Raw genomic sequence first — 71784 nt, forward strand, 5'->3', positions numbered from 1 at the left:
TCTAAGCTTTCCCAAAGCATACAGCAGTTGCCATATTTCAAACCCGATTTAAAAGTACTGATAATATGCTAATGAACAAACAATTGTTGCTTAGTTTTTGGGTTTTGTGTATGCAGAGCGACTCATTGCTCCAGCAGTCATGGTTAATAAAATCATGATCAAACTTCTCTCTTTACTGAGAGCATTTAAATTCCAAGTTTCCAACTCTAGAGAGCATCAAAATTAAAAGATAGTTTAAAAGAAACACAAAAATCATAACTAATCAAGCTAATAGATAGTAATCTAAACATTGGAACATATGATCATACAAACAACTGACCAAAAAAATAAAAAAGAAGAAGATGAAATTGTCAGCTGTCGAAGCTAATAGGTTCTAGAGTAAACTATCATGTACTATATGTATAATAAACTAAGATGGAATTGTCGAACATTAGAACAAGAAGAGTCATAATTGATCAAGCTAATAGAATACGATATATGATAATCGACTAACCAACAAAAAAGAAGAAGGAGATGATCGATCGAACATAAGAACAAGAAAAATCAAAACTGATTAAACATATAAAACGTAAACCAAATTCAAAGGCTAAAGAAAAGAAACAGAAACCCCAAATAAAAATTACCTCAGTCCAATTAGCGCAATCTGTTCTTCGTTCTTGTCAGAGATGGTATCCAAAGGCTAAAGAAAAGAAACAGAAACCCCAAATGAAAATTACCTCAATCCTTGTCAGAGATGGTATCCATAGTTGCAGCTTCAGTCAGTATGGATTGACTTTTGGTCGCTAGGTTTCAAAACTTCCTCTGTTCTTCGTCCTGGCCAAGAGCACGATATGGATTTGGGAACGGCGTTAGCTAACGTCCGTTCCTTAATTGAGTTGGAATTCTGTTTTTATTTTTTATTATTTCTTTTATAAATAGTTAAGCTAGAGTTTTATTTCTTTACTCAAAATATATGTGGCTATTTCTGATTGGTAGGTTGGGAGAGGGGTGAACAAGCAGGTTCACCCGGGGGTCGATCCAAGAATTGTTCCTTAAAATGTGTGTATGGGTATATATTTAAAATATAGAAAAATGAGGACAATTGATGTTAATCAGAGCCAAATTACACATACCAATGACACTTCAAGAAAGAGTTACAACCCAAGAGATTTCACACGACCATAGCACAATTGTTAAAAAAAAAAAAAAAAAAAGAGTACAGATCTGGAAATTAGGTCAAATTAAATAAAAACATCCCCATTGCCCCAATCAGATTATACAACACTAACAAGAAAAAAAACATCGTCTTCAGGTTATTGCCCCACCAACCACAATTGATCTGCATCGCCCACCGATCAGGGGCATTAACTCGAAGCAACCACCACATGATTAAAAAAACAAACGATTAATAGAAAGTGGCCAAATTAAAAAGAGAGTTATGAAATTGGCTAAAATAGTGCCAAAAAAAAAATGCATATATCTTTATAGTTAGTAAAATAGGAAAAGACGACTATATCTTTACAGATTAACTCCAGATGCATCGTCTAATGACCAAATTGACATAAACGACCATATTTTCCAATACACAAAAAATAAATTACTAGAAAAAATTCATAGCAAAAGCAAAACTAAGCCGATCCAACCAAGGCTGGCCTTGAGAGCTGTTGCCTGAGACAGCCGCCTCAGGCCACCACTCTCCGCCAATTTTTTTATTTATTAAGTTTACATATATACGTTGTATAATTATATATTATTCTTTCCCCCATAATCTGTTGTGTGGACGTGCTGGTGCAGTAGTAACATAGTTTTGCTGCTGTTTGCAACACCAAAGTTCGAGCCCCCCCCCCCTCTTTTGTCTTCTTTTTCCTTTCTTAATTAGTTTCTTTGTAATTAAACGTTTTTTTTTGTTTCCTTCTTTTTCCAGCTTCTATGAAAAGAATATTTTGGAATTGAATGCTAATGTATTTGCCCTTTGTTTTTCATTGGTTTCTTTTGTAATTAAATATATTTTGTTCTTTTTTATTTTTTTTGAACTTTTAAGAGAAAATTTATTTTGGAATTGAACACCTTGTTTTTTTTTAAATTACTATTAATGTAGGGGTTTAATTTATATATATATATATATATATATATATATATATATATATATATATATACGGAGGCGTTCCAAAGAGGACGTCCGCACTTTCGTTAAAGTGCGAACGGCGCTGCTGCAGCTCGGCTCGGGGCGCGACGGAGCGGCGGGGGTTGCCGGAAGGACGCCAGGGGTCGGGCGGAGAGGTCTGCAGTCGGTGGAGTCGCCGGCGACGTCGTTGCAGCGCTGCCCAGAAAACTTGCAGTTGCAGGTCGGGTTGCTGCCCAGAACCTGCAACTCGGACCTCCTCCGACCTCGAACGCTGCCCAGACCCGTCCGCCAAGCCCCGAGCCGCCGTCGCCGCCTGGAAAGCCTCCGCTGCGTCGCCGTCCGCACTTTAGCAAAGTGCGGACGTCCGCTTTGGAACGGGCCTGTATATATATATATATATATATATATATATATATATATATATATATAATTTGTTCAATTATATGATTGTTTTATGTGAGGCCACATTTTAATTATTTACCTCAGGCCTCCAAAATGTCAGAATCGGCCCTGGATCCAACTAGAAGACAAAGCTTGAAGATAATGGTAAGACTTTGCACCAAGTAATACAGATGTCTATATATCATAGGGCTGGGCATAAACCGAGCCGGAAGTGCAAAACCGGCCGAACCGCCCCGGAAAACCGGCTCGGGGACCGAACCGGACGGAATACGGTGAAAAAAGTCAGTTTTCCGAACCGGACCGGATTTTTCCGGTTCGGGACCGGGTTTAGTCTTTGAACCGACCGGATTAAAACCGAACCGGCCGAATAATTAAATATTTAATTTTTATTTAAATTTATATAATTTATATATAAATTAATACTTTTTTAATGGTTGTGGAGTTTTCATTGGTTGAAATCAGGTTACACATGGACCTAATGCACCTGATTCCTCTCAATAAAAAAAAAACCCTAACTCTAAAGTCAAACTTTGAGGCTATCTCTCTCACGTCGCTCTCATCTCTCTCACGTCGCTCTCATCTCTCTCACGTCGCTTTCATCTCTCTCTCATCTCTCTCACGTCGCTCTCACCTGTCTCATCTCTCTCCTCTCTCATCTCTCTTGTATATCTCTCATCTCTCTCAGACTCATACTCATACTTGGGACGACGACTTCGACCCTCTCATCTCATATCTCTCAGACTCTCATACTGAGGACGACGACCAACGTCGATCAACGCCGACCAACGCAGATCAATGCCGCCTACCAACGACTGCCGATCAACCGAAACCGAACCGGGCCGACCTGAAAATTCGGGTCACCCGATTTTTTCGGCCCAGCCGTTTAAGATTCAGTTTCCGGTCCAAAAATTAAGCCCACCGAAGAATGCGGATCGGATGCGGTTTTGGCCCATAACCGACCCGGGCCGACCCGCGCCCACCCTTAATATATCATGCTCCAGTGTTGCGGTAGAATCAACAATTTTTTTTTTTCTTGCTAAGAATGTAAGTGAAACACAACTAGTTTGGCCAAATTAGAACATAAAACCGAAATTAGCTAACCAGTTAAAAACTTAAAATACATGCACCCAAAAGGTAACTTGTACCTTGATTACATTTTTGAGTCTTGCATCCAGAGATATGATTGTTCTGCATCCGTGTATATATAATTCGTATAAGCCGTTCACGTACGTATTTGGCTTATCACTCTTCATAATTACACCTCAATATAAAATATCATACTTCTCTTTACTTTTCTACTTGGTTGTTGGTTATTGGTAATACTTTTGGGCTCAAACAGTAATAGTAACTGATTATGAATCAGTTGCCTTAATTAACTTCTACATCTATAATCATCAGCTGGGAAAAGAAAAGGATGATAGTAGACCGGCAATGTGAGATATTTCTTATAGAGGTAAAAACAAATCAAAATTATTGAACCCTACTCTAAATGAATCTACCAAAACGAAAACAACTGTCAACTACTTTCGTACACTCTACCTCATAATTGCTCTCCATCTTCTAGTATATCATGCAATAACTCTGTGTCAAATATGCCCACACCACTGCTTCATTTGAATTGATCGGATCTCACACTCACTTTGCTCTCTTTGTTTCTCTCTGAGTTCTCCAATGGAGTTGGAAAGCTTACTCGACTTCATTCAGAACAAGAACATTTTAGTCACTGGTGCCACTGGATTTCTAGCAAAGAGTAATTACTGTTCCTTAATGCCTTATTTAATCTCTCTCACTCCTTTCTCTGTGTATCTAGGTGTGTGTTTCTGCATTTAGTAACAGTTCTATATATGATTGTATTCATATATACTTATGCAGTTTTTGTGGAGAAGATACTGAGGGTCCAACCGAATGTGAATAAGCTCTATCTACTTTTAAGAGCTCCAGATACAAAAACAGCTACACAGCGTTTGCATAATGAGGTAACCAAATATACATATATGTTTATAGCTAGCTTTTCATTAGCTTCTATCTTTCTCATACACAAAAGAGCTCGAGGCAAGACTTGGCAAAACATATATATTTTCCCACTCATAAGCACTATAAATATGTATGTGTACCTACCAATAAACAATGAAAGAGGAAAACAACTTTTTCTCTTGATACCATATTAGAAATAATTAATCCAGTTATTTTCTTGTCATCTAAATTTTGTTAATTCAGCTTTTGGTTATGTGCTTCTAATTACAGATAATTGGGAAGGACCTGTTCAGAGTGTTGAGGGAGAAATGGGGAGCAAGAATGCACTCGATCATGTCGGAAAAGCTGACCGTGGTGCCTGGAGACATTTCAAAAGAGGATTTGGGGTTGCAGGATTCTGATTTGAGGGAAGAGATTTTGAGTCAAGTAGATGTCATTGTAAACTTAGCTGCAACAACAAATTTCGATGAAAGGTAAATATCATGGATTAGTTTTTATTTTGTTCTCAAATCAGCATTTATGAATCGTACTATTATCTTTTTGGTGCCTTGGGCAGATATGATGTTGCAATTGGTCTCAACACCATGGGCGCCAAGTATGTTTTGAGCTTTGCTAAGCTTTGTGTTAAGTTAAAGGTGCTGGTACACGTCTCCACTGGTCAGTATCATTATCTTTTTGGTTTGTTTTTGTGTCTTTCAGGGTTTGCTTGATTGGATCCGCTTATGCTCATATATTTCTGTTCAGTTATGACCTTTACGAAAATGATACATACTGTTTTGTCTTCATGATAATTACATCAATAATTGGAACACAAATGTATGTATCATGAAGACAAAACAGTATGTCCTCAGAGACAATATGTGGCATAAAATGACTATATTAAAAAAAATTTCATTAAATGTGTTTCACTTAATATTATTTGAAATTTTATATTCTTTTTTATACTTTTATTGTCAACAAACCTTGTACCCATATCTGATGTATTCTTTCCTTGAGTTTGAAACTTTGAACAGGGTTCCGGTTTGAATGAAAAAAGAAAAACAAGACTTAATGTTTCATTTTTAATTAGTATTATTGTCATTTTCTTTCAACATACAATAAAGATATTCCAATTCTAAAAAGAACATATATAGAGGGTGCGCGCACACATACATATATTTACATTAATAATATTCGAACATAGGTGACTTTGTGGATTTTAATTTTTCATATTAATTAGAATGAGTAACTGAGGAAGCTTGCAACATGTTTTGAGGATATAAAGTTTAACCACATCTTAAGAGAAGCCAACTTTACTGTTGATTTCTTGGCAAAAATGTGTCATAACCATAGTACAGGTAGTGTTTGGCGGAGCCATGATCTTCCCAATGCTACGGCTGCTACTGCTTTACTTGGTAGATTTTGATTCTGGATGCCGTAGAGGCTCCACTAATTAGTAGTTAATTTGGTTGTTTGTAGTTCTTTTCTTATCACAAAGAAAAAATAAAAAAAATTAGAATGAGCAACTGCAAATGGTAGATTTGAAATATAGTTATAAGAATTGGTGCTAGTGAAGAAAAGAAAAAATGAAAATCACTCCTATGTTGATAAAAACAGCAACTGCCGTTCAAAAAAAAAAAAAAAAAAAAACAGCAACTGATGAGCGCTGTTAATCTTGGGATGGATTGATGTTTAGAGGAAATATCTCTTACTACTATTTCTAAAATAGGAACTGGTTTTTTTATTCTATTTAGGTATTAATTTGTTTAATGTTACGTTGACTTCTTTTCTTTAATTTATATTAATTGCATGGCCGCGTGTCATGGATAATGAATGCATTGAGATGGATGGAGTTTATGGCTTTGTGTTTTCTGATACATCCTGGTTTGTTTGTTTGCTGTTCTCAGCTTATGTTTGGGGGGAGAAGGAAGGACTTCTACTAGAACACCCCTGCCTCATGGGGCAGTCTCTCAACGGGACCCCTGGATTAGACATCGAGACAGAAATCCGGATCGCCAACGAAGAAGTTAGACGTCTTCGGTCAGAGCATGCTTCAGAAGCAGCTATCACTCTTGCCCTCAAAGACTTTGGCCTCAAAAGGTAATAGATTATTTTTTTCTTTCAAGTATATATTTTCAGAAAGATCGAGAACTTAATTCATTACTAATCTTAAAACAGAAGCAGACATCTTGGATTAGGGTTCTTTAACATAGATCCACGTTAATATATAGCTTTAAATTTTTGGTAGAGACTAGACAGAGACCTCCATCAATTATAGCCAGATGACAGATAATTTTCTACAGAGTTAGTAGCTATGATGTTGTTCTTGGCCTACATATTTATTGTTATTGCGACGTTCAAACCTCTATCATTACCATTTGCCACCTCGTTTAAGATTTTACATCCAGTCTCATCCGTCTAGTCGGGGAGTTGTCTAATCAGTCGGGGGATATAATTATCTACATCACCAGTTAAGATCCAATTAAGTTCTTAACAATGACTCAACGAGAAACGTCAAGGCCAACATCACTCTATATCAGCCAATGTTTAGAGGGAATAATTGTTTGGATTTACGGTTTTGCATGTGCCAACATCACTCTATATCAGCCAATGTTTAGCGGGAATAATTGTTTGGATTTAAGGTGCACTTGGCTCTTATTGCAATAATGTACGTATTACAGAGGTCACAACACTTCATTTTATCAAGTTCATAATTAAGACTGATCTTAAGAAAAAGTTAATCAGGATATCAAAGAAATATGCGTCTGGCGGTATTTACAGAGTCGAAATTGGGTTAAATTGATCTCTAATGGAAATTATTCTATGTACTGACGGTGCAAATGACCCAACACTTATAAGATGATCTCAACCCTTGATATTTATAATTAATATTTTTTTTAATAATCTAAGAGTGTATTTAATATAATCTAACCATCCATTTATGTCGGTGTAAGTTTTGGTGAGTTATGAGATATAGTTTTGTTAACCATAAGCTCAAAACCCAAATGAAAGCAGCTAAAATACGCCTCCCATTCGTTAGGAACTAAACAATTAAGTCCATTATCGTGATTTATTTTGATGATGATAGTATACATTGGGACCGACACTGTCTGAACATTTAATACCCTAATTTACTCTCCACCAAACAAACAGAGGGATGGGTGATGGCTCCAGGTCAGGTCACCATCATCTTCTGAAATGGTAAGATCGAAATGAATAAGAATTGCACTTGTTAGATTTCCAACCAAACGGTGGCAGAGTATTTATAAGTTTGTTGGGGGCTTTTAATATAAGAAACCAATCAAAAGCTTTTGAAGTAACTATAAAGAATTTTTTTTTTTTTTTTTTTTGAAGGGGAACTATAGAGAATTCTTTAACTCCCCGAAAATGTGACAATGATATATGTTGTTTTCTTCACAATGATATATATTGTTTTCTTCTTCTTCTTCTTCTGTTTCCTCGGTTTTGATTGCAAGCATGTGCAAAAGATAATGATTATTGTTGAATTCACAAACAAATGTTTGTTGAATTGTTGTTAGACACATAAGTCTTAACAAAAACATGACTTGAAAATATATTTTTGAGAATATTTTGGTTTCCTGATAAAAGGACAAAATTTGCATATGCGTGAAAATGTATGTGTCACTACATTATTTATATTATCTATCATACAAGTTATCTCAGATAATTTTTGTTCAGCGCAGACTAATATGAGATAGCACATATATAACATATGTTGAGATCGGTGACCATTTAATTATTTTATTATATCTTTCCAAAAATAGATCCAAAAGCGCAGAACAATTCTTAGGTTCACCCCTAGGGTGAATGAGCATATTCACCCCATTGTCGATTAACATATTTTTACTTAATAAATTTATAATCCAACGGTCTATATCTTAAATTATCCTTTAAATATCATCTCTGTAAAAAATCAATCGAATCGAAAATCGTTTAACTATCTAATTGAATCAAACAAATGGATGGTTCTAACAACACTTATTACTACTATGATGAACTGTCCATGTATTTCATAGAAATGAATAACTAAAAGGTCTTCAATTTGATTGATTTTTTACAGAGCTAATCTTTATATTACGTTATACAACATGAATGATTGGATTAGAAAATTATAAAGTTATTATGCGTTAATCGCAAGAGAGGGTGAATTTGCTCATTCATCCTAGGGGTGAACCTAAGAATTTTCGCATGGGACTTAGCATATTATTTTCTATGAACTTTATTAGAGCAAGTGTATACGGATGGCCAAACACTTATGTGTTCACCAAGGCAATGGGAGAGATGCTAATAGGAGAGCTCAGAGGAAATCTACCGGTTGTCATCGTACGCCCTACCATCATCACCAGCACTTACAAAGAACCTTTTCCTGGTTGGGTTGAAGGCATCAGGTGCGCTCTAAACCAAAACCAAACATTATTTAGCTATTAGTTTGATGATTAATTTTACTAATTCTTCTGTCAAATAAGTAACTTAACTTCCATGTGTTGAATATATGCAGAACCATTGATAGCGTAGCAGTTGGTTATGGTAAAGGAAAATTAACATTCTTTCTCTGCGACGTTGAGGCAATTGTTGATATCGTGAGTTAACAAACCCTAATATGCAGGCGCTTCGATAAAATACCAGCAAGGAGAAATTATTAATAGAAAACAAAAGAAATTTGAAGTGTTAACTATGGATATATGCGCGCAGGTACCAGCAGACATGGTGGTGAATGCAATAATAGCAGCAATGGCGGCTCATGCAAATGAACCTGGTGAAGTAATTTATCAAGTGGGTTCTTCTGTGAGCAACCCGGTCAAATACAATGATCTTCACGATTACGGTTTTCGTTACTTCACCAGAAAACCTTGGATTAATAAAGATGGAAAGCCAGTCACGGTTAAAAAGGTCACAGTTATGAGCAGCATGGATAGCTTTCACAGATACATGACCCTCCGTTACTTGCTATTCTTAAAGGTATGCATATGTCTTCTGAATAGTACTTCACAACTTTGTCATTGCCAAATATGGCTTGCATGATTAGATTGGGAAACTATTTTCTATATTCGTATATTAGATATAACAGGTCAATAGTGTGTCATTCCATTCAATTGTCATCATATAATGACCTCAATAAATTTTAAAGCTCATGGTGTCTTTTTTAGAGAAGAAAAATCAAACAAGTGGTGATATGTGTCCCAAAATGAATATGAGTCCAATTCTGTAATAGAGAATAGCTTATCTGTCACTGATTACAGCTGATGCATAGAATAGCTATTTCGAGTATAACCAAAATATACAATTGCAAGTTATCCCTTTAAATCTTATGTGAAATATAATCTCTTTTCCTCTCACAAACAGGGATTGGAACTGGTGAATATGGCATTTTGTCAGTACTTCGAAGGCACATATACTGATCTCAGTAGAAAGATCAAATTTGTGATGAGATTGGTGGAACTATACAGGCCGTACTTGTTCTTCAAAGGAGTGTATGTCTTCTTTTGATTAATTTGGAACTTTTTCATTTTAGAAATTAGATCTTAAAGAATTCATTCGTACCCGTATTTACTATCAGCTGATTCTTATTGACAGTTTTGATGATATGAACACGGAGAAGTTGCGAATGGCAGTGAAAGAGACCACCACAGAGGCCGATATGTTTTACTTTGATCCCAAGATCATAGATTGGGAAGACTACTTTATGAAAATACATATTGTTGGGGTTGTCAAATACGTGTTTAAATGAACTCTATATCCAGAATGGGTCATCATTCATTCAATTATATTCGAAACTGGTGTTTTGGACGCTCTCGCTGTGTTGTATGTACTCAAGTCTGTTATAAATTATCATCAAGGGTTCGAATTATGATACAAAATTGTTATTAAATTATATATATATGATGATGTACAATGTACTTTGTTACAAGGAAAATTCTACAATAGTTAGTACGAACAGGGGCGGGATACATTGGTTTGGGGTCAAGGTTTAATCAGATAAATCATAAAATCATACAATTGATGTTCAGAAATCACAAGTATGTTGTATATTGATAACAGGGTAATTTTCCAGCAATCTCATGTTGGAGCTTTGCACTATGGATTACAATCTTACAATTACAAATAATTACAACTAAGATGCATAAAATAAGATACAAAGAGGAAAACATCGTGTATATATTGAATTAACTTAACCCCTCCACCCTAAAGCTAAGTCTCATGAAGGGTAGAACTAGGGGTCATCAATGGGCCAGGCCGGGTCGAGTCCGGTCCATTCATAGCAGGCATGGACCGGACCGGGCCGGGCCGGGCTTAGCCTTACAACATTTTTAGATAATGATGGGCCGAGTCGGGCCAGGCTTTTATTTAAATAACAAGATCCAATTAAGCCCGTTCATATAAAGCGGGCTTTTCGGGCCGGGCCGGGTAGCCCTCGTTTTTTCCGGGCCGGGCCAGGCTGTAGTTTACAAAGAAAATCTTCGAAGTCACTTGTATCAAATTAATATTTTCTTTCCTTTTTATAAACAGTAACTATCACATTAATAGCAACAAAAACTTTAGTCACAATAGATTACATTCACTGAATTCTATTGCGGAGAAACTTTTTAATTTCTCAACATAATGAATGTTGTGGTTGACAGCAACCAGACACATAAAACGATTACCCACAACAGCAACAGTTTAGGAGTTTAGGTCTTTAGTCTTGCTTTTATATATATATATATATATATATTAGGGCCCGTAAAATCTCATAAGTTAATATGTACAGTTAATTACTTAATTAGATACATATACATATATGTATATATATTATTTATTTTTAGAAGTAGTCATTTCCTATTTTCCTTCATCAGGCTAGACTGGGAATCTAAACTCCTAATTAGATTCCTAATTAGTTTCCTTAATTAGATATATATATATATATATATATATGTATCTAATTAAGGAAACAGCTTTAGGAGTTTAGATTCCCAGTCTAGCCTGATGAAGGAAAATAGGAAATGACTACTTCTAAAAATAAATAATATATATACATATATGTATATGTATCTAATTAAGTAATTAACTATACATATTAACTTATGAGATTTTACGGGCCGAGCCGGGTTTGGCGAGCTTTTACGGGCCTATGGCGAGCAGGGCTTCAAACCCCTAAACCAAGCCTGGCCCTCTACCCACAGAGGCGGGCCTTTTGCGGGCTTTTATGCGGGTCGAGCCGAGCTTTTACCTGTAGGGCTTGCGGGCCTCCATCGGCCCATTTGATCCGCAGGCCAAATGATGAGGCCTAGGTAGAACCTTATAGAAAAAAGCTAGCTGACAAAGAAACCGCAAAGGTAGGAGCATGCCCTGTTCGGCGGCGCGCCCCATTGTTAGACGGGCCAGAAGTATGGATCTAGATTCTGTTGAAAGGGAGTCCAGCCGAAGGAGAGGTTGCGCGAGGATGTTGTTGCTGTCTAGGGCTCTTGGATGTCTTGATGGGGATAGGCAGCGGCTGGTGGGTGGCAGGAAATCGAGGCTGGGGTTGCCCTATCCTAGAGAGGAGTGTGGACGGACTAATGGGTGGTTCGAGGTGGTGATGCCAGATCGATGGTTGCCTGGAGGTGCCTGTATTGAGGCCCCATTGAGAACTACGGTGTCTGGGTCGGATCGGATGGCTCTGATTTGGTTTGGGAGGTTGGGCTTTGATCTGGAGAGGGGCGGCGTGTTGTGCGGGCTGGAGGTTAGTGGCGGGAGGCTGCTGTCGGTGGTGGGACACCGTGTGAAGCTCAGGCAAGATGGTGGTGTTGTGGCTGTTGTAACCTCCAACTTGGGCTTAAGCTGTTTCGTTTCTGGGTCTGGGCATTGGGCCTGGACCCATGTTATTTGTCTATTTTCAGTTATTGTTTTTTTTTTTAATTTTAGTTAATTATGACTTTATGCCGGTAATAAGTCCCTACGAAGTTGTGGTAGGGCGACGTGGGTTTTGTCCCTCTATGCACACTCAATGTGCCTTGTCTGGCCTAGTGAGGAGGCGAGCTGTTTGAAATGGATTGTCGTCAGATTTATCTCTGTGTGACAACATAGTGGGAAAGCTGTACTATTTGTAATGATGCTTCTTCGGGATAGAGTTATCTTTCCGATATTATCATGAACACTTTGTCAAAGTAAATGGAGTAGCCAATCGTACACTCTTTGTTAACTAAGGTGCTTGTTAGAATACATAGTTTTACTGGGGACTCCTGGTATTATTCTGGGAGGTTCCCTTTATGCTTATTGTAATTTGGGGTTCAGGCTCTACGTCCCATCCCCCATTTGTACTCTACAGTTTCATTAATCAAGACTTGAAGGCACCCGTACCAGCACTTTTTCAAAAAACAGAAGGAAAAAAAAAAAACAAGATACAAGGGTAATTTTTCATGAAGTGGGTAGTTTTTCCCATGTACTTGTTTGTTTCACCATTATTTTTTTTGGGCCGTGACCACTTACCCAATTTTAGCCTAAAAATTGCCCACTTACTCCACTAAGAGTTTTTTAACCCCATTTACCCAATCCAACAGTGTTTGACAGTATTGCCTCTATTAATTAACTCTCTCCTCTCAGACTCTCTCTCTCTCTCCCCCCCCTCCCTCTTCGTTCTATTTTCTCTCTCCTCCCCCCTCACCGATTTCTCTCTCTCTCTCTCCCTCTCTCCATGTCTGCAGATCCGACGCTGAATTCTGGATCGGATGCACACCTACAGTAACGACGCACACCTCTCTCGCTCTCTCTCTACCCCCACCCCCGAGACGGATTTCGAACCCGACGTCTCCGACCCCAGCTCACTCCACGAAGGAGGCTCCGGTGAGCTCGCGACGGCGCTGCAGGTTATCGTTCGTCTGGGCTGAGCGAGGCGGAGCTCCGAAGCACCGGCGATCTGATCTCGGAAGACGAACCAACTTTCGAACTCGACGTCTCTGACCGCGGCTCACTCCACGATGGAGGCTCCGGTGAGCTCGCGACGGCGCTGCAGGTCATCGTTCGTTTGGGCTGAGCGAGGAGGAGCTCCGAAGCACCGGCGATCTGATCTCTTTCAACGAACCAATGTTGACAGGAGGTTTGAAGGAGGAGAAGGATCTTCTCCGACTGGTGCCTAGAGCTTTTTTTTTGGGTAAACTATGGGCAGAAGAAGGAAATAAAAAAAGGAAAAAAATGGAAAGTCGTGACTGGGCTTGGAGTTGAGTCGCCGGAAGAATGGGTGCATGTTTATTGGAGGGCAGTAATATTATTATTGGGGAGCAGTAATTTGACTATTGAGGGTAATAATATGATTACTGGCAGACAATAATATGATTATTGGAGGGCAATAATATGATTATTGGGGGGCAATAATATGATTATTAGGGGGCAATAATATGATTATTAGGAGGCAATAATATGGTTACTGGGTATTATTATGGGGCAATAAATTCAGACGCCGGAATCCGATAATTAGTCCGGTCGCCGGATTCGGGATTCCGATGAACGGTCGCCGGATTCAGGTCACCGGAGTCGGCGGCCGGCCACTGGTCACCGGAGTCCGGCAAGGTCTCCGATGACTTCTCCCTCTAAGTGAGAAAGAAGGAAAGGGCAAAAAAGTCCCAAAAATAAATAAAAAAGAATTGGGTATTAGGGAAATAATCTCTTAGAGTGTTTGGGTAAGTGGGCAATCTCTTAGAGTGTTTGTGTAAGTGGGCAATTTTTATCCTAAAATTGTGTAAATGGTCATTATCCCAAAAAAAATACTTAATTGGGTATTAGGGCAAAAGTTATGTAAATTATTGGGTAAGTAGGCAATCTCATAAGATGTTTGGGCAAGTGGGGTTAGTGTTGCTTAAATTTGGGTAAATGGACATTTTCCCTTAATTATATATCCCTATCTATTTTATGAATACTAAAGTCTATTAATATTTAGGGTTAATTTGATACTTTTTTTTTTAGTTTCGGCTGACAACACCTCTTCTCTTAATAATAGTACTATAGATAAATGAGATATTGATAGTGAAATTAGTAGCTCATCATAAGTAATGAAACGATAAATGTATAAAATAATAGTAGAAGTCAACTCAGGTAGTAATTTTTTTTTTTTTGAAATAGAAATTGATTGTCGTAAGATCAATAGCAGGCAAACTGCCAATGGCTAGAGTCTAACTGTACCTACAACAAGATAGCCGACAAGAAAATCCAGAAATCCTATTCTAGGCAAAACAGACTCATTACAAGCCGATGATAAGCTCGCTAAAATTAGCGAACTTATCAACAAAGCAACTCCGTGTCTTTTAGGGCAAAATCATTGATTAGCATCCTCATTAGCCAGACTCGCAATTTTGGTACCAACAAAAAACCACTTCCTAGCAAATAAATAGGAGCATCTCATTATTTACAAGCAATGTTCTAAAAATCGCTAGGCGCTAGTCGGACATTGACCAATCGCCTAGCACCTCCCACCTAGGAGGCACCTGGGTGGTTTTTATTTTTAATTTTAATTTTAATATTTTAATAATAAATACATGTATATAGGATTCTCATGTTGCTGATAATTTTTGATTGCATAATTATATTCAAAACATTACACCCACCATTAAATAGTTCAAATTACTAGTTAGATAATTATAAATAAACGTTATGATATGTACATACTTATCCTAAACTTTATCATAAAACTACCTAATTTAAGCTATAGTGGTCAACTTTGACCAAACCACATAATTCCAAGCAACTGAAGTGAACTTTCACGTTCTCTTGCTTAATCATGTTTTCATCTTCTATCACCTCCAGTTTCTGCAAATCTCTCTCTCTCTCTTCTTCACTGGATTCAGATTATATGACTTTTTTTCTCTCTCCTTTCTAAGAGGTCATCTAATTTCCTTTCCTCTCCCCCAGAAATAAATCAAAGAAAACTCTTCATCTTCGAAACCAAATTATTAAGTTCACGATGAGATGAGAGAGAAATCTTCAAGATATTGATATTCAGTGTCAGAAATGAGAGAGAGAGAGAGAGAGAGTGGAGAGACGCGACGAGATCCGACTGCCCAACGCCCAGGCGGCTTAGCCCAGGCCGTTTTTTAGAACATTGTTTATAAGTTGCTTGAAAAAGTCATCAATGTTATTACAGATAATTACGTAACCATAAGTGCAAATGATAAAGTTTCAGTAAGTCAAAACATCAATATATTAGATCCATTACTGTTTTTTTTTTCTAACTCTGGACCACAATGTAACTCCCCACCCCATCCCTGATGTCAGTGAGATTTGAACTCATGACCTCCACAGTGTTAGTTAGACTAGCTAACCAACAGACCACGGCTCACCGACATGTCATTGCCAACTTAAGTCTTAATCTTGTAAATGGATCATCCTTATGAAGCATCTAGAGCTCTGCTCTTTGACATTGTAAATTATGGTTACGCGAGAGGCTTTCAAATCGAATCTATACATCTCAAAAAAAAAAAAAAAAAAAAAAAAAAAAAACTCACATTGATGTCTAACATAAGTTAAGGGAAAGATGACAACAGTGATCCAATAGTCCCAGTACAAACGTTGACAAGACATACCAAATGTTTCTAAAACCAACGCTATCTTGCCACCAAACTCAAAGAATTGGATGCCACAGTGTTGAAAATTAGGTGCAAGCGACCTTTAGGCGTGAAAAGCCATGAACCCAGATACGGATGGCAAAATCAAACCTAACCCTAAATAGAAACCCAAGCCCAAATTGGAATCCAACACTAGAAGTCTAGAACTATTAAGAGGCAGCCTAGACAAGGGTAGCACGTACACTCCCATTCAATTGGGAATCCTCACAACACTATGATCTAAATGACCACAGCAAAAAGTAACACCAAACCGGGCCAAAATTAGCCAAAACTCAAAAGCAACCCTTGCATGCTGACGAAGAGAAAAGCCACCCACCGGACGCCAGTACCCCAGATCAAAGACACACACAAGCGCCAATACCACCCCTACACTACTAAAAAAAATTGCTTTTGCGACGCCTATTTTGCGACGGCAATTTGAGCTTTTTGCGACGGCAACACAGGCGTTGCAATAGGTGGTGTCACAAAATCCAATTGCTACGGCAATTTTCCATCGTAAATACTTTTTTGCGACGGTTTTCTCTTGCCGTCGCAAATTTATTGTTTTGCGACGGTCCATTTGCTACGGTGACTTCCGTCGCATTGTTTGTTTCAGGATAATCAATGTGGAGGTATTTGCGACAGCAACCTTGCCGTCGCAAAAAAAGAATTTTTTTTATAAAAAAAAATATGGTGCTAATTGCACCATATTTTCATTCTAAGAACATGCAAAGATAAAAACTATTATACACTAGAAAGCTTTGCTGCGGTTTTGGAACTAACACAACGTTATTTAAGTACTGAATTCAAAAGCATAGAAAATATAGTTGAAATGATCATTGTATTAACAAAAGATTTAGTCTGTTCTACAACTAAACACTAAGTAGATCATGTTCTAGTATCCCCCCTGCCTCCCTTGCTGTGCATTTGAGCTCCATTCCTGCCCTCCTTGCTGTGCATTTGAGCTCCAACCTTGCAGCTGCTTTGGTTCCCTCCACTGCTGCCTTAGTTGCGTAGTGTGCTGCAGTCCAACCTACCATAGTGGCCTTGTCCTTCAAATCCACCGCAACATGACCAACATAATGCAGAGTGGTCTTACCTGCAAACATGGCCATGTCTTTAGTCTTCTCTGCTAATGGCACTGTGTACTCCACCGTTTTCTTCCCTGCACTTGATAAGAGTATTTTTTGTTGCATATAGTACAGAAAAAATGAATGAAGATGTTGACAAAACTGAAAGAAAAGAAACAATAGAAACCAATACATACTATGATTGTCCTATCCAAATTCGCATGGAAAATGATATCTGACTTCTTTAAATTGCAGGCATAGAAACAATCTCGCTCGCATTATTTTGTTACTCATTACACTAATAAAAATGAATTTTATACCGCTCTTTCTTTCATCTGATGTCTTCACAATCTCAATAGATGTTCCTGTCATTTATTGCCAGTATGATACCCTCAAACTATTTGGGAATTTAAAGCCTCAGTAATGCAGCTTTTACTTGCCCAAAACATAATATAAAATGTCAAGAATCTCTTTAGGTGCAAAGAAAACACTACAGAAAATAAAAATTGCATTTCAAATTAACTGAACAAATTCTGCATAGATACAGAACATTTAAAATCTTTTTACATTCTGCTAACACCAAGGTATAATCAAAACATTAACTGCTAACGCTCCAAAACTTTTAGTCAGTATCGCAAGTGAGTGATTACTCAAGCATAAATATATTCCTTGCAAGCCACCATGCAAGTGAGTGATCACATGGCCATAACAATTATTTTTTATGTATTTATGTTTTTTTTTTTTTTTTTTTTTTCATCAAACCACAATGAAACATGAAACTTATCCAGGAGTTGTAGGTTTGGAGGTATACCAGGACTTCCCACGTAAGATCCCAAAGTTGGCGTACTACAGTAATTCGATCCTTCAGCGATGGTATCTCTCCAAGCACATAGGACTTCAACCCATAGTAACAAACAACAGATATTATTAGGACCAAAAATGCCAAGAGAAAAATTAAGTTTGTAATTGATAGATGTTCTAGATAAACACAACTTACAGCAATTACAAGGTCATGTTCTCTCTCTGATTTGTTGATGCTTTTAGTCATTGATTGGAGGGTAGCATAACTGTGAATAAGTGTTAAGTTCTTCTGACCTAAGATTAGAACATAAAAACAGTAAAGAATCTGCTTTAGCCAGTTACTCCTCGAATATGCATGAACCATCACAATAGGACTCTACTCCTACTTACAAACAATTTAGTGTAGTGATAATCTAGAGGAGAACTACGTAACTAGTTTAAACAGAAGAACCATTACTAACCTTGTATAAGGCTCTGGCCTGCACGCTGCATTGATTGTGATGGCTCTACTAAGTTAACTTTCCCCAAGGAATTCGGCCCGACTTCTCGTAGTGCCCTACGGCATTCCATTTACATTATATCAAAATCACATTACATACAAACAGTAATCCCAAATCTTCACGTCATTAACAATTGAAAGATAACCAAATGAACTTCTCACCAGAAAGCCGAACCCGTGCCAGCACCAAAATCCAACACTTTAGCAGGAGAAAAACCTGGCAGCATTGTACGAACCTGTCAAACAACAACAACACAAACACACTGCTGAACATCAAAGATCAAATCTTCATCAAACTCTCATCAATACACACCCGAAAAGAACAATAATTTCGCACCCAATTGAAAGCCTAATACTAAAATCAATCTAAGCACTTCACTTCTAGCATACAAGAACACAAATTTATCAAATTTACAACATAAATCCTTGAATCCATACCTCCTTGAGTACTCTGTGACAAGCAGAGAAGACAAATGGCATTCTAGAAGCAACATAAGCAATGGTCTCGTCGTCTCTATAAGTAAGGCCAATATCTCCAAAAGAGCTCTTGATCTTCCACCTCTGTGACTGGTCCACATACTGCAAAGGGTCCTCAATGAGCTGTTTCAAAGTGGAAGCAATAAGCTGAGAGTTGACATCCTTGATTTGGGTGAAGGATTCTGATAGCCTCAGCACCTTCCTCTTCAGCTATCTAAATATACTTCATGTTGTCACTAAATCTCTCTAGTTTTTTCTTTAATACCCACAACTATATGAGAAAACTGCAGCCCAATAGTTGATAGAAAATACGCATCTTAGATAACACAATCAAATGCAAGTCTGATTAACAACTTAAGCATCCTACTTTCATTTAAAAGGTTTACAGCAGAAAGCAGTCCGATTAAAATGAAAAGGGCCTTCATCAAGTCTCTGGTCAATGCAGAGTGTAGAGTCCACAATCATAACATGCAAGTTGTTCAGCTACCAAACTTGACAATATCAGATCACCCAAAAAAAAAGCTGAACTCTTTATTCAAAACTCAAACTCAACCCAAAAAAATTCAAATCAAGTTCAACCTCAAACTAGTCATTGTATCGATGTCTACAAGAAAGATATCCATCTATTTACTAAACATGAAGATTATCCAGGAGGATTGGCCACTAATGCTCAAATTTGAAAGAAAGCCCAATTAGTTTCATATCAAAATTGAACTCCCAATCTAACTATTGACCTCTCATATACAATCAACTGTTCCCCTAGAATTAACGAGAGACAAATGGAAAGAACAATGGAATTTACCTTATAGATTCCTAAAGAAATTGATCTGTTGTGTCTGGGTAAAGGAGGAGCTATTGTTACAGTTTATTTGGTGAAGGAGGAGCTGTTCGACAGAAAGGAGGAGCTCGTCGGCCTCGGTGGTAGGTTCCGGTGCGCGGACCTCATCAACGTCGGCGGAGGAGCTCGTCGCTGTCGGTGTTAGGTTGCGGTGCAGACCTCGTCGAGCTCGTCTGTTCCAGTTCGAGGGCGAGAGAGAGAGAGAGAGAGAGAGAGAGAGAGAGAGAGAGAGAGAGATGATGTTTGGGAAAATTTGTTTTGTTGGTAGGGAATTTGGCCGAAAAAAAACAAAAGGAAAAACAGAGGGAAAAATATTTGGGTTAGCGCCAAGAGTAATACAGTGACGTTTATGTGTTGCCAAGACTTTTTTTTTTTTTTTTTTTTAAGTACATATACAAATAAGTTTTGCGACGGCAAGAAGAAAAAACGTCGCAATTGAGTTCAAAATTACTACGGTAAAAATTTTCTGTCGCAAATGATAAGGCTCAATCGCGACGGAGCATTTTCCGTAGCAATAGAGTGTCAATTGCGACGGCAACTGTTGCCGAAATAAAAATGCGAAGCAATTGCAATTTTTTTTAGTAGTGCTAAGAGGTTAACTAGCATGAAACAAAACAAGAATACAGCACGGATCTAGAAGATCCAAATGAAATTACGAGAGAGAGAGAGAGACAAATCACAACAAAAGAAAACAAAAAACAAAAAATAAAAGAAAATTTCAATGAGAACCAAAAAAGGAGATTTAGAGATGGTCATTATCCGTCTAGAACACAATATCGGTGTCAAATTGACCAAGCCACAGGTGATCATTGGAGGTGCGAGAGCTAAGAAACGCCTAGAATTTTTTTTTTTTACTCCTATACTACCAACACTACAAAAGCTTAAAAATAAAATAAAAATGGTGGACGAGCTTTCTTAATAAACATGAATACTATCTCAGAGAGATTTTGTATCTATATCCTACAAAATTTGTTTTCTATATTTTGTTTTTGATAAAATTTGTTTTGCTTTAGAAGTTGCAATCAGAGTTACACTACTTGGTCTGCTAACCATATATATATATATTTTTTTGGACTAGTTACAGATCCCGCACTTCGCTGCGGGTAGTATAATTGCACTCATGTTGTATAACTATTCTCTAATGGTTTCAACTCCACATTCTTAGCAGGTTTCAACTCCATATCTTTTGCTGGTTCCCATTTCACCACCTTAGCTGGTTTCAACTCCGCATCTATGGCCGGTTCCTTATTCACAGCAATTGTTGGTTTTCACTCCACATCCTTTAAGTTACTGCTTTCACGTCCTCACAAAGGGTCACCTAATTAGCTAAGACAAAGTAAGAAGCAGTAGAAGGGAATAAGAATAGATACCAGTTGAATATGTAGCAAGTAATGATAAGTTTGCAGATAAACAGAGAAAAAAAAAAATAGTTCTTGAGATAACCATATTAGAAACTTAAACAAAGTTCAGGTTATGAAGAGCTCTCTAACAAAACCTAAACTAAAGGCTAATCATTCAAGGAAAATTCAACATAATAAGGGAGCTGTATGTTTAAGTTCCATGAGTAGTAACTCAACTAAAAGTTTCAAGTGTATCCAGCAGGAATCAAACCATAGTAGTCATACAGCTAGAACTGACTCTTCCAAATAATATAAGGAATCAACAGTGCATGTCATGTGTATAATGTAAGGAAGGGCAGAATCAACAAGGTGGTTCAAATGCATGTTAAAAAACAACAAAAACAATGTGTTTCCCAAATATGTGATGATCACCAGCAATAAAATCTCAGCCATTTATTTATTCAATTATAAGCAACAAAATCTCCTGATTTCAATTATACAAACACTACCTGCATATCCACAGTCAAACTCAAATCTTTCTCCTTTGTTTAATGACTGCTCCAGTCTCACTTTAAAATTTTCCAATGCATTAAATTTAGAATGTAGATGCCCGAGCATGGTAGCATATGCAGGGAACACAAATTGGAAAGTTCAGACGAAAGCAACATTTAAACTACAATACGCATGGTAATGAAACAAATAAAAACATAACTGATTTCCAGGAGCTGTTTCAAACTGGAAAAGCTTAACCAAAATCTGTTATATTAAAGACAGGGTGGGAGTAGCCATACATCCAATTAATGCTCTTATTTACAATTGGTGTGGTCTTGAGTTCCTTACACCTGCATCAAAGTAGATGGCCTCCATGCCATCAGTGGCGGAACCAGGATCAAATTCCTGTCTAGGCTAATTAGAAGGGCACAATAATTTTTTTTTTTTTTCGAGGTTTGGAACCCAGTGGGAGGCTCATCCTCACGCCTTCATTATTTTGGATCAAAACATACAACGGAGGGGACATAAAACCAAACCCCGTAAATTAAAAACTACAAGCATACATTTGTTGTAAAATAACAATAAACTAACTAAATCGTACCATCCGAGACCCACCGAGTTCAAACTCAGCAATCACAGAATCATTATCAACCGCATTGAACAATATTAGCCTACTGCACAAATAAACTGACTAACTACTTAAGCCGTGATTGCCATGATTGCTACAATATTTTAAGCCGTTCAAGTAGTTGACCAATCAAGATAACACGATTAAGCAGGTTTCTACTTATCATAAACAGGATTCTGATGTAGTATAACAATGTTACTACATAAATTGGTATATTTTGTTGCTCCGATGATCCTATCATCCAACAATCTTTAAGACAAGGTGAAAATGTGTATAAATCACTGAAATGAACTACTTCAGTGCTTGTATATAATGAGAAGTTCCATTGTGAGGTTATTAACTTATTATGCACTTAAACAACTTCCGAAAAGATAGGCATTATGCATAATTGCACTAGCTAATATGCCAGCTGAACTCACATTTCCAACAGTCTTCTGGACAGTAGCAACTCGCTGGAACGCCCTCTCAGATTCTAAAGTCCGAACTCTAAGCTTCAGATCACCTTGCTCCTATAAATTTAATAGGGAAATCAGTCTAGAATCTATCATGGAGAAGCTGTCACAAAATATTCAAAATAGTCGTATTAATAGCTCAATAGAAAAATTATCAATGAGTACCAATCTTTGGATAATTTCAGCAAGCTTTTCAACTCTGTCTGCCTGTCTAAATAAGTTATAAAATGCCTGAGATTGCCTGTCCCATCGCTTTCTGATGTCCTGTAAATAAGATTGACTGTAAGAATAGGAGTTTGCATTAAAAGATTGTTAACATGACATTATAATACAGAGGGTCCAAATTTTGCCTTCCAAACGACTTCAACTCCAGCTTCACGAAATTTTAGCAATTCCAGACCAGAACTCTTCCAGAAACCCAGGCAATCAGCCAACTCTTCGGTCACTCCAGTCTACAACTCTGCAAGAAGACAAGAATCTCTGCAAATCTGCAAATCGAACAAGATACCCAGTGAAATGGAATATACCCAGTGAACCCACATTAAGAAAATCGAACAAGATAAGAAATTGGCGCAAAGGAGACTAGGAGAGTGAGAGAAACCTTGGGCTGTTGGGCAGTTGGGCATTAGATCGGGCAATGGAAGGGAGAGGTGGAGATTGGAGAAGAAAAGGCGGACCTGAATCACCTGATACTCTGATATTTCCGGTCTGTGCAAAATAGGGGAGGACCAGTGGAGGCGAAGTCGCGAAGAGATGAGAGGAGTCAGAGGACTGCTTGACAATAATAGAAGCCCATAAACCACTGACAATATGAGTTATTGATGCATAGAAACAGAAACACAATTAACCACATATAAACCAGAGTAGAACTTACTCAAAAAAGTAAGTGTCTAGGGTGAAGCTGAGCTGTTTGCCAAAATTTGGTACCAGACCACTTTGCATAGCTTCTTCCAATGCCAACTAATCCTACATCATGCTCATTCAAGTTTTGCCAATAAAATTTCACAATCATACCACAAATAGAAGCATCTCTCAATGGAGAGAAATGGATACATACTTCATTAGACGTCAAAACCATTAGCAATCTCTTCACACCGAAAAGTAGCAACATAACCTGATTAAATTATAGATAATGCATGTACATATTGCATGCGTATGAGAAGTCAAAACCGTGAACTATATTCCGATAGGAAACGAAACTGGAAAGGAAACTAACAAACCTTGTGAGCAGGAGGATCCAGGCCTTTGTTTCTCTTTGATTACTTTCCAAATCTGCTGTGCACTAATTGAAATCTGGAGGCAGGGATAACACCCCGTCTATCATCACCACCAAAGCCTCTCCTCGAGAAATAAAATGGAAAAAACAATGCCGCAGTTCAGCAACCTGCAAAGGCGATATTAAGTAAAAACCACTGTAAACCTTTAGGATGAAATTCACTCGAGAATATAGGAAATGCTTCCCCCGGCCTGTTGTGATGAGCTTTAATAATATCCATTTATTTAAATATAGTACACTCCATGAATCGAAACCAAAAAAAGAAAGTGTGAATCTGAGACGTAATGAATTGCTTCTAAAAGAAGAAATGCCCCTACCCAATTAGATATCCTTTTAAAATGCTTGCAGAAACAATTCAAGAAATTCAAGGGGGTGTGTGTATATTTAATTGGTGAATTAACCAGTGCAAAAATGGATGGCTCTTTTGAGTCAGTAACCATCTTTAGAATCAAAGATTAAATTCAAGGTACTGCAGAGCATTGAATTGCAGGGCATACCTCTACGATTGGCCGGATTGGGTGGAGAGTAGAGGAGAGTCGGAAAGAGAAGGACTTTGATTCGATTGGGTTAAGGGGGTTAGGGATTTTGGAGAATCAGAAATTGGGAAATCGGAAACTGGGATAGCTGCATGCATAGGTTTCTGCCTCTATCTCTGTCGGGGGGGGGGGGGGGGGGAAACAATGGTTGTGCATATAGCTCCATGCTTAGTGTGAAGAAACCAACCACTTTCAGGCTTTAATTAATTAGAAGAAACTCCAAAAACAAAAACACGAATTGAAAACCAATTACCAAAATTCGTCTTCTTCTTCCTCAGATTAAACGCAATAACACAGATACTTTCCCTAAAAATGAAGGAAAATGAATTTAAACCTTCTGACCTAAATCTTAAGTTGGCAGAAGATGGAAACCTTGCATACAACGAAAATCATTCACATGAAAAAACAGAATTGAATTCCAAAACCTAACCCTATCCCAATCCCAATCAATCTCATCAACCAAATTAGGGAAGAGTTTGAGAGGAAATCTGGATTTGAACAGTGAGTTCTCTTTTTGGGAGGCAGAAGAGAGGAGAGCGAGAGAGAGGAAAAGAAAAAAGGAGGCGGCAGCTGTCCGTGGGTTTTTATACCTATAGTCAAGGGCAAGGCGTAAATTTTAACAAAACGGGGGTTATGAATTTTTTTCATAACCAGCTGGGCTCAAGCCGGCACTGTTCATAGCTACAGTAGCAAAATCCTCAATTACACAGTAGCAAAATCCTCAATTAGTATATAATATAATATGATATAATTAGAACCCAATGATTGCACGGGACTGATGCCCAAAAGCAGAAGTCAAATGTCTTGAAGCAATTTCTGTCGACACCACCGCTCATTAAAGCGACGGCCATCAATTTGAGCTATCTCGCATCTTTTCTCATATGCTGATTCTAGTTGGATCTCTAAATTTGATATTTAAACCTCCAATTTTTTTTAATTATTAATAGATTTTGTCAAGTTATATGAAAAAACAAATAAGGACAGAGAGAAAATGGAAAAAAAAAAAAAAAAACTCTTCTTACCTCCATCAAATATAATTTTTCCAGAATTTCCTTATATTGCCTGTATAGTTTCATAATTTACCTAAAACAATTAAGTAACAATAATAATTTCTATAGATGGCCCATCATTTAATACAAAAATAAATTCAAAACAATCTGATTTGGAATTTCCTTAATGTTTCTACTGAAAAATACGGAACGGGAACTAAGTGTGGATCATGAGAGGGAGAGAGAGAGAGGGACACAAGCATGTATAGTGGTTCACCTTGCCCTTGAGACAAGACTACGTCCACTTAGATATTTTACTATGTAGTGAGGCCAAGTAGCCTTTGATAGTGATACAAGTGAGGGGATCATGGATCCATCCCTTCTAAGAAGGGGAGGACTTCCCTTTATAGCTAAGGGAAGTCCCCATCTATTCTATATTTCCGATGTGGGATATAATGTACATATTGCTTCTCTTGAAGCCTCTTGAAGAGCATGGGAGGGTGGCCTCCTAGCAAGGTACCGACCGACCTCCACCATGACAACGTAGCTCGGGTGTCGGCCTACCGGATGCATGCCATAGGCGGGGCTAGCCATGTCGTGGGGCCCACCTATGAGGTCGTTGATTATGCTTGGCGGTATGTAATATAGATGGTATGTACAAGTCCCCCAAGTCCCCGAGTAAGAGGCGCTTCTTGGTTGGGGAGTTTAAATGTGATGCCGCCAAGTATGAGTGATGACCTCGTTGAACGCTATACCCATACTAGTCCCCCAACTCCGTAAGTAAGAAGGGACTCTACAGGTAGGTTGGTGCCATGGGGCCCTCATCACGCTAGTACCTGCAAATATGATAAGAGTGTACAAAATACATATTGATTGCGCTAGGGCAATCTAAGTGACATTTGAGTCAAATGCATCGAGGTGCATGAATGTTTATATGAGATGTATGTTACACCTTGTGTGTATGCACGTATTATGTAATGTTGACATACGACGTATAAGTCGAAAATGTATGTGATTGTGATAGCATACAAAGTGCATATGATGCAAAGATGTGTGATGAACGCGATGACGCGTACATAATGATATGTATATGTTGTATGCACGTGATACATATGTGTTAGGATCGGGAGTGTTATTACTCGCCGAGTCCCCCAAGTCACGTAGTTAGTACAGTTGAAGTTTAGGACTTGAGTTATGTTCGACGATACTGGTGAGGGCTTGATGCCTCTGGTACCCGATGGGGTAGCATGAGGGCTTGATGCCTCTGGTACCCGATGGGGTAGCATGAGGGCTTGATGCCTCTCGTACCCGATGGGGTAGCATGAGGGCTTGATGCCTCTGATACCCGATGGGGTAGCATGAGGGCTTGATGCCTCTCGTACCCGATGGGGTAGCATGAGGGCTTGATGCCTCTCGTACCCGATGGGGTAGCATGAGGACTTGATGCCTCTCGTACCCAATGGGGTTGAATGAGGGCCTGTAGGCCTCCTTTACCCGGTGGCGTGGCCCCGGGTAGAATCAGAGATTGGGCATTGTAACCCCGTTGGGGTATCCGGTAGCTTTCGCCTCCGGTACCTGGTGGCGTGGCCCCGGGAAGAATGATGGCATTGGCCTTGTAACCCCGTTGGGGTATCCGGTAGCTTTCGCCTCCGGTACCTGGTGGCGTGGCCCAGGGAATAATGATGGCATTGGCCTTGTAACCCCGTTGGGGTACCTCGCCGATTGGAGAGGATTTGATGTAATGATATGACCTTGACTTACCCCTTGGGGGTACCGCGCTCGGGGCGAGGATTTATGAGATGCATGTTGCATTTATTTAGTGTCATATGTGTATATGTAGCAATTTAATTGATTTGCAATCAAGTTAAAGTATGACATTAATAAATACGCACAATGAATATGCTATTGAAAGTATCAAATGTTGTAGGCATATGCTTAGATTATAGAAATCGTTATTAAAGCATATAAAGCATTGTATCATGAGCTCAAATTTTTAAAGAGCATAAGTGAGAACTTATCTGGAGCCGATCGGAAGTAAGCAGGAGAATATAAATTGTAATTGTTGCAAAAATCAAATCACGTTAGAGTTGTCCAAGCATGACACTCCATGTCGGCGAACAAATCCGGTAGTTCGTTTGGCCCTGTTTGTAGAGATAGTCTAATTGACTAAGTGGTTAGCACTTTATTTAGATGGTCTAATTGACTAATTGAACATAAGTTGTTTTGTATACCGTGACAGAGTATGACAAATATAGTAGCAAGAGCATAATTGGATTCAACATATGTATTGATGTTTGAGAAGAGGCTGGGTATATATAATTAATGCAATTGTACGTTTATAGTAGCACAATATATATGGAATATCATGGTTTGACCAGCAAAACCTTTTGGCATGGTGTGATTTTATAATAAAGGAAAGAGAAAATTTTACAAAGAGTTCCCGAACTAAGGTTCATTCTAAATTTTGGTACCCGACTATTCAAAACTATCACATTGGTACCCGATGTTTGAAGTCCGACCCAATAATTATACACGCCGTTATTAACGGTGTTAGGTAGCACATTTTTTAGGGATATTTTAGTCACTTCATGTCTTAATCTAATTTTTTTTTAATTAAAAAAAATTTATGAGACCAATTTTTTTTTTTTTAATTAATCCAATATTTTGGCCTAATGCTGCACCAACATACGCACACTCAAACCCACCCATGCCGTCTTCATCACCCACGGCCTCCACCCCAACAACTACACCGTCAGCAAACTCATTGCCTTCTGCGTGCTCTCCGGCTTCGACAATCTCTGATATGCCTCTCTCCCCTTCAACCAAGTCCAGACCCCCAACACCTACATGTACGACACCCTAATCAGAGCCCACTCCACCAAAATCACATACCAATTTCCCCACTTCCTCCGCCTCCTCCACCACCACTAACCCAAACCGTAACCCAAGAAATCCCAACAATCGATGGAATCGCAGTTCACAAACACAATAAACTACCCAATCCTTCACGAATTTTATCAATTTCTCTCTGAAATTCGTAAACACTGTTGTGCGCGCACACACACACACACATAGAGAGAGAGAGAGAGAGAGAGAGAGAGAGAGAGAGAGAGAGAGAGAGAGAGAGAGAGAGAGAGAGAGAGGTGAACAGTGAGGGAGTACAGGCCGCCCCCAAAAACAGACAAGGTCTTCTCCAGAATCCGGCTCTTCCCTTCCGAGAGCAACAAGCTTTTTGCTCAAGACTAAGGTTCTATGGACTCTGATGGGTCTGACAATCGGGGAAAGCCTTCTTCTTTCGCTAAAACTCTGACCCAGTCCAACCCCAACAATGGCGGTGGCTTCTCCGTCCCGAGGTACTGCACAGAGACCATTTTCCCGAGGCTCGACTACTCCATCGACCCACCGGTGCAGACTTCAGGTTTTTCCCTCCCTTTCTTGTTGAATAGCTGAACGTCACCGATTGCTAGATATTGAAGCAGTAGTTGGGTCTCTAATCAAGGGAAGCTGCCGGGATGAGATGAGGGACCGAGAGCTGAGGAAAGCTTAATGCGGCAGCAAGATGGGTGTTGGGAGGGTAGGTGTCCAAACCACTTTCCTGGGTGCCGAGAGCTTTTTTTTTTTTTTTTTTTTTTTTTTTTTGAACTGTACGGTGCATATCACCGAGATACCTGCTTTGAAGTTAGCAGTGTTCTGCTTGAGAAGACCGGGAGCGAGACCACTTGGGAATTGATCGAAGCTGTCGGTACCATGAGGAGAAGTCGTCGACGTGAGGTAAAGATACTGTTGGGAGGTGAGGGATGCCGAGCTCAGAGCTTGACCCATTGGGATTCCGAGACCGAGATGGGTCCGATGGGTCAAGGTACAGAGATGGATCCTCCGGGATGTGTAGTGGATGCCGGGCGGGGTCGCCGGGCTTGGTCTTGGTGATGCCGGGTGCTGGTATAAGAGGTAGCAAGACCTGAAGTAGTGAACTAGGTGCCGGAGGCTAGTGGATACCGGGCGGGGTCGCTGGGCTTCTTTTTTTGGAAACTGAGTCTCTTCGGTGCTCAGGGAGCTTGGGTTGATGCATGAGGCCAAGTGAGTGCCGGAGAGACATTCTTGTAAGATCAAATATGGACATAACACATATCATCATAAAGTAATTGATGATTAGCTTAATATCAATCCTAGTTTAACATGGATACAAACAGTAAATCAATACGAGTGACTTAATGAAGTAGTGTATCAATTCATTAAGGATAGTAATCCATTGCTTAGTCTACAAGAAAGACTACAAGTTGTGATACATTAGGAATCTAAGAGTGAAACCTAAACCGACAAGGAATGCTTTAATGGGAAGCTTCTTGAGGTTTAAGTCTCATATATATACAGATGAATTGGTCCCTGATTACTACCACGACTGTTGCATATTGTTCTGTCCATTGAGAAGCAAGTTGGTAAGTAACAGAAGACCACATTCAGTGATCGAGTTAAGCAGCTGCATAAGATGGAATCCATGACAGTAATTGCAGAAGGTAAGCCTTGATCTTTTTATGATTGTTGTGCATATGTTGTGAGCATGTAACTATGGTTTTACAATTGGTATCAGAGCATAGGCTCACAAATATGAAAAATCGTTTTAGGGTTTTGCAAAACAAACATAAAATTTTTTAAGAGTTTTTTGCTTTACGGGTCAAGTAATTGATCAGGTTACTGACCAAGTCACTGGTCATGTAACTGGTCAGGTATCTGACCAAGTAAGTAATTGACCAGGTAACTGACCAAGTAACTGGTCAGGTACCTGATCAAGGTAAGTTACTTAAGTCGACTGCTGCATCTGGTTAATTATAAAATTCACGCTTCCGCTATGATTTCTTTAGCAGCAAATTGGGGAAAAAGCAAAACAGGTTTTTCTGTGAGATTGATTTTGATTCATAGCATGATAATTGAATTTTTGATTATGCCCAAGAACCCTAGTTGCATTCCCGGCGTGCGTTAGGCTAGAGTAGATGGTGACCGGATGAAATTTACAATTTCTTGATTGTTCTGTGGTTTCTTGGAATCGAATCAATTTTGGTTATGCTTGAATATGCATGTTGAATTGATTGATGATATGGTATTGTATCTGTGATTGTGTAAAATTGTATGAAGAACAGAAATCTCCCAGATTTTGTTTACACGTTGTTAAAGTTGACAGATACAAGAGCTTAATTTTCTTACAAGGATGAATCTGGATAGAATGTAAAGTAAAAGAGCTCATATGTTTTGTGGTTTTCTGTTGGCATAAGTGATTATGATGCACAAAGCATCCTTCATTGATGTTGGCAGAAAACATTGATCAGGTACGTGTAACTGGTCAAGTAACTGACCAAGTAACTGTACCTGATCGAGTAACCACTACTAGAAATCTGTTCATAGACATCGCATGTTTTAAATCGGTCAGACTTGCACACGATGTAAAAAAGCAATCCAACATCGCTTTACGAAAATATCGATTTAAATGTATATTATTAACATCGGGTCTTAAAATAACCGGTGTTAAAAGTTTTGTTTGAAAATTTGCTGGAACCTCATTTCATGGACGCGCTAAGTGTTTTAATGAATTGAAGGACGCGGGGATTAAAACTTAAAATTTTCACACTTAGAAAAAAAAAAGCACCCGGCCCGACCCCAAAACCAAAACACAAACCTTAAGCGGCTAAGCTCAATCTCGATTCTCGACCTCCATTCTGAACCCAGCCCGAGCTCTTCCTCCTCCTCCTCCCAAGATCGAGCTCCTCCTCCTCCTCTTCTTCCTCACTCGAACTCATCGCCTCCTTGGCTTCTTCCGCATCGACTTCGTCCAGTCCTTCATCTCACGCGCCTCACCAAATTCCGCGACTCTGACCCCGCATTTTGCTCCGAGGAGGACGAGGGTATCATCCAGGCCGTTCTGTCTTAATCTCTCAAATCAAAGCTTGGAGTTTGAGAGGAAGGATTCAATTACGATGCCGGTCGGAGACGAAGTCCAGCTTCGGAACGCCATTCTCTGTACACCAGATCTGTACGTCTGACTGTTTTTGTGGGCTATTGTTTTTATTTGTGGGCTATTGTTGAAGTATGATTGTTTTTCTTTAGAGTTTAAGAAGCGAGAGTTTGTGGGTGGCTTCAATATTAACTAATTTGTCAAGTCCAGCTTGGTTATGTTCTCTCTTGCTTCCTTCCAATCTTTGTTCCAATTGAAATTGTGAGCTATGAAATTGTATGGTCACCTTGAGTTTGAACTATTGATTTTGTTATGCTTTTGAGATTGGACTGTCTCGGTAAAAAGAAGTTTGATGGGTCTAGGCCATATGCAACGTTCAGTAAGTTTATGCTTTCGTTTTTGGTATGTAACTTTTTGTATGCAGTAATAACATAGAACCTATTTTTGTTGTTGTTTGGTTATAGGGTTTTGGCGATTGAGTACTCATAAGCTGTGCTGTTCGTTTCCGACCCTGTATTGATATACACAAGGTATTGGAGATTCAAAGTTCAAATCTTTTGGGGCTTAAAACTCTGTTTGTGTATTGTTGGATTTGTGTGATTGTTTTGTGGGTTTTTGTTTGTAGGGGAAAGTGAAACAGATTGTTGGGTCGACGCTTATTGCATATACATTTTGGCACTTATCATGAATTTAATGTTAGTTTTTTTGAAAAATGTGTCATTGAGTTTTGGGGACTCACATATTTGATTCTTGAAGGATTGTAATGATATTTTTAATTTTAACATGTGACCCATGTCCACAGAAATTTATCAAACAACACTCTTACTGGGAGCATTCCTGCCAACTTTTCCGGTCTTCCACTGCTTCAAAGATTGTGAGTGATTTCAATCTGCTTTTTCCTTATTTTGCAATTATTTATATGGTTCACTGCATTGTTTATTAATCTTACTTAGCTAAATCTGAGCTTCGACCGTACTCTGTCAATACTGGAGGAGCTATTTTACATATAATGCTATTAATTGTTATAGCAGTTCCGTTATACAAACTTTGCAATGGAATAAACTGAGAATTTATTTCGCATGGCAGGTCCATTGCGAACAATTCACTGAGTGGCATTGTTCCAGCATCCCTTTGGAATGATACGACACTCAATGCAACAGAAAGACTAATCTTATAAGAACTGTGAGAAATGTTTTACTCTTATTAAGAGTGAGTGGGTCAGTGGGGTTGTGTTTATGTGAATTTACATCCTCTTTATATATGTTGATTCCAATTCCTTTTCTAATCAAAGAATATAATTTAACCTTCCTTTTTTTTTACTTATATATATCTTATCAATAGTTTGCTAATAGGTGGTCTGTTATAGGGTCATCCATGTTGTTTATTTGCATATGAGCTCGGTGATTTTACAGCAGAGCTTAAAATGTCCTTGTTCCAGCTTGGAATCAGTCCTCAAATTATAGCATCGATTATAATCACTCCTCCCTCTCTCTCTCGTCTGTGCTTTTCTCTCGTCTAATGAACTAGAGGAATGCAATAGCTAAACAAGGTTGGTCTGGATGCAGATTTGAGATGTAAAGGAGGTTGATTTTCTTTAATTTTGCCCCAAATTGAGGGTTTTTGACTTGGGTGATTTGATTTTACAGGTTCTTTTGCGAAAGGCTAGGAACCAGTATACTTGGAAAGGGTTTGGGGCAATCCCTAATGCTTTGCAGGAGCTAAAGGTATTTGATTTTTTTACTGTTTATGAAGATTCAGATTTGATATGTTGATTTTTTGTTATACATTTTCTGGGAAATGTGGAACTGATTTTGGGTTTGGTGGTGTAATAGGAAGAGGGTCTGAAAGAGAACTTCAATACTTTCCACGGCAATTTCCAGGGCAATGATGATCCAAAAGTAAGTGGAAGGATTGTTCTTTTAATAGTGAAAATGTGAAGTAAGGTTTCTGGTTTGGTTTTGTTTTATTTTTTAATTGTGAAGTAAGGTTTTTGGTTTGGTTTTTGGTTTTGGTTCTGTGAAGTAAGGATTGTTCTTTTAATTGTTGTTTCTTGTTTTGCAGTGTTCGCAGGGTTCAGATGATGAGGAAGGTGATGAGAGTGGTCATGCAACTGGGAGTCAGAATGAGAACCCCAGTGTCAATCTCAAATCTTCAGGAAACTCGAAAAATGGTAAATCTTTATTGTTAGTGCTTTGAATTTTGAGTCTGAAATGATCTGAGAAAACGGAATGTAAAAAGATGTTGATTTTGTTTGGTACCATTATATGGAAGCGTTCTGCAACCGATTTGTTTTTCTCACTTGAAAGCAGGAACAAAATTGTTGAGCTTAGACCTGCCGGAAAGATTGCTTCAGGCATAACCGAGGTACGAATAACAAGTAGTTTAGGAACTGTAGCAGTGTATCCTCTAGCCACTTTCGATTTTCCAGTTGCAGTAAATTATGGTGGATTCAAATTCCTATTATACCATTTGCGAATTAAAGTTCTGTGTTTGTGGCAGATACCGTTTTCTATGCATATCAGGCAACCAAAAGAAGATAACCTCGAAAAGTTCTATGAGACGTTCCATGGAGGAAATATTAACATTCAGGTGCATCTTTCTGCCTTGGAAAGTACAAATATTCTGTAGTTTACACTATTAGTTGGGAATATATCATTGCTTCTGATTGCCTTTGAAATGCATTTTCTTTTTTCGTACTTAACCGAGACATGATGATGAATTGTGCCATAGTATTTAGTGACTGTAGATATATCGAGAGGATACCTGTATAAGTCGTTATCTACAACAATGGAGTTCATAGTTGAAAGTGATAAAGGTATGCATTGACTATAGATTAAGATGCTATCTGATTTTATTCTGTGTGGTTTCATTTACATATATTAGTTAAAGTAACTTGCTTTCTGATTTTGTATTTAAAGTAACTTGCTTTCTGTTTCATTTACATATCTCTAGTTACTGTTCTTAAAAGTTTGGAGTATTGTCAGCCTTTATTATTGGAAAGGGAATGCTCATTTTCTTTTTCATGATACCATGACTGACAAGAGGTATTGCTGAATAGGTGGATTTCGAATCATTGGAAAAATGGCCACTCAATGTTCTTTATCGGATCCTGTTAGTGGTGAACTAACAGTAGAAGCATCTGCAGTTCCAATTTCTTCCATTGATATACACTTGCTTCGTGTAGAGTCAATCCTTCTAGGGGAGAAAATTGTGACTGAGAAGTCTGTGGTTCAGACTACACAGGTATGTACCCTTTCTTATCTTCTCAACATATATAACTCAATTTACTTGTCATAACAACTCTACCGGTTGTTTTTCATATATAGCTCTCTCTTTTTCATATTCTTACTTCCGTATCTCAATTGCCAACACATTTTTCCTTATACTTTTAGATTCAGTATATATAGCTTGCTAGCTTAGCTAGAGAGAAACATTAAGTCTTATTTCCTAAGTTGAAAACTTCACTACACACACAATCCTTCTAGAAGAATGCTAGCCATGTTAGCATTCTTCTAGTTTGTCCCCTGGGTAGTGGTAAAATTGACAATAGCATTCTGCTGCCTATTAATGTTACTGCAGATCACTATCTTCTTTTTGATTTTCCTAGCCAAATATGGAACTATTCTTTCTTTACTCCAACGCCAAGAATATTATCATGAAACTCATAAAGAAGTTAAACCTCAGGGTATGATTATATTCTTCTTTTGTGATATTGTTGCTTTGACCATTCACCATGACCATGAATAATTGATGTGCCTTCTGCTCTTCATTTGGTTGGCTTCTTGATTTTCTGCAGTTGGCTGCAGTGCATTTAGTTGACGCCCTCTTCTGTCGGATTGGATTGTTTACTTAATTCTATTTTGTCATTCAATTGTGAACAATAATTTTTTTTACTATCAGCGGGTAAATTATATCACTTCATTGACATGCAATGTATCATATGGTCCTACAGTGCAATCAATATGAACTGTGATCAAGTCTATTATTGCCTGCAGAACACTTAATTACCAGCAATATTTGGCTAGCAAAGAGTTGAAGAAGCAATCTTGGAGATACCACAGGAAATACAACGTACACTTGGTTTCAACGACACGAAGAGCCAAAAGTTGCTGCTGATGAATATGAATAGGGTACATATGTGTACTTTGATTTCTGAGTACTGTGTTGTAGCTCTAGACATTGAAATATTTCCAATAGGGTTTACTAAAGTGGCTACAGATAAGAATTCTAAAGCTGGATCAAATGTCTAGGCTAGCCTTTGTCGGTTTTGGGGTTTTATTTTGTGAATTATGTTGAATCATGAACTTGAAAAGAAAATTAATGGAAAGCCTCGATTTTTGGATGATGGGAAATGCATTTCTTTTCCATTTGCACATTATGCCTGTCAGTATGAAGTGAAGTATATAAAAGCATAACAAAACAGTAATGCCAAGGAAAACGAAGTCACTTGAGAGATTAGAAATCAGTATCAAAATGAAAATCGATGTCTTATGATTATCAATATATCGAATTGTGTCCACAGAACCGATGTACCCAAAACCAATGCACATCGATTTTACAAAACAAAAGCGATGTCTACAATGAAACAACACATCGGTTCTAGAAAAAGCAAGCGATATACATAAAACCATTGAACATCGGTTTGCTTAAATGAAAACGATGTGCTGTGTTAAATGAAACATCAGTCCTTAAAAAAAAACCGATGACACCTAAAGATACAGACATCGTTCCTAAGAAAATAATGTGCTAAGCTACATGTAAAAATGGCCAAGAACAAACAATACTCGTGAGAACTGATGTCTACAAGTGTACTGGACATCGCTTCTGGAATAGAAATCGATGCAAATGTTCACGTAAGTATTGTTCGACATATACTTTATTAAGCATAAAATGTGAAAATATGAAGAATTAGACATACCTAACATACAAAAATATGATGATTATAACGATTATACATCGATTTGTTTTTTAGAATCGATGTTGGTTGTTGTCTGGGACATCGGTTAAAAACGCGCTTATACTGATGTCTATATCTTTCTCTACACCCACTAAGACATCGGTCGAAAATTAGTTTAACATCGGTTCTGGGCCGATGTCTATGAACAAAATTCTAGTAGTGAACAAAACTGAAATTGTGTTTTGTGTTTTAAAACTATGCTTCAGTTTTATCTTCCAAAGAAGTGGTTAAGTATGGTTTTAGAATACAAAACAGCAGTATGCATGCTTGATGAAAATAAATACGGATACTTAGAAATTTTTCTTCTGTCTAAAGATGTGGATAAATTTCTTTGGATAACTTGTTTTCATTAAACATGGCATATTGATAAAGAACTCCAGGATGTTATGATTCTGCTCAAAAGTGTTGCTTAACATTGTTTTTTTGTTATGGACTGACATGAATGCAAGTATGGTTGTTTAGGTTTTCTGTATGTTCTTGTTTTGGTTGCTTAAAGCTAAATAAAACACAGAAAACTTAAAATTAATTTTCTTTACAAAATTGAGAACTCACATGAATTTTGTTTTGCTCCTTAGGTAACTCTTACATGAACTTGAACAGTGTCTTGATGTTAACTGGAACAAATTATAGAGCTTGGCTAGACTCTGTGGAAAATTATATGGGAATGCATGAGAACATAGACTACTGCTTTACTGAGGATAAGCCTGAAGAGTTAAATGAAAAGAGCACCAAGAAAGATACTGACCTTTACAAGAAGTGGCATAGATCCAATAGAATGGCTAAGAACCTCATCAGAACATCTATGTCTAAGACTGTCAGGGGAAGTATAGAAGAGCCTGAGCTAGCATCAGATTTTCTGGAACTCATAGGTGCTAAGTTTAAAGAAAGTGAAAAAGCAGAAGCAGCTAGGCTAACCAAGGAGTTTCATGATTTGAAGTACATGGGTTCAGGGGGAGTTAGAGAGCATATTATGAAGATGATCAATATAAATGGCAGACTCAGGGAACTCTTAATGGGGGTTAGGGATGAGCAAGTAGTGCATTATGCACTACATTCCTTGCCTAACAGTTTTAGTCATCTTAGGACCAGTTACAACTCTCAAAAGGGAAACTGGACTCTAGATGAACTTATATCCATCTGTGTGGATGAGGAATCTAGGATCAAGGAAGAAAAGGAACCTGCTACAACCATTAACCTCATTGAGAAGCCTAAAAGGAAAAAACCCAAGAATAAGCTCAAGCCTACCAAAGCCATAACTAAGAGTTCAACAGCTGCAGTGGCCAAGGAAAACAGGCCATTCAGGTTCAAGTGCTACTTTTGCAAAAGAGTAGGACACATGAAAAAGGACTGCACTGGCTATAAGAATTGGTTAGCCAAAAAGGGTAAGATTTTTTCTAATACAGTTTTTTCCTTAGAAATTAATCTTATAAATGTTGAACCACAGTCTTGGTGGATAGATTCAGGCTCACCTATTCATATTACTAATTCTTTGCAGGGATTCATAAGGAGGAGAATCCCAAAAAGTGATGAAGTGAACCTGTGTGTAGGCAATGGCATGAGAGTGGCAGTCAAGGCTATTGGAACCTTAAAGCTCGATTTAGGATTAGGAAAATTATTAGTTCTGGACAATGTTTTTTATGTACCTTCCATGAGAAGGAATTTGGTTTCAGTTTCTCTTTTAGTAAAATCTGGTTGTAGACTTGTTATGGATAGTAATGGAATTCTTATTTCTAAAAATTCTGTTCAAATTGGTTCTGGTGTTATTATGAATGATTATTTACAGTTAAATTGTTCAATGGCTCAACAAGAAATTTTACTTGTTGAAAATAACACCAACAGTACTAGCAAATTAACAGGTGTTAAAAGAACCAAACTAAATGAAAAGTCTGCATTTTTATGGCATAGAAGACTCGGCCATGTTTCAAAAGAGAGACTGAAAATTTTGGTGAAAAACAACATCCTAAATGAACTTGATTTTTCTGATCTAACAGACTGTGTTGAATGCTTTAAGGGAAAAATAACTAATACTAGAAAGAAGACTGCATATAGAAGCCAAAATTTATTAGAACTCATACACACTGATATATGTGGACCATTTAGGCATCAAACTATCTGTGGGAATGTGTATTTTATCACATTCATTGATGATTTTTCTAGATACAGTTATGTTTATCTACTTTCAGAAAAGGCACAAGCATTGAAAGCTTTTCAAATCTTTAAGTCTGAGGTAGAAAATCAACTAGAAAAGAAAATCAAAACAGTAAGATCAGATAGAGGGGGTGAGTTCTATGGCAAGTACACTGAATCCGGCCAACAAAAGGGTCCATTTGCCTTGTTTTTGCAAGACAATGGAATTAAAGCTCAATATACAACACCCTATAACCCACAACAGAATGGTGTTGCAGAGAGAAAGAATAGGACTCTTTTGAACATGGTTAGATGTATGATGTGTACAACAGGTTTGCCTAAATTTCTGTGGGGTGAGGCTTTAAAAACTGCAAATTATATTTGCAACAGAACACCTAGCAAAGCTATAGAAAAGACTGCTTTTGAGCTTTGGTGTGGCAGAAAACCTAGTCTTCATCACTGCCATGTTTGGGGATGTCATGCAGAAGCTAGGATTTATAATCCAAGCTTGAATAAACTTGATCCTAAGACAGTTAGTTGTTATTTTATAGGTTATCCAGATAAATCTAAAGGCTATAAATTATATTCTGCTCATCATTCACCTAGAATTTTTGAAACACATCAAGTAAAGTTTCTAAGTGAAAAAGTTCACAATACAAACCTTGAGGATTTAACCTCAGATTTTGAGGAAATTGTGTCGGATGAGAATATAAGTGTTGTGTTGCCTTTAGAACAAGATGTAACTGATCGAGTCACTGGTCGAGTAACTGACCACGTAACTGTCCCTGATCAAGTAACCGGTCATGTAACTGGTCATGTCACTGACCATGTAACTAACCAAGTAACTGTACCTGGTCATGTAACTGACCATGTAACTGGTCAAGTACCTGTCACTGGTCAAGTCACTGACCAAGTAACTGTCGCTGGACAAGTAACTGACCATGTCACTGGTCAAGTAACTAACCAAGTAACTGTCACTGGTCAAGTAACTGACCATGTAACTGATCAAGTCCCTGTCAACCCTCAGCCTAGAAGATCACAGAGAGCAAGAAAACCAACTTATGGGGGGGAAGATAGTGACTACATTGTTTATCTGCAAGAAGCAGAAATTGAAATGGACTGTGCAGAGGACAATGATCCGACTACTTTTAACCAGGCTATTGAAAGTAATGAATCTCACCAATGGCAGCTAGCAATGGAAGCAGAAATTGATTCCATGAGCCAAAATGCAGTTTGGGAATTAGTTGAACCTGACCCTAATCAGAAACCTATAGGTTGTAAATGGGTTTTCAAAACCAAAAGAGATGCAAATGGCAATGTAGAGAGACATAAAGCAAGATTAGTTGCCAAGGGTTTTACACAGAAGGAGGGCATTGATTTTACTGAGACTTTTTCTCCAGTTTCTACAAAAGACTCGTTTAGGATAATCATGGCTTTAGTGGCTCATTTTGATATGGAGCTGCACCAAATGGATGTTAAAACAGCCTTCTTGAATGGTGAACTAGATGAAGTGATTTATATGAGGCAGCCAGAAGGTTTTGTGCAAGCTGGAAGTGAAAACTTAGTATGCAGGTTAAGAAAATCAATTTATGGCCTTAAACAAGCTTCTAGACAGTGGTACAAGAAATTTGATTCTGTGATTTCTACTTTTGGATTTACAGAGAATCTTGTTGATGAGTGTGTTTACTTGAAGACAGTTGGGAACAATTTTATTTTCCTAGTTCTCTATGTGGATGATATACTTTTGGCTAGCAGTAACATTAAACTGCTTAAAGACACCAAGAGCTTTCTGTCAAAGAATTTTGACATGAAAGACTTAGGAGAAGCATCCTATGTACTAGGCATTGAGATTAAAAGAGATAGAGCACAGAGACTACTTGGTTTGTCTCAACAGAATTATATTACCAAAGTTTTGAAGAGATTTGGTATGGAGAAGTGTGCAGCTGGAGAAGTCCCCATGTCCAAAGGAGATAAACTAACCAAGAAGCAAAGTTCCAAAAGTGATGTTGAGAAAGAAGATATGGAGTCAAAGCCTTATGCTAGACTTGTAGGAAGTCTCATGTATGCACAAGTCTGCACTAGGCCAGACTTGTCTTTTGCAGTAGGGATTTTATCGAGATTCCAGTCTAATCCAGGCCATGAACATTGGGTAGCTGGGAAGAAAGTGTTGAGGTACCTGCAGAAAACAAAGAATTACATGCTAGTTTATAGGCAAGTGGAGGATCTGAAACTCGTTGGATTTTCAGATTCTGATTTCGCAGGGAACTATCCAGACTCCAAGAAGTCAACTTGTGGATATGTGTACATGCTAGCAGGAGGTGCAGTTGCTTGGAAAACCATGAAGCAAACTCTAGTTTCAACCTCCACCATGCAAGCTGAATTTATTGCAGTATATGAAACTGTGTGTGAAGGACTTTGGATCAGGAATTTCTTGGTGCAGACCAAAGTGTTAAGTCACATTGTGGCAGACACACTTGTGATTTATTGTGATAATGAAGCAGCTGTTTTCTTTAGCAAGAACAGTAAAAGATCAAATAATTCTAAACACATTGATTTAAAGTATTACAGTGTTAGAGAAAGGGTTAAGCATGGTGAGATAGCTGTTTTGAGCATTGACACGAATTCACAGCTAGCAGACCCCTTCACCAAGGCCTTGTCAGTAGCAGCATTCCAGAAACATACAGCCAGCATTGGAGTTTTAGCTAATCTAGATGCTTAGGTTCAGTAGAGAGTTAATCCAGTTGGAGCAATTTAAATTTCTAAGGTTTTTGAGTTCTTGTATTTTTTAGTTGTGATCTTTTGACTTTATTTATCACAACTTATTTGTAATGACAGATTTTATTATTAATAAATTTTGAGGTATTTTCAGATTTTGGTTATTGCTGCAGCTTTTATTAAATGTTCTGAAAATTATCGATTTTGTGTTTAAAGTTATACTTGCTATCAGATGGCTTAAATCATGTGAAGCATGATGATAAGGTTCAAGCAATATTTTTAAGCCATCAGTGTTCAGTGAATTTGCTTGAGTTTCTGGTTTTAGAAACATAAAGTAGGACCTAATATATGTTTACTTGTTGATACACATTAACATATATTGTATCACTTCTGGTTGAACATATGTGGATTGCAGAAGCTTGTGTTAGTGGTTTTGAAACTCTGCATTTTTGTTAAAATGTATACTGTTTCTTGCTCTGCATAAGTAACTGTGATCTGACCATGTTGGAATGGATTTTCGATTTAAGTTTGTTATCTGGCACGCACTTCAGTAAGTTAAGTAGGTTTTGATGTTCTCTGGTGCAAATCATCGAGCATGATATGTGTAAGTCCAAGGGGGAGATTGTAAGATCAAATATGGACATAACACATATCATCATAAAGTAATTGATGATTAGCTTAATATCAATCCTAGTTTAACATGGATACAAACAGTAAATCAATACTAGTGACTTAATGAAGTAGTGTATCAATTCATTAAGGATAGTAATCCATTGCTTAGTCTACAAGAAAGACTACAAGTTGTGATACATTAGGAATCTAAGAGTGAAACCTAAACCGACAAGGAATGCTTTAATGGGAAGCTTCTTGAGGTTTAAGTCTCATATATATACAGATGTATTGGTCCCTGATTACTACCACGACTATTGCATATTGTTCTGTCCATTGAGAAGCAAGTTGGTAAGTAACAGAAGACCACATTCAGTGATCGAGTTAAGCAGCTGCATAAGATGGAATCCATGACAGTAATTGCAGAAGGTAAGCCTTGATCTTTTTATGATTGTTGTGCATATGTTGTGAGCATGTAACTATGGTTTTACAATTCTGGGTTGAATTTAGGAACTCGTGGGTCACCCTTTCATTCTGGTACCGTAAGCTATTGCAGGTCGGGTTACCGAGAGGTGGAGAAGCTATAGGGTCCCAGATTTGGTCGATGAAGCTTCTGGTGAGTCACCTAGAAAGGAAGATGATGCTGGAAAGACATGGATGGGTGATGCCGATGAAGAGAAATGCATCGAGTCCAATTAGAAGTTCCCGGAAGCAAAGATGTTGATGAACGGGTACCGGGTAGGCTGTTGGTTACCGGGTGGTATCGAAAATCGAGGTTGTCGGGGAGGCCAGGTTCCCAGAATTTTCGAAGTACCGGGCGGGTTGCGCAATGGTACATGTACGTGACTTGCTGAAGGATCTAGGGAGGGTTGAGAAATTAGACCAAGAGCGGGATCTTCTCAACGAGCCCCGGTTGGGTATTACTGAAATTGAACCTTGGCTGTTTGCGTATGGTGATGAGCTATGAGGGTGCGGGGTCCTGCACGTACCCGCTCACTTGTGGTACCCGTACATGACTCGTTGTACTCATCCATGACTCTTGCTCAAGGTCGGAGGCTCGTTACCCAAACTTAGGCCCCCTCCTTCTAGCGCCAATGTTTCTACTGAAGAATACGGAACGGGAACTAAGTGTGGATCATGAGAGGGAGAGAGAGAGAGGGATACAAGCATGTATAGTGGTTCACCTTGCCCTTGAGGCAAGACTACGTTCACTTAGATATTTTACTATGTAGTGAGGCCAAGTAGCCTTTGATAGTGATACAAGTGAGGGGATCATGGATCCATCCCTTCTAAGAAGGGGAGGACTTCCCTTTATAGCTAAGGGAAGTCCCCATCTATTCTATATTTCCGATATGGGATACAATGTACATATTGCTTCTCTTGAAGCCTCTTGGAGAGCATGGGAGGGTGGCCTCCTAGCAAGGTACCGACCGACCTCCACCATGACAACGTAGCTCGGGTGTCGGCCTACCGGATGCATGCCATAGGCGGGGCTAGCCATGTCGTGGGGCCCACCTATGAGGTCGTTGATTATGCTTGGCGGTATGTAATATAGATGGTATGTACACTTAAACTAAATTTATTGAATATTATGATATAGTTATTATTCGATCTTCCAACCCAAAACCCTTGAAATCATTCTTTTAGCAAATTCAAAGGGATTCCAGCAACATATCAAGATCGAGAACCAACCCTCTGATTAATTTTGGTGGAGAAGAAACCTACTCATAAGAGAGCAATATCATGTGATTTTGATTTATTCTTCTTCTCGTGGTTAAAGATATAGATAAAAAGTAGAGTAACAGATTGTTGTATTTCATGTTCAAGGGTGTTTTGGTAAAAATAAGGAGGTCTACTTAGCTTTTGTAATATTCTAAAAAGTAAATTAGAGGTATATTAAGTATGGGAGGTCCAAATAGCAAATTTGGAGGTCTAACTAGAACCACTCTTTCTCATATCCCATCTTTATCAGGAAATTAGATGCAAACCCAATTTCTTAAAGAAGTATCGGGAAAAATTCATACATATTTTCTTATTAGTCTACACCCAATTCACGTAAGCCAACCTTCCTTTAGAGTGTTATTGTATCATTAATACTAGAAATATTGGCTGCAAACGATGCTGCAGGGCTCTAAACTTTGTATCAATGCATTTTTTCTAGAGTAGTGCTACATATCCCAAAAAGTTTTACAAAAAACTAATACCAAATTATGTGGCGTCCTATGTGGATCTACCACGTCATCACCTTCAATTGATCAATTTTCCGCATCTAATTATTTTTTAGGATTAATTTCAGTTTACCCCCATGAACTTTGGGGTCAACATCATATTAGTCCCTGCAGTTTCAATTTAATCAGTATCACCCTCATACTTTTCAATTTCATCACCCGTGTCCATTCCGTCCAAATCGGACGTTATATCTGACATTGGGGGCCCACTATAAGGGCTAAAATGGTCATTTCAAGACCAAAAAAAAAATCAGAACAAAAAATACCTTTTTTTTTTTTGGGCAAAGCAAAAAATACCCATTTTAAGGGCTAAAGACGTCGTTCGACCTCTGCTCCACCATCGCCATCCTCCTTTGAACAGCCTCTACTCCACAAAATGCTGCAACGCATACAAAAGTTATTCTCAAACACCTACAATTTCTCAAACTTTCGGTGCCTTCAACACCTTCTTCTCCGAGACTGGCGCCGGCAAGCACGTCCCACGCCCCATCTTCGTCGACCTCAAGCCCACCGTCATTGACGAGGTCCGTACCAGAATCTACTGCCAGCTCTTCCACCCCGAGCAGCTCATCTCCGGCAAGGAGGACGCTTCCAACATCTTCACTCGCAGCCACTACACCATCGACAAATATCGTCGATCTCAGCAATTTCAAAATTCTCTCACAAATTCGAAAAAGGATTCGATTTTTTACCTTCCTTTCTCAATCTCCAGCTTCAAAGTCTCAATTTCGTCTCTAATGGCTTCGATTTGCTTCGACTCGTCGGACCGAGCCCTCTTAATCTCTCCTTGGATCGTCTTCAACTTGGTCACGAGCTCCATTCGCGACTTGCTCCAGTCCTTGATGTCGTTCCGGACCAGAGTCAACTCGGCTTTCATGGCGTCTAGGTTGCAGAGCTCGTCGTCTAGCTTCAACGACCTGTCGTAGACCTTGTGGACTTCGGCGTTCCTCTTGGATTTGATTTGGCCTGCGACGACCTTCAGGTTGCGGAGGTCACTCTGAGCGGCGGTTAGGTCCTGCTTGAGCGCCACGTGGGTGGCCGCGAGGCGTTGATTGTCCCCGAGGAGGGACTGGATCTCGCGTTGCTAGAGATCGATGCGGTCCTCGAGGGCCGTAGTGTTGACGATTTGGGGAAGGCGGTGGAGATGCCGAGGCTCTCTTCCGGCCATAACTGATCTCACTGAGGGCGGTGGAGAGTGCGTGTTTGGGGTCGACTGAAGACCGGACCGGCGGGTCGACGAAGTTGTTGATGAAGTTGTCGAAGAGGTTGAAGATCATAGCAGGAAGTGCTGGTGCATTAGGTTTTGTGGGTGGTGGTGAGGAGTAGGATGGAGGAGGAGTCTGTTCTGGTGGGGGTTGTGGTGTCGTGCTTTTTGGAGGTGTCTGGGTCTTTCTTCAATTCTAACAGAAGATTGAGTGGGCAATGTGGAGAGGAAAGAAGAAGACAAGGCATCCATGGCTAGGGATGAGTGGGCAATGGGTATTTTTTGCTTTGCCAAAAAAAAAAAGGGTATTTTTTGTTCTGATTTTTTTTTTCTTGAAATGACCATTTTAGCCTTTATAGTAGACCCCCAACGTCAGATATAACGTCCGATTTGGACGGAATGGACACGGGTGATGAAATTGAAAAGTATGAGGGTGATACTGATTAAATTGAAACTGCAAGGACTAATATGATGTTGACCCCAAACCTCATGGGGGTAAACTGAAATTAATCCTATTTTTTATTTTTAAATGAGGCTAATAATAATAATAATAATAATAATAATAATAACCTCCGTATCTAAATATCTAAATAAAAGACGTGATGAGATTAACCTAATCAACATCTCAAAGCACCGATCTGATACGTTTTATCAAAACCAAATTTTTTCCCTAATCAGTCAGAATAGGAGGCAAACAATCAACCATGAGTACCAATAACAAAAGCAAAGAGAAGTGCTTTACCTAGAGATGGTGTGAGCCCCCAAAAATTTTGTTTAAATTTTGAAGGTAATTTTTCGCCAATAAGATTTTCCGCAAGCTGATTTAAGTGAAGGAAGTGACTTTGGAGATTAATTTGGTGTCGAGACCACCTATTGGGCCTTACGATTTAAGTTTGGGCCAGAGTCCTTCGTTTTGGGCCTAGAAGGTTACTAAAGTTCATTGAAGCAAATGATCGTCGAAGCAAATTTGAAAGGAAGGCGAATTGAGTTGTAGTGAAGATTTGAATTTTTAGTTTTAACGAAGTTGAGTTTTAGGCCTAGGACGAAGTCAAGAATTAATTTAGGAAGTTCCGACGAAAAACAAATTAAAGAAAAGTTACGAGCCTCAAACCGAAAGCAATTAGCTAGAAGGGTTTCGTAATTCATCGCAAGGGCAAAATGGGTATTTCGCTCACATTAGTATAAATAGGAAATTGTGAAAACCCTAGCCTCATTTTTCTCCTTCCTCCCTTCCAGCCACGTCCTCCCTTCTCTCTCTCCCCCCGACCTCTGGTTCATTTTCTCTTCTTCCCTCTGCAACCACCAGAAAACACCGGTTCCGGCCACTACCTCTTGACACCGCCTCCACCCTTCGAACCAGAACCCAATTCTGACCCAAACCTCACCAAAATCACGGCCATTCACCACCGTCCTCCTTCGCACGCGACAACCCAAGACTGCGCGTCACTGTTCCTCGACCCTCATCGATTTTCCGGCGATTTCCACTCCCTTCCGCCACCTTCGTTCTACTCAACAAGCAAAGAGTAGCAAAACCCAGAAACCCCTCTGCCCGCCGACGCCTGATGACGCCGTACAAGCATCGCCGGAGGTCCCCATTCTGCATGCCTTCATTCTCCGATCTCCAGCTCGAATCGAGCTTCAACACTCCCATAAATGAAGTCGGAGCTCCACTATCCTTCGAAACCCAAACTCTCGACCTCCGACTCCGACCAAAGCCGCTGGACGGGCTTCACGTGCCGCCACTGGTGCGTGGGAGAAGCTAGCTCCGCCGCTCACGGTCACTGGAACGTATCTGTTAGGTAATTTACGTCATCCTAGTATGGGTTAAAGCCTCCATTCGGTTTAGATTGAAAACTCTAATTCGTGTTGTTCGATTTGCAATGTGAGGTTTTGCGAAATCTGCAAATTTTGGGGATTTTTGGAGAAGAGAAGTGTTGAGTCAGTGTCCATTGAAAATGGATTGAGATTTGGTGGATTATTGCATTCTGGGAAGTTTTGGAGAGGAGAGAATCTGTTGGGTCAATTCAATTGATACCGAGAAAAGGGTAAGGACCTCGAACTCAGTTTTGGTTGAAAATTGGTTAAGTGTTGAATATTGAACGTATTGTTTTTCTGCTGGAGGTTCGAATGGTTGATGGTGGTGAAGCACAGCCATGTTAAGTTGACTGCAAGTTTGGAGAAGAAAGATGGTAAGGGTAGGGTATTTGGATCTGTTTTGCCGTGTATTGTTCATACTTAGTGGAATTGTGGTGTTTTGGGTTATTTGAAAAGATATTGATATGTGTTTGGGAACTTGCCATGTTAGTGAACAAAGATGAAAGTGATTGAATGCTGTTATTAATTTTGGAAAAATGTTGTTTCACAAGAATGGACAAAGAGAGACCGATTTTGTGGGTTTTGACAAGTAAATTAGTGTGGTGAGTGATATTATTGAGAATGGGTTAAAAGTTGAATTAAGTATCTTATAGCTAACATATCCCGAAATGAATTTGAGAAACAAATTGTTCGGGAATGCAATTATTTATTTGCTTAAGGTTAACGAGTAAGTAAAAAGGGTGAAACCGGTTGACCCAAATTACATGAAGACACGAAGTATGATCTCCATATCCCGGATAAGCTTACGATGTTAAGTGGATTATTCGGGAATGGTAATCGTCATTTGTTTTCTTAAAGTAGAAATGCTAAACAAATTTTGGTGAAAGTGCTAAGTGTAATCACCATATCCTAAATGATTCAAATGCTACATCATTTGGATTGCTTGGGAATGGATAATAGAATTTATCAACTAAAGGAAAATTCTACAAACACAAGGTACCGAGATCATTGTTTGATTAAAGAATAATCCGATGGACTTTAAGGAAATTAAGTAAATGTTTTGGTTGCTCGGTTAGTTGAGTTATAATGAAGTCAAGTTACTTATTGGTTTAATTTTATTATAAAGGACTCGAGCATGTGTACTTGGATTTGAACAAATGATCGAAAGTCGAGAACGAACCCGAATGTGGACGAGCACTCCAATTCCAGGTATGGTGAGCTGTCCCTTCATTGTTAGAGGTTTTTCTATATGTGGAATGCTCTAGTACAATAACATGTTGCTTGCAAGTATGCTTTTGGTTGTTCATTAGTTGATGCCTCGTGATATCCGTGTTTCCATACCTGATAATTGCTTATTATGAAAACCGAGGCTAGACTTGCATGTTGAGATACTGTACCCCTTGAAGGTTTGTACTTGTGACCTGAAAGTGAATGGGACCTAGACGCGTAGATTCCTAGGGATCCCACGGTGTTGATAACCGTGAACCTCCGGAGGGGGCCGTGCTCCTATGTTTGTCGAGAAAGAGTGAGTATAGACAGTGAACCAGTCATAGGAGACTCAGGACCAGGAAATGGACACTTTTGCTACTTGTAGTCGGAAGTACTACAGAGTAGTTGGCCGGTTCTCGAAGGATGACGAACCAGGTCGGTCACCGATTTGTTTTATTTTAGCCGGCAGGTAAGTATCTCGGAGCTCCAAATTGTGTGAAGCATACTACATATGTTTTATAAAAGAAATTCATGTTTGTGGTTGCCTCTTTTTAAAAGTATTTTTCGATAAACGTGCACAATATTATGTAGTAAATATTTTCAAGTATATAATTTTTCAAACCTAGCATGGTTGGGTCGGCTCCTACTGGGCATGCGAGGACGAAAGCTCACCCCTACAATAGTGTGTAGGTTTGAGCACGTGGTCGGGGAGTGTACAGAGGAGGCACATGGCCCGGCTTGGCGCATTCTTGTTTAATTTTATCAAAAGAAGGTTTGGGTCCTTTATCGGATTTTGAAGTAGCTTGTTTATTTACTTTTATTTATTTCCTACTCGTTTACCAAAATTTTGGGAGACCCGTAACCCTGGGGCGTGTCTCCCATACTTGTAGTTACTTAGTGATTTGTTTAATTTTTCAAATTGGGCTCCGATTGCAAGCCCAAAACTCTTAGCCCATTTCAATTCCGCTTTTGAAAATGTGTTGTTTGGTTGCTAGAATGATTTGTCCAAGAAAGTGTTTTGTGAACCAACTGTCTAAACCCAAAAGGCCTTGCGATTTTGGGTTGATGAGTTATCGGGATGTCATTCGTGACATGTCGGTTTCTCATTGGCTTAGGGTCGTGGAGCTGTGGGACCCCTCTCTCGGGTCACCACAGTAAAGTGGTATCAGAGCTCTAGTTTCCGAAGTACTTTTGAAATTGTTTTTACAAATCTAGCAACTCTTTTCAAAGGTTTCAAGCAAGGACTAAAAATTCGATAAAATCGGCGAAATATCGGCGAAATTATCGTTTTTTTGCTCCTCCGAAATTATCTCCGCATACCACACTAATTTCGTCCGAAAACTTCGAAATATCGAGATATTTCGCGATATATTGGATATTAATCCAATATATCGCGATATTTTGAAATTTTCCTGAGTTGCTCTCAAACTGAAAATTCTCAAAAGTTGTATAGACAGTGGTTTCGAACCTCGGACCACTTATAAATTAAGCGAGCACCAAGACCACCTCTGCTGCGCTGCTTTTGTGGTTATTGTTATATCTTTTTATTATATATGGTCCATATTCTGAACATGTAAATTTTATAAATTATCCTTTCTTTTTTTAATTCAACTATTAATTTATAAGTTTTACATTCACTTGACTTCACTCCAATATTTTTTAACTTATCTTTTGAAATTCTAACTCTATAGATATAAAAATTTTCAACATATTCATGTCATTCTTTCTATATCTAGTATCTACTTCCTCACTCACATTCCTTTACATCAAGTATCTATCATTTTTTTATTTTCAAATAAAAAATTAGTTACTCAATGTTACTGAGTATTTTCTTCTTATAATTTATTTTCATAATTAATAAAAAATATTTAGTATGTATTAAGTCAAATTCAATAATTGTTGTTTGTTAGTGATTCTATATATACCTATTCTCCTTTAATAACTACAAGTCACTATGAAATGAAGCTTGTTCAATATATTCCTTTCATATATAGTAGACAATTGATAAAATAAACATATTTAGAAGTTTCACTTAAAATTTCCATGTTTTTCTTCAAATTTCCATCATTTTTCTTGATTATTTACCGAAATCGATATATCCTCGATATTTCCGTCGAAATTTCCGTTTCCGGGACCATCGATATTTCCTCGAAACTCGATATTTTGGTCCTTGGTTTCAAGTGTCGAATTTGGTTAAGCAAAACGCTTGGTTTTCTTGGGCATCTAAAAATGTTTTTGCAAAAATATGTTTTCGACGTCCCTCCTTTATTTTATTCTTCCTGGAGGATACCCTATTGCCTTATTTCACTTGCAAATATTTTTCATTGAGGCTACTTCCTAGTCGTTCAAGGAATTTCCATTGGATTTCAAAAAGTAGAGATACCTTTGACGTTCCTTGAAAAAAAAATTTATTTAGTTTATCTTTTTGGTGATGCTTTAAAGTTTGGTTTAAAGTTTTAAATTGCCAATGCCGTCATGATGCCACTCAACCACAAATGCTCCAAAGGTAGTAAGTGTAAAAATTGGATAAAGTGTTGGGTAAATTATTAGGGGATTGAGAATTAAGGAGTTAACGAGGTTATATTGATTGAGTTGATACTCGGAAAAGTAGGTTGGAGATGAAGTTGAAAGGAATATTTGTGTACCCCATGCTAGTGTTATAGAGTAAATTTTATGATGGATTAAAGTTATTGTACTACATATATTGTTGCACGTATTAAAAAAAAAAAAAAAGAGTGTTGAGCGGATCAAAGTGAAAAATTGAGTAAAAAGTGAGATAATGACCCATATATAGTCATTTGGATTAGTGGTGTTCATATTTTCACTCGATTTCCTCTTGTTCCTTCCGAGCGATGGCCCGACTGCAGCGGTTCCCCATCGATGCTCTATGGAAAGAAGGTGTGATTTTCGAGTAAGGTAGACACCTCTCAAGTGTTTTCCATGTGGTGGACTGATAGGGACACTTGTAATGGCAACACAAACATGAAATTAAGTATTGCTTGAGCTTGACATCTCCCCAATCTTGTTGTTAATTGGTGGAACGATATGAAGCTTTGTTGCTTTGGAAAATCAAATATTGTGTCGTTGTGTTGACAATATTACTTTGTTGGGAAACACAAGAAATTGAGGAGCGACTACTAGAGTCACTTAAACTATTCTTGGGTTGCCATTGGTCCGTAGAGAGTTAAGAAATTGTTTTCCCTAATAAGAGAAATTGTTGGGAAAGATAAATGATTGCGGTATCGGCAACGTACTTGGAAATGTCAGGACGCTTCGAGATCACAAGGTCACGACCTTGTACTGATATTTAGTCACCTGCAACGTTTCTAAGAGTGGTCAAGAAAAGATCTTTAAAGGATTATAACTTTAGCAGCTAGTTTTCTTTACTTCAAGGAATTTTTGATTGCTTTGAAGTCAATGACGCTACGAATTTCGGAAAGTTGACAAGTTGGTAGCACGCTCTTGAAAGACAACTTTGATTATGTGGTTAGAATGAAGCTGAAATGGTGACGTCAAGGAGTAATTGAAAAGTTCAAAAATCTAGGTGACAATTTACGCATTTACCTCATGCGTTCACTTTTGAGGCAAGGACTTCGAAACATTTCTTCCCCTCCTAGAGTTTACATTAACTGTTTTACATTCTTGCTTCTTACTACAAAAGTTGATTTTCGTCTCTTGCATTACTCAAGATGTTTTCCTCATAAGTCAAGAGACTACACCTTAGACAATCGGGTTTTCCTTACTAAAGTGTTCTGTTTTACAAAGCTCGAACATTTTGGGTTCTTCAAAAAAAAAAAAAAAAAAAAAAAATTTTGCATCCTAGAATTTGAAAACAAACTCAAACTATTTTCCTGTTACAGTGAAAAGCCTTTGAAATTATTTCCTTACCTACCAAAAAAAAAAAAAAAAATTTCTTGCCAACAAATCTTGTTCGAAAAGTAGGAGAGTTGAAAATCTCCTTAACCTATTTTCAAGCAAAAATTGAAATTCCAAGAATTTTACTATTTTGTCTCTGCAACTACTTGAAATGTAGTTTTATCCGACCTCTACTATTTTTAAATTTCTGAAATTTTGACGACGGTCTCAGTCAACATTTCTAGATTTGGATCTAGGGATTTGGTTGAAATTGCATATCCCAAAATTTTAGCCGCAAACTCATTCGAAATTATTTTCCAACTTCTTAGAAACTTGTAATGTTAAACTCGTTGTGGTTTTCTTTCCTCTTTGGTTATTCTTTTTAGTAAAACTGGTGGTTGCAAGAATGTTTGTTCAGCTTCAAATTTACTCAGGACACAAGAAAATAAAGTGCTTGTAACCAATTCAACTGTTTTGGCTCGACCAAAAATTGAAGGAGCGCTTATGACTTGATTTTTGAGTTTTGACATCAAACGAGTTCGTAGTGTGAAAATGAAATTTCAAGGTCGAGATCGTGAATAGAAATGCTACGAACTTTACAAATTCCGAGGAGTCAACTTCGATTGGTGATCCTCGAATTTCGTTGAGCATTATCGAAAAGTATTGTTGCAACTAGACGCCTTGAGCATTGGACGGTTTGCTCGGTCAATGCCAAGCGACCTATTGATTGGTGTCTCATGACGTGTAGTAGATACCTAGGTGTCGTGATTTTACAATGTGACATCAAGTCTGCTGAATTGTGTGCTCGGTTTCGACGTCATATGTACAAGCTGCCACAATTGTTTGTTCATGGAGTAAACAGTATCCGCTAAGCTACGAACCCGAATGTGGACGAGCACTTAGTGATTTGTTTTATTTTCCAAATTGGGCTCCGATTGCAAGCCCAAAACTCTTAGCCCATTTCAATTCCGCTTTTGAAAATGTGTTGTTTGGTTGCTAGAATGATTTGTCCAAGAAAGTGTTTCGTGAACCAACAGTCTAAACCCAAAAGGCCTTGCAATTTCGGGTTGATGAGTTAACGGGATGTCATTCGTGACATGTCGGTTTCTCATTGGCTCGGGGTCGTGGCGTTGTGGGCCATGAGGGCATGCCATGAGGGCCATGACCACCTAAGTTGAATGGCCGAGGACCAAACGGAAAGCCAACAATTGGGTGATGGAAACCATTGAAATTTTTCTGATAACATGTCAATACAATGGTTCCACTACAGTACTACACTGCATTTTCTTCATCCTCCAAATGAATTTAATCTGGATGTGAAGGGAACATGGCACAAGGAACCGTATTTCAACATCGTGCCATTGGAACTATTAGAATTTCTTGTTGACTGACCCTTGATTTTTCTGGAGAACTTTTTCTGAGAACCAAATCCTAGTAGATACTATCATTTTTCTAATAAACAAAATATCAAAATAATTTTTATTTTATTTTAATTGTTGATTTTTATTTTAGATAAAAAAGAATTTAATTGAAAGACATGCTGGAAATTATTAGGATTAAGATGATGATGCCACATCATTTGGTATAGATTTTTTGTATAATTTTTTGGGGTCTTAAGCATTTTCTTTTTTTCTAATATACAGTCATGGATATCTTTATTCATAATCTGTCAGAATGTTTTTGAAGGTTTTGAGTCTTGACACATTAAAACTTTCATAAATTAACACGATTGGGACCAGAGAAAATTATTAATTTAGTAAGATTATTATTTAATTTTAATAAATATGGAACAATTCCATAGAAGATTAAGTGTTTCAAAATATAATTGTATAGAGGATCAAGAGAAATTTGTCAGTGCTACGGTCAAACCATGTCATCATTGACACGTGGTTTGACTTCCCAATAAGATAAAGACATGTGTGTAACTAGTACACCTCAGCCATAGCAACAAACTTTACACTTCTTGCTGTTAACACAAACTGTTGCCGTTATCATAAAATCGAAAAAATCACATATCACTGTCATGTCAATATTTTTTTTTGGTCTGTAGAATACTTTCATTAAGCATAAAGAGATAGAGCCTGTGCCACATGGGCAAAAATAGGAGCCTCAAAGGTGAAGCACGAGTCGGCCATCAAGCCCAAACTCACAGATACAGCTTATTACATTCGAGTAAAAGAAAAAAATGAAACTTTCTAAAACCAACTATAACAAATACATTACAGAAGAGGAAACTGATGATAGTCTGGAACTAAGCCTCTGTCGCACCTTCCACTCCATCGCTGGGAGGGCAGGGGAGTCCATCCTTTGAGAAAATGAAAACAAGGGAGGTTGGGGGTTTGTCAACCCATGCCTCAGCGCATAACCTCCGCCGGGCAAGTGAAGCCAAAGAGTCAGCAGTTTGGGCATATGCGATGCATATGCAATGGAAGCAACCCTCCCTGGTTTGGGCATCATTTCACCTCTATGCTCATACACTGCAGGACATCTTGCTTTCCAGATATGCCAACAGATGAAGGCTATATGGGTAAGAATCCAGTATAGTTGATCTTTGCTGAACATTCTGCTATAGACTAATCCAGAAATCCATTGATCAAAGCTAGTTATGGACTGAACATTCTGCTATAGACTAATCCAGAAATCCATTTATCAAAGCTAGTTATGGACTGAACATTTGGCTTGTAATTGATGGGATTTGCAAACCAAACCATTTCTCCCTACTTGCAGAAAAATAACATATGTTCTGTAGTGTCTGGGGCTACATTTCATATAGGACAGAAAAGGGTTTTGGTTATTTTCCTTTTGAACAAAGTCATCATCGTAGGAATGAAGTTAGAGATTGCTTTCCAAAGGAAGTTTTTGATTTTTGGGAGTGCATTAGGGTGCCATAGCAGTTTCCAAACTAAGGGATCAATGGTATGAGATGAGTGGGGATTGGGGTTGATGGGTTTATAGACACTTTCATGAATCCAATGATATCCTAATTTAACAGAATATTTCCCCAATTTATCACAAGGTCAGACAAGTTTGTCCTCTAAGTTGGCATCTCTTACTGCCGTTCTTTTTATCTCTTGAACTTCCTCCTCGGTTAAGAGGTAGGCAATACTGTTGATTGAGTTCACATCCCAGCCTTGTAGGTCTTCATCTATCAACTTTGCAACATATGTAGGGGCATTGACCGGTATAGGAAGGTTAGGAGAACGGTGGTCAAAAGGGTTGCTGTTCAACCAATTATCTGCCCAGATTCTAACCGATCTACCATTCACCACTTGTCATTTTGCTCTCTTGGCAATAATCTCTCTGCCTTCAAGTAGGCTGGACAAAGCCCAAGAGGCTTTTCCACTTTTCAGCGCATTCATAAAGTCTCAATCTGGAAAATAAATTCCTTTCATAACGTGTGCCCATAAAGAGGTAGAGTTATCAATGAGTCTCCGACATTGTTTAGCTAACAAGGCCCTGTTAAAGGACTCAGCATCACTAAAACCCATTCCTCCCGGTAGTTTTTTAGGATTACACATACCTTGCCAATTCTTCCAATGTATCTTGCTAGCCTCCTCCGAGCTCCCCCACCAGAAATTAGCAGCAATTGAGGAATTAATCTCATTGCATAAGTTAGCTGGAAATTTGAAGCATGACATTGGGTGTGTTGGGACAGCAAAAGACATAGCTTTGATCAATACTTCCTTCCTAGCCTGTTTAAGGTTGCAATTCTTCAAGCCTTGAATTTTCTTTGAAATTATCTCTTTGACCTAGCCTAGGGCCTCTTTCTATGAGCGTCCCTAAATTGTGGGCATTCCTAAGTACTTACCTGGGTTTTCAGTAGCCTTGATGCCTAAAGAATCAGTAAACTGAGACCTCAAATTTGTAGGTGTGTTGGGATTGAAAAAGATATTAAACTTGTCAAAATTGATAGCTTGATCCGAATCCTTGGAATATTTATTTAGCGTATCACTCATGTTGGTGTAGTTTTGCTGGGTAGCATTTAGAAACAAGTGTGAATCATTAGCAAAAAATAAGTGTGTAATCATTGGTCGACTCCCAATCTAAATGCCTTGAAGTTCAGAGTTCCTGCATTTCGCCATTATCATATGAGACAAAGCCTCATTGATAAGGATGAATAGGTAAGGAGATAGAGGATGTCCTTGCCTAAGACCCCTTGTAGGTTGAAAGATTTTTCCTGCCTTTCCATTTAAAACCACAAAGAAATTGATAGTGGTGATGCATTCCATGATCAAATCAACACAGGAAGTGTTGAACCTAAGTTTTAGTACTACTTCCAAGAAATCCCACTCAATTCTGTTGCATGCTTTATTCATATCTAACTTGATGCCCATCTCAAAATGCTTGGTTGATTTTCTGAGCTTTTGATGATGAAAAACTTTGTGAGCGATAAGAACATTGTCTTGAATTTTCTTATCTCCAATAAAAGCATTCTGAAAAGGAGAGACCAAGTCAGGGAGGAGAGGCTTAAGTCTTTTCGCAATCACTTTAGATAGAATCTTGTAAGCATAGTTGCAAAGATTGATAGGTCGAAAACAACCAACTCTAAGCAACGAGAGTTTTTGGGATTAGCACAATCTGGGTTATGTTGAAAGCTTTGAGCATATTCCCATGAGTAAAATAAATCTAAGGCAGCATTTTGAACCGCTTCACAGATAATTTCCCAAAACTTGGTGTTGAAGAGTCCTGGGAAACGGTCTTCTCCTGGGGATTTTAGAGGCCCTAACTGATGAGCTGCAAGTTTGATTTCCTCAACCGAGACGGGTTTAGTTAGGTCAGAGTTCATTTCTTGTATTACTAGGGTGGGGGAAATCCAAGAAATGAACTCCTTCATATGTGTTTCTAAAAGAAAAACCAGTTGGGGCATGTGCTTCACAATTTGCTCCTTAAGAGCCTTCTTTCTCAAGGATTGCGCGCCTAAGTACTCGGTAATTCCTGACTAGATGTATCATGGCGATGATGTGGTTGTTAAAGGCTAGCCGCCACCGCCTGTAGAGTTAACCACCACGTTCATCATCTCTATATCCATTAGATTGGCATCCCAAAAATGACCAGTAGGGGTCAAAAATTTTCCCACTCTCCTTTGCTTCAAGTAGCCTAGGTTACTCTTGCTTCGTTTCCTTGTACTTATGCTTCCTTTGCAACACAGAGGGGAATTTGAGTTGGAACCTCTAACTGCAGTTTCATTCTTATCCTCCCCAACTTTACATGCCTTAGAATTGGGCTTATCCTCACTCTCAATTGGGTTTGCAGGCCTTTTGGAGGAATTTACTAGGTTTTGGAGATTTTGTGCTTTGTGGGCTGGGAGTGTAGCGTTCAGGTTATAGTTAGGATTTTTAGAAGAGGATTGGCTTACTTGAGCCTGGGTGGGTGTGACCGCTATGACGGTATGAGCCCCAAATAGCCTGGCATGTAGTGCCCTTGTGAAAGGCTTCTTTCCAAAACAACACAGGTCCAAGCATTGATCATGATGAGCTGACACAGTGTTTAAATTATTTTCATCAGGGGCTTCTAGGGTTTGGGCCTTCAACCCAATAAATGGGCTTTGAGTTGGCATAGAATAGGCTTGATTCCAACTCTTAGGACCAGTAAATACACACTGATTTGGCTCTGAAATTCTGATGCCCCTGGTGAGGCAGTCCCGAATTGGTCGCTGATTCTCAATGACGTACTGGTCTTTTGGATGTGCTTGAATCAGACATGCATGGAGAAGGCATGAGTTCTTTGCCCATGAGTTTTGTTTTATCTTGTTCACTGGACATGATAGCTTTGTATAAGGAGACAATACGCTCTTGGTTGTCAACAATAGCAGGAAGCGATCCTTGGATCACTGGTTATTGGCTAAATCCAGCCTGTGGAAGCATCGGCAGCTATAGATTACCGACTCTGTTACCGTCTACTCGAGGACTCCACTCCAATTGAGACTTCCTCCTCGTTCCTGCAGTTTTTGGGTTTGGAGTATCATCATCAATCTCCATCATTTGCAGCCAATGGTGGAGGTAGGATTTTAGAATTTGGTGGGCTAAAAAAAAAATTTAATAAAAGTTTACTAATTCTTTTAATTTTTATTTATTCATTTATTTATGGGAGAATAGTCACTTTGGTCACTCAAGTTTCAAATATATCACTTTGGTCACTCAAGTATTACACTGTCATTCACAAAAGTCACTTTGTTGTGAGAAAAAATGCCCATTGGGTGACTTTGTGAATGACAGTGTAATACTTGAGTGACCAAAGTGATATATTTGAAACTTGAGTGACCAAAGTGTCGAATGAGTCATAGATGAGTGACCATTTGTGGAATTCTCCCTTTATTTATTTTTAAGTTTTACAAATCACACTACTAGAATTATGGCCCCAGACATCGGCAAAAAACCGATGAGAAACAAAAACCCGACCGATGTCTTTGTGGGTGATGAGAAAGATCCAGAAAATGCAGACATCGGTTTTTAGCCGATGTCTAGTATTCGTGTAGACATCGGTTCCTAATTATAAATCGATGTAAATAGGTTTAAATGATAACAAACTTACATGTTTTACTATTGTTAAACCCACATTTTATTGTATTTAATGCTTAAAGAAATATAGATTACACAACACAAGTTTGCTTTTTAACATCGTTATTGATTTAAGAATTGATACTGATGTCTGGTCCTCAGTAACATATCATTTTCGACAAAAAATCAATGTCTGTATATTTTTGTAACATCGATTTCCATTTTGAAACTGATGTCTGGTACTCAGTAACATATCGTTTTCGACAAAAAATCGATGTCTGTATATTTTAGTAACATCGATTTCCATTTTGGAACTGATGTCTGGTACTCAGTAACATATCGTTGTCGACAAAAAATCGATGTCTGTATATTTCAGTAACATCGATTTTCATTTTGGAACTGATGTATCTGTATTACTAGACATCAGTTTTTATGATTAAAACTGATTTCAACTTTATATCTAGACATCACATTCTATAAAGAGGATGATGTCCACAAAATATATAGCTGCTGTTATAAATTGCAATTTCGATAGTTGACAAGAGTGATTTGAATATTGGGCTATTACAAGGATAATGTCCACAAAATATATATCTAAAATCATCATCATTAACAGTTTACAAAATGGGCAAAATAAAACCTCAATTCACCTACTACAAGGCTAGCTAGCCTAGCAATTAGTATTCATGTTTGTTCATAATTGCTACAAAAATGTTAATTAAAAGCTAGCCTAACTCAAAAAAGAGGCTGGCTTTCCCAACTTCTTGAATATAAGCAACCCCCATTGCACCTGACAATCCTGCACATCACAGCACAATACTCAATCAAGAGGATGCCAGCACAAGGCATGTGATAAGCGACTGCTAAGACACTACTAATCAAATAGGAACAAAAAATATTGGAATCTATAGAGAACATAGCATCATATATAACCGGTTTATTATCGAAAGAATAGACGGCTAAAAGGAACTTATATTGAGCATCTATGACCCAAATATCCTTGTTCAGAGTGTAAACTGCAACACGGATCTCTCACTTAGGGAACTAACCTTTCTGTAGTCTGAGATGTCGCAGCCAAGCATGTCCAGAGCTGTAAAGTTTGACTTAATGATCTCAGTAGCATTGCCACCTTAATCTTCATACCAGCACCATGGCATCCAGTGATTAGCTCATTAAGCTGCAAGCAAGAGCAAGTTTGAGTAGTTTATTTTTCCTCCTCGAAACAGAGTTCCTGAAACCTCATTAAGCTGCAAGCAAGAGCAAGAAGTTCAGTTTGAGTAGTTCACGTTCATTATTGTTTAAAATAACAATAAACTCCATAGCTCCATAGATTAGCTCCACCAAAGTACTGGCATAAAACTTTCACACAAACCTTCTCTGTTAAAGGCTTCTTAGGGGGCTTGTAACTTTTTTGGGAGAATAGAAAAACAATGACTGCAAAAAGAAGTACTTCTACAAAAAGATGTCCTGCAAGAAAAAGGCCAAACAAGAGAGTGTACATACATGTACATTTGCAAGCATAATTAGCTATAATGGGCCACGCTCATTGTACCGCTAAAGGTACTAATTCCAACCAAAGGAATGACATACAGGTACACCGCCAGGCGGGCTATAACCTCAGCGTCGGATCACCCCCAGATCACCGCCGACGCGTCGCCACGCGCCGTGCCAAAATGGCATCAGTAGCTCCCAGAGCTGGGAACTGAAACACTTCAGTCCCACATCGAAAACAAAGAAAAGAACCTCCTCTTCCTCACCTATAAAGGCTCTCCTCTCTCCTCATTAATTACGCATTCAATACTTACCTACTGTTACTTTGTCAACATAAATACATTGACTAACTTAGGCATCGGAGAGTTGAAGACCGCCCAGCGCGGTCTCCCTCTGACGCCCTTTGTATTTTACTTGACAGGTAGCGGAAGCTTTGAGAGCATCACAAGTATCGATCCGCCCACCGGATCAGCGTTAACAAAGATTCAGCTACCGCCGAACTTTTAGACATTAACAGAGAGATTTGTTGATCAGAAACTATCCCAGACATTCAAGAGAGATTTTTTCAAGCAAACAAAATTGAAAAACCAGAAACAACCCATAGGGGATATTCAATAAGTCAATGAGAATTTCCATTCAAGTCAATTATCCCAATAATCCCAATTTCAGCAAAATAAAGTTTAAACAAGTTAACACTCCACACCCATACCAAAAGAAAAACCAGATCTAGAGTGGTATTACCGTAGCCCATCGCCCTGAACCACCTTCGCTGACACCTTAGACTGCAACCTTGATACAGCTTGACGAATGTCCTGCAATATGGAGGGAACCATTTATTTAGTAATTAATGAAACAAAGTAATCACAATATAGCATATTGTTCATATCAACAGTCTCATTGTAAAGCATGTACATGAGAATAATTCCCCAAATTCTAGTGCATCTAATGTCTTTGAAGTATACCCAAAACAAGACCAAAAGACTAGGAATTCTTTTAATACAATCCGTCTTTCCACTGGTACAAAATTTTCAAGATGGAAAACTGACTATAAGGTAGCCACCTATGTTCAGCTTGATATTGTTCATGTCCAACAAGGCAGGGAACACTAAAAGCATGCATGGTGAATATCAAATATTCAATAATAAAATAATGGGTCATAAGCTACCCCAAGATCATCAAATGTTACCATCAGAATACAGAATAATTCAAAAGGACACCATTCAGACATGTGCTTACCTCTAAATGGTAGCGGGAGGAGAAATGGGTCAACAAAATTGCCTTATTTCTAATCCACTGAGCATTTTCAATGATCTGCACTTGAGACGGACTAAATTTAGGGTCACAGAATATGTGATAAATGAAGCAGTATACTCATTAGTCAAATATCCGATCAACATGCACTGTATTCAGAAGGAACATGAAAACCAATAGTTCACATGCCTCATTTATATGCGTATGACCATGTTGTCGTGCATCCTCAATACTGAATCCTTCATCCAGAAAAGTTGCCTGTCAAAGATCTCCACCCATCAGAACTGATGTATTTTCTTTTTTCACCAAATCACAAAACACTACGTATGTGTGTGAAACTGTGAGTTAATACAATGAAGAGCACTACAACATTGTGAACGTATATGTGGAGACAAAACCACCACTGCGATGTCTAGCATCATCGTCTCGGAAGGTTCAAATATCCTTCATGTTTTTTTTTTTTTTTTTTTTTTTTGAGAATGAAATATCCTTCATGTTTCCAGCCTTCAAATCCAACAAAAATCTGTCATAAAGGATAAAGTTTGATCATACCTCAGTTATGAGAATCTTTGCCCTCAAGGCATCAACATTACGTGGATCCAGCATACACTCCGATGTTGTATCCCCTGTGAAGGCCACCTCTGGTGACAATATAGTGTCTGTAATCTGAAAAGGAGAGTTCCAAATCAATACAACTTCAAAGTTCAGTTCACTGATGATGAACGAACAACTGTTTGGCAGATATTACAAACCTCAGTACCAGACTTTTTCAATTTCTCAATCTATTTCCCTTTCAGATGCATGTACTGCTTCTTCAGTTTTTTTCTAACCGAGTAAATAACATAACCCTGAAAAAAAAATATATAGAAAAGCAACCAATATTATAAATAGATCTTGAGCTTTTCTAGGTTCCAAAATGCAAACACCACTAAAGTAGATAGAACATCATATGTTGGCAAGAAACAATAATACCAGACTCATATGTGTTAGGGACTATGGGGAAAGGCTCCCAGGACCTGCTGTATGAGTACAAGGGGACCAAAGGCCTTCCAAAAGAAACTTTAAATTTAAAAAAAAATTTATAAAAATTTACAAACCCATTATGATTTCTATGTAACCTCTGGAAACTTTAGTTAAATCTCTCTCAAATTCAGGCAGTATAGCAGTCTAGTTAATGAATAGCTTGTTTCTTATTTTTGGTTCGACTAGAGTACTTTTGCTGATGTGTTCACTGAAAAAATCTTGAGATACTCTTATTGCTAACACTGCAATTATTTCAGTAAATTGTGAATGATAAACAATAATATAGTGAAACACACCTGGCTTGGTATGGCATGCTGAGTCCTAAATGGCCGGACAACAAGGTTATTCTGCAGCTCATATGTTTCAGCTGAACTCAAAAAATTATCATTCCGACCTGAACCAAATATTCTGCAGCCACCAGAAACAAATACCCAAATCCCTGCCAAAACATCAAAATCATGCTATAAACAAAGTCTAGACCCATTTACCTGCCACCATATATAATCTGTAGACTCATTCTGAAAAGCTTGAAACAAATCGAGACATGATCCCTAATTTCTTTTTCTGTTTTCTCCAGCCACCAGATATCTGAGCTTGAGCACTAATTGGAAGAATATGTGAGATGATAAGAGCCGTATCAAAAGTTCATAAATTTAAGATTGGGTAATCAGGTTGGGTCTTACTATTTCGAGCAATAACGAGCTCTTGGAGCTCTGAGATATGACTGTTGAACCCGGCGATCAACGAATCCAACGACGCCTCTGCTTTCTTCGCTCCCATCTCACTTTCTCTCCACAAGAAAAAGACGATGAAAGGCCGGATAGAAAATTAGTATTGGTGGTGGGGAGAAGAGAGAGAGGACCTACGCTGGTGGTGGTCGGAGAACGAGCTCGAGGCCGCTCAGGTCTGAGAATGAGCTCGGGGCGGGTCAGGTTGGAGAACGAGGTCGACGCGAAGAAGGAGGCGCGCGCTGGAGTCAAAGTGAGAGTTAGTAATTAGGGTTTGTAAGTTTTAGACAAAGTGAAAAATTCTAAGTGTTGGGGAAATGAATATTTTGGTCCCCCCGCGTATCTAAAAATTTCAACTTAGTCCCTTCGCACTTTTTAAAATTTTTCCAACGAAACTTTTCTCATCGTTTCAGTTGGTGACTGATGTCTATAATAACAATAGAAATCGGTTTTTTCACAAACTGATGTTAGCACGAATTTTAACATCAGGTGCAATCCTGACCGATTTAATAGTGGCGATGTCTAATGACATTATTCTAGTAGTGGATCACATCTTAGATTAAACACATATCAAACAATCAAATAGCTAACTGATTAAAAAAAAATGAACATTATAATGTTTGATATGTTGTAGGAGAATAGAATTGTGTGTATTATTGATAATAGGAGCCCTTTAAATAGGGAGTTACAAGGTACCCAAAAAGGTAATAGAATTCGATTACAATTGAATACCTAGAACACATTCCTATTACAACTCTAACCCTAGTTTGTAGAGGCACACATTATGTCGATATCCTTCAACACTCCCCCTTGTGCCGCTCAAACTTGGTGATGATGCTTTAATTGTTGCCTCGTTAAAAACCTTGCCAGGTAACAAAAACCCAGTGGGACAAAAATAACCCTGGTCGAAGGACAAAAAGAGCACAACACGTCCTTCACTCTTCGAGATCGAACATGTAGACATCATGCCTCCCCCTGATGTTAATATCTCCCCCTGATTGCTACAATCATGGGAGTTCGGATAACTTTCTTAATCCGATGTTTTGCACATGTTTCTCGAAGGTGGATTTTGGTAACGACTTAGTAAATAAGTCCGCTACATTATCCTCAGATCGGATTTGGTTCACTTCAATATTTAGAAGTGCTTGTTGTCATTTTGATGGAGGGGAGGAAGAGCACGGAAGGTGGCATTTTGCCTTGTGGGGTCCTATCCCACACTTCCGTTATCTCTTTTCTCTGTAGGGATAGAACAAGCCCATATCAATCGTACCTCTCAAGTATCGAAGGATTGTCTTTATGTCAATCTAATGACGTTGCGTTGGCGCGGGGCTATATCTAGCCAACAAGTTCATAACAATTGAGGTGTCCGGTCTTGTATTGTGCTAAGTACAATAATGCGCCTATTGTACATAAGTAAGCACTTCTGTTATTAACACGTCTTCGTCATCATCCCTGGGACGAAACGGATCCCTTTTAGGGCCAAGACTACGGACGACCATGGGAGTGCATCTTTGACTTTATCAAAATGCCTAAGCATCTATTGACACGGTATACAAAACCGTGTTCTCCCAAGGTCCTTCCTCTCAAACTCGGATTTCAGGTGTTCAGCGGTTTTCCTTAACTCACAAGGGTTCCAATTATGTTTATCAACATAAACCGCGACAATTGCAAATCCGGAACTTGTCGTGGAAACGCGTGGGCATAGTTCATCATATCCCTTCCCAATCAAGTAGTCACTTTAGTGAGCGTTTCAACCTCGTTGCAAACGCGCTCCGTGGTCTAGAGCCACTTGACTTGGGTAAATGAAGTTCACAAGAACCTTCATTATATTCCTTATCTAGATCCCCATAAAGATACGTAGTGACCACATTTGTAAGCTGCATGTTCAGTTATTTGGAAACTACCAAACTGACAAGGTAGTGGAGTGCAATGACATCCATTACGAGAGAATATGTCTTCTCGTAGTCGATTCCAGGGCGTTTTGTGAGAAGCCTTGCGCCATAAGGCGAGATTATCATCTCTTTTTCTCATCACGCTATCTAACGAAGACCTATTAATGTCAACAGGTTTTATGTTAGGAGGTGTTGGCATCTCAGGCCCGAAATCTTTCCTCTTCGTTAGTGAATCCAATTCAACCTGGATCGCATCTTTCCATTTAGGCCAATTTTCTCTACGTTGACATTCTTCAACGGAGTAAGGTTCGATGTCATTGGTCTCAATAATTCCACGTCCTCATGTACACTAGTGTAGTTCGTAGAGATCTCTATATTTTCAGGAATTGGTTCTAACATTGAGGCGTCCCCCAACGATGTCTCTTGGACATAACCACAATCCAAAATATTCTCATGAGACGGATTTTGAGTATCAATGATCAATGGATCAAGTTGTGCCAAACTCACTCTCCTCTTAGGGCGAGAATCCATCGAACCTATGGGTCTCCTATGCTCTCTAGCGGAACCCATGGCCTATGACGCCATTATGCCACCTTGTGGCGTCACCATACCACCATCCATGGTGGTGGTGCTGTACCCATCTTCTCTGGGTGACACCATGTCCTCTTGTTGGGACATCAATCCTTGCAGGCATGTTTGCAGCAGGTATATGTGATCTCGTCACTTTTAGGGGATCAAGATGAGACATAGTGGGGACAGACCACGAAAATTCCTGTCGTTCCTATTGAACATTGACGTTCTAATCTCCCCCTAACGACGGGAAGACTGTCTCATCAAAGTGACAATTCGCAAATCCAGCGAAATAGAGATCGCCTGTCAAGGGTTCTACGTAGCGGACTTATATATATATGCATTCGTTGCAATGACTCATGTTGATGCGCTGTGGCGGCGCAATTGGCACATGAACCGCACACTCAAATATGCATAAATACGAGATATTAGACTCGAACCCAGTCACTAGCTGTAACGCAAATAAAAGTTGAGTGGCTGCTATGAGTAGTAGACGAATTAGCATAGCTGCATGCGATATTGCATAACCCAAGCGGAAATATTGGTGCGCATTACCAATGTCCGGGCTACCATCGTAGTCGTTTAATGGTGGCTTTTCCGCGAGACCAATTGGGTGTGTACATGGGAATACGATACTTGATATCAATGCCCAATAATATGCAATAGTCATCGAAAATTGTCGATGTAAACTCTCTAGCATTATCAAGTCAAATTGACTGAATGGGATGATCTGGGTAGTGAGCCTGTAGCCATATGTTATGTGCTAGGAGTGTAGTATAAGCAGCATTACGAGTGGATAATGGCACAACACGTGACCAGCGTGTTTGCGTATCAACCAACACCATAAAACATCTATACGGTCCGCAAGTTGGTTGATCAAATCCATAGAATTCCCTTAGATTCTTTGTAAGAATGGAATTATTTCCTCAATCTCCTTTGCATAGGATGATCTCAATCCTAAATAACAGGCTTTACAGAACGAAACATGGGCTTTATAATCAACCAATGAAGGTTTTGGTTAAGCCATAATGTCACAATAGACTTGAGAAGTAGAGAGAGGAGTTTATGGCGTCAATGCCATGTATTTGCCGCAGGGGGTAGGCGGCGCCGGCCATGTGTGGTCGGTCTTTGCACAATCATGGCGCCATGTGGCGCATGTGCAGCTCCTCGAACCAATTCTTGGTTCTTACTTTTCTTCGTTCTGAAAATGGATGTCCGTGTAAAGTCTTTAATACACGGATCATCATGTCAAAGCCTATATGTGCCAAAATCCCATAAGTCGTCTCTCATGACATGGTTGGATTCAATAACTCGAATAGTGGTTGCATACAACCCACTAGAGCGACACATAAGTTTATCTAATACTCGTTTATGTCCGTAGTCATTAGAGGTGATGCAAAGGAACTCTTGTCCATTCTCACAATGTGTTTCCACATGAAAATCATTGGCTCTTATATCTTTCAAATAAAGTTCGAATTAAGGTATGTCCAAGACATTAAGTAAAATAATCGACACTTTATTAATAGCCAATGATTACATCAAAGTTTCCAAAATCTAATCCAAAATAAAATCAAAGTAAGACACATTGTAGTCACTCTATCCGTTTGGTAACTCAAATCAAATATGACCAGGAAAGTAGAGAGAGATGTTGGTGGAGCGAGACTCTCTTAAGTACCAATAATCTCAATGACTTTCCTAGACATCACATTTTATTGGGTCCGCCACATAAGAAAGAGTTAATACAATTGTCATTTATTGACTAAGGCAAATTGCCATTACAAAAGTTCTTGGAAAAATAAAAGGACTAATCTAATCAAAGTCTGCTGCATCCTTGTGCACTTCATTTTCAGCTTTGAAGTCCTCTATGGTGAGATTGACATCTCCACCATCTTCTTCTTCTTCTGCAAGGTACACTTCTTGCTCTCTCAGGTCCCTATATGCCCTGTATCTTTCAGCTAGTTCCTCACTTGCCTTGCATTGCTTGAACCAATGCTCAATTGATCCACATCGATGACACTCATCATTGTGGTTGCCTCCCTTTAATTGAGGTGCACGTTGTGCACGTTGCGGGCGTTCCCTAGGAGGGTTGGTGCCACCACCACGACCCATGGAGCAACCATTACGGCTAGGGTTACCACGACCCCCTCTCCCACGTGTGGCATTACCACCACGTGTATCCACACCAAACTTGCGGTTTCCTTCCTGGTTAGGGCGGTTATATGGGCCCATACGTCCCTCATGTCCCCCATTCTTAGGGTACCGCTCCTTGCGCCCTCATTTGGGTGTATTATAATTCGCCTCATGAACGCTCTTAGTTCCAATGGGCCTTGAATTATAATTCCTCACGAGTATGTTATCATGTTTCTCAGCTACAGATATGATATTGATAAGCTGATGAAACCTCGTGATCCGTCCAGCATTGACTTCAGTACGATATTGCTTTGATATCACAATGGCTGAAACGGGGAAGGTGGAGAGAGTCTTCTCAATTAGCTCTTGTTCTGTGATAGGTTTTCCACAAAACCTCAACATGGATTGTATGCGAAGAGCTTCTGAATTATATTCAGCAACAGACTTGAAGTCAGCAAAGCGCATATTGTTCCATTGAACCTTCAAGTCAGGGAGGAGGGAATCTTGGACATTGCCAAAGCGCTCTTCTAGCGCTACCCATAGCTCTCTTGCATCCTTGATCGACATATACTTCAATCTGAGTGCTTTGTCCATATGACGTCGCATCAAGATGACTGCTTGAGTGTGTTTTGCAGGTGTTGGGATGAACACAAGATCCGGGTTAGGTGCCTGGATTATGGGCAATATTCCCTTTGAAGTGAGATGGTTCTCAACATCGGTTACCCAGCTATGGTACTCCGAGTCTGTTGAGTCAAGCATGGGAAAGTCGAGTCTAGGTTCATTCGACATCCTGAAAATAAGAAGAGAAGATATATTAGTTTCGGAGTTAAACTTCCACGAAAACTAAAACAATAAGATTTCCGAGCTATGCTACCAAGAAATCAATTTCCAAGAATCTCTTTTGGATTAGACCAAACAATGATGTTTTAATATGGTCACAATTTGATGCTTACGGACGCTCTTAGTCCAAGCATTGTGAACGCTCTTAGTTCACACGAACACTCTTAGTTCGTTTAATTATGAACACTCTTAGTTCATACGAACACTCTTAGTTCGTTAAGCGTGAATCCCCACAATTCCGCTTTGTTAAATATCAAAATCATTTGGCAACATATATTTCAATATTTGCAGGAAATAAAAGAAATTTAAATACAAGAAAGCAACAACCTTAATTATAAAAACTTACGTGATTGTTCTTGGCTTGAGGACACGCGCGTGTTGATGCAGGCGTGTAGCTAAATTAGGATTGCTGGAATCTGGTCAGAAATTGGCAGTTGCTTCCCTTCCTTTTTTTCTTCCTCCCTTTTTTTTTTTTTTTTTTTTTTTTTTTTTTTTTTTTCCGGGCCCAGCCCTTCTCCTTCCTTTTTTTTTTTCCTTCTTCCTCCTTTTTTTTTTCGGGCCCAGCCCTTCTCCTTTTTTTTTTTTTTTTCTTCTCCTTTTTTTTTTCTTTTTGCGTCTTCTTCTTCTTTCTTTCCTATGTTCTTCCTCCTCCTAATCTGCAGGTGGGTGGCTGGAGCGTGCGCGGCTGCAGGTAGCAAGCAGGCGGACTGGACAGGGGCGCAGGTGCGGGCGTTGGTGGCTGGGTGCGCAGTTGGCTGCAGGTCGTGCGGCAGTGCAGATGGCTAGGGCAGCATGGGCTGCGGTAGGAGGATGTGGTGAGGCTGGTGCGCGGAGTGCTGGGCTGCGGGCTGGTGTGCAGTGCGGATGGCTGGGGCAGCAGGGGCTGCAGGGAAGAGTTGCAGGCGGGCTGGCAGCAGGGGCTGCAGGAGGGTGTGCAGCAGGAGGGCTGCAGGCTGCTGCAGGAGGTGGGCTGCTGCAGGGGGAGGCCGAGCTAGGGCTTTTTTGTGGGCACTGAGGGTTGCGGCAGGTTTTTGTGAGAGATAGAGTTTTTTTTTTCTTCTTTTGGGCTAGGGTTAGAACTCGTGCTGATAACGTGTTGTAGGAGAATAGAATTGTGTGTATTATTGATAATAGGAGCCCTTTAAATAGGGAGTTACAAGGTACCCAAAAAGGTAATAGAATCCGATTACAATTGAATACCTAGAACACATTCCTATTACAACTCTAACCCTAGTTTGTAGAGGCACACATTATGTCGATATCCTTCAACAAGATAGAAATTTGATAACAAAAGTCTAAGACAAAAGAACATATCTACTCAAATTGCACCCTACGCTCTTGAATAGAAGCAAAATCGTTAATTATTGAATATGTATCATAATTCTCGGCCAACTCTTTTTGAATGTGGACAATCATGTTATCAGCCAAAAAGTCATTCTCCATCTTTTTGCTGATAGGAGCATAAAATGCATCGAATTTATAGTTCAAACCTTTATACTTTTGCTTAGTTTATTCCTTAAAAAGATCAATTTAACTTTGTTATTTTCTTAGGTACTTTGAGAAGCAGTTGAGGAGAAAACAGAGCTACTGTGGGGTAATCAAGGAAATTCACATGAAGTAGTGATGCAAAGGATGGATTCTGATCATTCATTGGTCCTAAAACTCAAGAGAAGATGGAGAGAGTTTCCGTGCAAAACAATTGCCAAGAAGCAGAAAACAGAGTACTAGAGTCTATCTTATTTTCTTTTGTCTTGGGAAGCTGTTTTGAAGAACTTTCGAGTGGAGTTATGAAGAAAGGCCTGTCAATATTTGAAGACCACATGTTCTACTATAACTGCAGGCAAAGATTTGGTCCAGAATGATGAGGAGTAAGCCGGAGGCTGTGCTCAAAGTTGGTACCCCGAGAAGACTGTTTCCATCAGCTTTTCAGGAAGCTTTTTCAAGGACTTTTCTACTGGACTTAAGGGATGAAAATCATGAAGTTCTCTGCCCATATTTGAAGAATATATGTTGTAGAGAATTTTAAAATCAAGAATCATCCAGAAAGATGGTGGAATGCATAAGTTATGATGCTGCAAAGATGAGCAGAGGATAAGGAAAATCTGGAATTTCTGACAAGTCTTTCTGCGAAGCATTTTCAAGACTGTTGTTGGGCCACGTTTCAAGAAGATTTCTAGAAGTTTTTTGCACGGTTTTGAAGAGTGACATCATAAGTATTATGTGGCAGAATATCACCTTCGAATCTGCTGGGAACCCTTGTCAAACATGGAGAGGAAAATCAATCTTAGTTGAGAAAGGAAAGTGAATTAAAGGCTATATTTTCTGAAGATATTCTTGGCAGATTTTGGGACGAATATTATTGGATTTTTGCTGCATTATACTTATGAAGAGAAGGTTAAGGTTCAGAAGATTGTGTGGCAGCTAAGCAAGTGGAATTGGAGAAGAATAAGGAGAACTCAACTCGGTTTTGGGGAGAAAAGCTAGGGGCTTGTAAACCATAAAAATAGGAGGCTTCTTTGCATCATAGGAGACCATATTATACAGATTTCACGCCTCAAAACACCCCTAGCTAGCTCTCTGGTTTTCGAAGCTCCATACAAGCATAAGGAAAAGAAGCTGCCAAAGTCGCTATCTGCGACCATCGTGAGCATCCATCTTCAAGCAACATCCACCGTGCCTCTTCACTCTTTTTTTTTCTGCAACTTTGTCCTTTTATTTTCAATATGTTACTGTGTGTTTACCTTAGAACAATGAGTAGCTAAATACTTTTTTGTTAGGGGCTAGTTTGAAGCCCTAAACTATGGTTCAAGTTTCATAATACATTTCTATGTTTTAGTTACTTTGTCAATGAGATTGTTCTTTGGTTCTGGATTAGATGAATCTTTTATATGTATGTTTTATGTGGTTGCAAACATATAGGATATGCATGTAATTGGTGCTAGGTTAAATAGCAATTCACCTAATAGTTTTATGATTTTAACCGAAGTAGTAAAGCCTCTCGCCTAGGTGTGTACCAAAGATGAGGAATGCAACTAGACACGCTTGTTGTACTAGTTTGTACACTTAGATTGACATCCTTCCATATGTGCTTAATGCTTTAGAACTTGCTAAATGTAGGAGCCGCTTGTGATCTCTATGTTGCATGTTTTCAAAAGGTTCTAATAACGGCGCTTGTTCTTGTTAGAACATTATAGGAAAGTAATATAAGGTACTTAGCTTGCTTCTAGCTTTGTAACTTGGTCAATCTCTTTCTCATGACTTAGTAATAAACA

At 38.8% G+C, this 71784-nt stretch overlaps 3 protein-coding genes, 3 long non-coding RNA genes and 2 pseudogenes across 7 annotated transcripts; 4 read left to right on the forward strand and 4 right to left on the reverse strand.

Moving 5' to 3' along the window:
- The first annotated feature begins 4162 nt into the window (after nucleotides 1-4162).
- On the forward strand, nucleotides 4163-10348 carry LOC133734692 (fatty acyl-CoA reductase 3). The gene is made up of 10 exons (XM_062162305.1): nucleotides 4163-4256; nucleotides 4379-4482; nucleotides 4751-4953; nucleotides 5037-5137; nucleotides 6367-6559; nucleotides 8707-8868; nucleotides 8979-9060; nucleotides 9173-9439; nucleotides 9824-9951; nucleotides 10055-10348. The coding sequence occupies exons 1-10, from the start codon at nucleotides 4178-4180 to the stop codon at nucleotides 10206-10208; spliced, it is 1473 nt and encodes a 490-aa protein (XP_062018289.1). The 5' UTR covers nucleotides 4163-4177; the 3' UTR covers nucleotides 10209-10348.
- A 7029-nt stretch (nucleotides 10349-17377) lies between these two features.
- Nucleotides 17378-19915, reverse strand: LOC133727921 (uncharacterized). 2 transcript variants are annotated; one of them, XM_062155326.1, is made up of 6 exons: nucleotides 19679-19915; nucleotides 18838-19160; nucleotides 18562-18635; nucleotides 18362-18456; nucleotides 18097-18194; nucleotides 17378-17994 (listed from the first exon to the last, which is right to left on the reverse strand). In XM_062155326.1, exons 2-6 carry the CDS (start codon nucleotides 18877-18879, stop codon nucleotides 17827-17829), a joined length of 477 nt encoding a protein of 158 aa, XP_062011310.1. In that variant the 5' UTR covers nucleotides 18880-19160; nucleotides 19679-19915; the 3' UTR covers nucleotides 17378-17826. The 2 variants fall into 2 exon arrangements, with proteins under 2 accessions (XP_062011310.1, XP_062011311.1); XM_062155327.1 differs by lacking the exon at nucleotides 19679-19915 and having other exon boundaries at nucleotides 18562-18662; nucleotides 18838-18956.
- A 2338-nt stretch (nucleotides 19916-22253) lies between these two features.
- On the reverse strand, nucleotides 22254-29249 carry LOC133730730 (uncharacterized). The gene is made up of 5 exons (XM_062158268.1): nucleotides 29096-29249; nucleotides 28113-28270; nucleotides 22977-23078; nucleotides 22792-22890; nucleotides 22254-22683 (listed from the first exon to the last, which is right to left on the reverse strand). Exons 1-5 carry the CDS (start codon nucleotides 29247-29249, stop codon nucleotides 22519-22521), a joined length of 678 nt encoding a protein of 225 aa, XP_062014252.1. The 3' UTR covers nucleotides 22254-22518.
- Nucleotides 29250-31186: 1937 nt separating this feature from the next.
- On the forward strand, nucleotides 31187-32570 carry LOC133730170 (uncharacterized). Its single transcript, XR_009856653.1, has 3 exons — nucleotides 31187-31449; nucleotides 32174-32245; nucleotides 32458-32570. It is a non-coding gene; the product is annotated as an uncharacterized LOC133730170 (long non-coding RNA).
- Nucleotides 32571-32732: 162 nt separating this feature from the next.
- Nucleotides 32733-34636, forward strand: LOC133728561 (uncharacterized). Its single transcript, XR_009855911.1, has 8 exons — nucleotides 32733-32920; nucleotides 33018-33095; nucleotides 33204-33269; nucleotides 33433-33541; nucleotides 33681-33735; nucleotides 33871-33960; nucleotides 34102-34186; nucleotides 34430-34636. It is a non-coding gene; the product is annotated as an uncharacterized LOC133728561 (long non-coding RNA).
- Nucleotides 34637-44656: 10020 nt separating this feature from the next.
- Nucleotides 44657-45392, reverse strand: LOC133730731 (protein FLC EXPRESSOR-like; annotated as a pseudogene).
- A 1035-nt stretch (nucleotides 45393-46427) lies between these two features.
- Nucleotides 46428-71360, forward strand: LOC133733498 (uncharacterized). The gene is made up of 4 exons (XR_009857741.1): nucleotides 46428-47256; nucleotides 47333-47400; nucleotides 48153-48235; nucleotides 70064-71360. It is a non-coding gene; the product is annotated as an uncharacterized LOC133733498 (long non-coding RNA).
- On the reverse strand, nucleotides 58278-64750 carry LOC133733497 (tRNase Z TRZ2, chloroplastic-like; annotated as a pseudogene).
- Nucleotides 71361-71784: the final 424 nt, after the last annotated feature.

This window comes from Rosa rugosa, chromosome 2, assembly GCF_958449725.1.
Source record: "Rosa rugosa chromosome 2, drRosRugo1.1, whole genome shotgun sequence".
Classification (NCBI taxonomy): Eukaryota; Viridiplantae; Streptophyta; class Magnoliopsida; order Rosales; family Rosaceae; genus Rosa; species Rosa rugosa.

Coding starts and splice junctions, on each gene's coding strand:
- LOC133727921 (XM_062155326.1), bottom strand. CDS start 18,879: ATGCCATTTGTCTTCTCTGCTTGTCACAGAGTACTCAAGGAG. Junction 18,195..18,361: donor AGGCCAGAGCCTTATACAAG/GTTAGTAATGGT, acceptor TTCTAATCTTAG/GTCAGAAGAACTTAACACTT. Junction 17,995..18,096: donor AACATGACCTTGTAATTGCT/GTAAGTTGTGTT, acceptor TATGGGTTGAAG/TCCTATGTGCTTGGAGAGAT.
- LOC133734692 (XM_062162305.1), top strand. CDS start 4,178: ATGGAGTTGGAAAGCTTACTCGACTTCATTCAGAACAAGAACATTTTA. Junction 4,954..5,036: donor ACAACAAATTTCGATGAAAG/GTAAATATCATG, acceptor TGCCTTGGGCAG/ATATGATGTTGCAATTGGTC. Junction 8,869..8,978: donor GGTTGGGTTGAAGGCATCAG/GTGCGCTCTAAA, acceptor GAATATATGCAG/AACCATTGATAGCGTAGCAG.
- LOC133730730 (XM_062158268.1), bottom strand. CDS start 29,249: ATGGGTCAAGCTCTGAGCTCGGCATCCCTCACCTCCCAACAGTATCTT. Junction 22,891..22,976: donor GAGTTGAAGTCGTTTGGAAG/GCAAAATTTGGA, acceptor TCTTATTTACAG/GACATCAGAAAGCGATGGGA. Junction 22,684..22,791: donor CTGAAATTATCCAAAGATTG/GTACTCATTGAT, acceptor TTAAATTTATAG/GAGCAAGGTGATCTGAAGCT.